Genomic DNA, 55,466 nt, shown 5'->3' with positions numbered 1-55,466 from the left:
TACCTGTTCGGCCCAGATTGGCCGAATACAACTCTCAGGATTTAAAGGTAATTAACCCAATTAGAGGTAATAATCAAAGTATTATCTATTTTAAGGAAAGGGCCAAATTTAAGGCTGACTCAGCAGACCCATTAGCTCATAAAAACGCCTATAAAAGGAAGATAGGAAGTACAGGTAAATGGTTGACTTTCATTATTAAATAGCATTTATTGCTCAGAACCAAATCCTGACTTCAGCATCAGAAAGCCTTTTGCAGGTACCCTCCCTACGTCAGCAATAGCTGCAGAGACGTCATCACTGTAGATTAGAGACTTGAAGATTAGTGTTTTCCAAGCAGGAACATTTTGGCACTCACCGTGGGGCTCGAACCCACGACCACGAGGTTAAGAGCCTTGCTTATTCGATCAATATGGTACTAACAAGAAGCCAATAGGATGGACATGTTCAGCAGGGAAAACTTCTCAACAAGAAGATATCACACCCACCCAACCGACACCTGAGGTTCTGGTAGAAGGAGAAACCGATGAAGGCCTTTTAGCGGTGTTAATGCAGCTCAAAACAGAAATGATGGAGATTGAAAAGGAAAGGGAAAAAGATGCCCTGGAGCTCTCGGTCTTAAGAAGGGAAAATGCCCATTTAAGAGAATAAATAAGAACACACATCCCTTCCCAAACTACACCTTTCGCCCAGAATCAGGGGGAGTCCTCGGTGTTACAAGAAAAATCGAGAATACAGCAATCTGAAACTAAGAATGACCGAGATGATGTAGTGAGTCGAAGCCCATTTTCTCACCATATTTTGGATGCTAAACTACCGGACAATTATTGAGGCTTAACAATAGAAAAATATGATGGCACAACTGATCCCGGGGAACATCTAGATGTTTTTACAACTCAGGTAGGCCTGTCGCATGGAGAATGACTGCTTATGGTGTATAATTTTTCCCACTTCGTTAAGAGGACCAGCTCTCACTTGGTTCACCCGACTCCCTCCGTCATCTATTGACTCTTTCATAACCCTCACAAGACGGTTCAATTTACAGTTCCCTGCAAGCTGACCTCACCTCTTCACATCCCTAGCTCTTGTCAATATTCGTCAGGAAAGAGCAGAATCACTTCGAGCGTTCATGGAACGATTTGGTAAAGTGACCCTTTCCATCCACAATCTGGAACCAGTAGTGGCCATGCACCACCTTACAATGGCCCTTAAGCCTGGACCTTTCGTTAACAACATCTGTAAAAAACTACCAATTGATTTGGATGAATTGAAGAGTAGGGCAGCAAAGTACATGCAAATGGAAAACTTAGCTGAATACCGAAATCAAATTCGCATAGACCAGGGGTCCAATTCAAAAAATCCAGATAAGAGAGAAACTTTCAAACCCTAGCAAGAAAATAAAAGAAATGATGAGCCCGAGAGGCCGCCTAGGGGGCCCAAATACCCCTCTTACACTACACTCAATGCCAACAGATCCAGGGTACTCGATCAGGCTTTAGCAACAAAAATCTTGACCATGCCAAGACGCGCAAACACCCCTCGGGCAGATAAGAGCAAATATTGCCGATATCATCGCAACAGGGGTCACATGTAAAAGGAGTGCATGACCCTAAAAGATAAAATAGAAGATTTGATCAAAGATGAGCACCTTAGAGGATTTGTTCAAACAAACCCTACCGGTTAACCGAAAGAGGGAGAGAGCAGTATCCTCAATCCTCAAGAAGGTATGAGGATAAGTAGCCTGAGAGACAGCGGAGCAGGTCAAGAGAGCCTCTTGTAAGAAGATCTGAACGAGAAAAATACCCGAAGAGGGTGATCAACACCATAGCTGGCGGGTTCGCAGGTGGAGGACCCACTCATTCGGCTAGAAAGAGGCATCTCTGGTAGGTTTGTTCTGTTAATAACGTTTCATTGGGCAGCAGAATCTGAATCCCGCCTATCACATTTACAGATGATGACTTTCAAGGAGTGGATCCGGTACAAGATGATCCCATGGTCATTAGTGTAGACATTCTTAATTGCAGTGTCAGGAAAACGCTAATTGACCAGGGGAGCTCGACTGACATTTTGTATTGGAATACATTTAAACAATTAGGCATCCCAGAAGAAGAGCTCAGAGAATATCATGAGCCACTAGTGGGTTTCTCTGGGAAACGAGTGGAGACTCGGGACTGTATTGACCTGTACACCTCATTCGGGTTAGAGCACGAAGAAAAACGTATAAAAGTCACTTATCTTGTAGTGCATGCGAACACTTCCTATAATATACTACTTGGTAGACCATCCCTAAACAAATTGAAGGCCATAGTATCTACTCCGCACTTGGCCATGAAGTTTCCATCTAAAAGGGGCCGAATCGTTACAGTCCACACTGACCAGAAGACAGCTAGGGAATGCTACTTTGCAAGCCTACGTCTTAAGCCTTTCCATGAGAACAGCCGAGATGTCAACATTGTATCCCCTCGGTTGGAAGAGGAGTTGGATTTCAAACTCGATCCTATAGTGGATGAGGGGTATCGGGTTGAGTCCAATGAAAACAAGCAGCCTTTCCAACTTGGACTGAAGCCCGAACAGGTTACTTATTTGAGAGTCAGTTTGTCTATACAAGAGAGGCAAGCCTTTCAGAAAATACTGTAATATAATGTCGATTTGTTTGCCTGGTCAGCTTCTGATATGCCCGGTATAGACCCTGCATTTCTCTGTCATCATCTATCGGTTTATAAGGGTGAAACACCGATAGCACAAAAGAAAAGGAAGATTGATGGAGACAAAGCAAAAGCAGTAGAGGAGGAAACTAATAAATTGCTATAAGCCGGCTTTATCCGGGAGGTCAGATACTTCGCTTGGCTAGCCAATGTCGTCATGGTTAAAAAATTCAATGGGAAATGGCGAATGTGCACAGATTTTACTGACCTTAATAAGGCATGTCCAAAAGACGCATATCCACTGCCAAATATTGATACCTTAGTGGACGGTGCAGCAGGCCACAAGGTACCTAGCTTTTTGGATGCTTATTCTGGCTATAATCAGATTCGAATGTATCCTCCAGATGAAGATAAGATGACATTCATTACAAATTCAGCAAATTTTTGTTATCGGGTAATGTCATTCGGCTTGAAGAATGCAGGGACAACATACCAGAGACTTATGAATAAAATTTTTGAAAATCAAGTGGGTAAGTGCCTAGAGGTATATGTGGATGACATGGTGGTTAAGTCCATGGTATTGGAACAACATCTTGCCCATTTGGGGGAGGTGTTCAGGGAGGCCAGGAAGCATGGTACGCAGTTCAACCACAAGAAGTGCACATTCGGTGTAGCCAGGGGAAAGTTTTTGGGATTTATGTTATCTGAAAGGGGAAACCAGGCCAATCCCGACAAATGCCAAGCCATCATTGAAATGGTCAGCCCTCAGAATGTCAAAGAAGTTCAGTGACTTGCTGGTTGAATTGCAGCCCTCGCTAGATTTTTACCAATAATGGCAGAAAGGTCTCGGCCTTTCATCGAACTGCTCAAAAAATCCCAAAAATTTGCTTGGTCCAACGAGTATGAGGCCGCCTTTGTCCAATACAAGCATGTGCTAGCAGCACCACCTATGTTGACAAAACCGAAGCCTGAACAAGAAATGATTGTTTATTTGGTCGTATCAGATAACGCCATCAGTTCAGTTTTACTAAAAGAAATACCTGAACCGGCTACTGTATATTTCATCAGTCGAACACTCCAAGGTCCTGAATCCCGCTACCAGTTGATGGAAAAAGTAGTACTGGCCCTACTCCATACAGCTCGTCGGTTAAGACATTATTTCCAAAGCCATCGGGTGGTTGTGCGCACAGATTGTCCAATGGCCAAAATTTTGAAGAAACCAGAGTTGGTCGGTCGGTTGGTAGCGTAGACAATTGAGCTTTCTCAATTTGATATCCACTTTGAAAATCGACGCCCTCTTAAAGCTCAAATGCTAGCGGACTTCGTTAATGAGATCACAACACAAAGACAAATCACTTCAAATATGTGGAACCTGCACGTTGATAGATCATCAAACAGACTAGGCAGTGGAGCAGGAGTTATACCTGAAGGGCCGAACACAGTCACCATTGAACAATCCATTCGGTTCAGATTTAAGGCGTCCAACAATTGAGCCGAGTATGAGGCTTTACTTGATGGTCTTAGATTAGCAAAGGAGATGGGAGTTAAACACATTACTGGCTGAAGTGACTCAAAAATAGTAGCTAAACAGGTTAATGATACATATCAGGTTAAGGACTTGGTTATGCTCTAATATTATGAAGAATTTAAAAGAATAAAAGATGAATTTGATGAGACATGTGTTCGACACACACCAAGAAACATGAATGAACGAGCCAATAGGCTTGCTAGGCTGGCTAGCCAAAGGAAACCTGGGCAATTGCAAAGCGTGATTCATCAGGAAATCCTCCAACCCAGCATCACCAAACAAGAGTGCATGGACGTAGAAAATACACCTCAAAATTGGATGACCTCGATCATCCAATACCTTACCAGCAACAGCAACAGTTTACCAAAGGATCCAGTTTCGGCTAAGAAAATAAGAATGCATGCAGCTAAATACCTCCTCCTCGACAAAGACTTGTACAGATGAGGGATTTCAACACCTATGCTTAAATGTCTTGACGATGACCAAGCTAGCTATGTCATGAGAGAGATTCACGAAGGTATCTGTGGTACCCATTTGGGTGGACGAACCATGGCAGCAAAAATACTCAGAGCTGGGTACTATTGGCCGACACTCGCCTAAGATTGCCACATATTTTTAAAGAAATGCATCCCCTGTCAACAACACGGTCCTCATCTACACCAACATGCCGACACCCTCCACCCTATTAGCTCTCCTTAACCCTTTGCTATTTGGGGTATGGACCTCCTCGCCCCTTTCCCCTTAGCAAAAGGACAGTGTAAATTCCTCATTGTCGCCGTGGATTACTTCACTAAGTGGATTGAAGCCGAGCCCCTTGCTACCATCACGACTAATAATGTTCAAAAGTTCACTTGAAAAAATATCATCACACGTTTCGGTCTCCCTCATGCGTTGGTTATAGATAATGAGCTGCAATTTACAAATTGACGGTTCAACGAATTTTTAGAAGGGCTTCACATCAAACACAGGGTCATGTCTGTCGAACATCCTCAAACTAATGGCCAAGTCGAGGCTGCAAACAAAGTCATCTTACTCGAGTTAAAAAGAAGGTTGGGATCGGCAAAAGGAGAATGGGCAGAGAAAGTACCAGAGGTACTATGGGCTTATCGGTGCACATCGCAAATCACCACAAAGGAAACTCCTTTTCGACTTACCTATGGTACTGATGCCATGGTGCCAGTAGAGATTGAAGAACCTTCATTTCGAAGGGAAAATTTTGAGGATTCAACCAATAACGAATCTCTAGCCGTCAACTTGGATTTAATAGATGAAGTACGTGGCCAAGCAGTAATTATGACCGAGGCTAGCAGAAGGATAATGACAAGAAAGTTCAACTCCAAAATTAAGTCAAGGCAATTTTATGAGCATGACCTAGTATAGCGAGTAACCGGAGATGCACGACGAGAAGGGAAGTTGACGGCTAACTAGGAAGGACCCTTTTGGGTAGCGGCAATATTAGACAATGGAGCATACAAGTTGAAAACATTGGAAGGAAAGCTTATACCGAGAACTTGGAATGTTACACACTTGCAGCATTACTTTAGTTAAAGGCTTGTAATTTGTAATCGGTGTACTATTTTTCTTGCCTAGGCTTTGTCCTCTTAAAAGAAAGTGAAAAGGAGTTTTCTTGGGAAGGTTTTTAACGAGGCACATTATCAATAAAATACTTCTTCTCAGCTATTCGGTTTTTATGCGTCAAGATCTCTCTTTCAAGCACTTCATTTGAATTAGTTAAAACCCTCCCGAGTACCCCTACTCGGCCAAGGATGAATCGTTATTAAAATTTCCTCCCAAGTACTACTTTGCTAAGGTTGAATTAGTTAATTCCCTCACGAGTACCCCTACTCGGTCAAGGATGAATCATTATTAAAATTCCCTCCCAAGTACTACTTGGCTAAGGTTGAATTGATCAAATCCCTCCCGAATACCCCTACTCGACCAAGGATGAATCGTTATTAAAATTCCCTCCCAAGTACTACTTGGCTAAGGTTGAATTGATCAAATCCCTCCCGAGTACCCCTACTCGGCCAAAGATGAATCGTTATTAAAATTTCCTCCCAAGTACTACTAGGGTAAGGTTGAATTAGTTAATTCCCTCCCGAGTACCCCTACTCGGCCAAGGATGAATCGTTATTAAAATTTCTCCTAAGTACTTTTACTTGGCTAGGGTTGAATTAATTAAAATTCTCACCCGAAGTACCCCAACTCGGTTAATAAATAAGAAATAGAAGTATTCAGTTTTAAAGAAATTTCATTTGGTGGTTATAATCATTCGGTTTGGTTGTTTTTCAAGAAGAAGTACTCAGAATATAACAAAAAAGAGTTGCATTTGTATTCATATTCAAAGGATTACAAAATTCGAGTGCTATCGACCCATAAATACAAAGAAAATCAAAAAAGACAGTTCTAAATTTCCCCTTCTTCAGCATTAGGACCAGGGACCTTTAGAGCATGAGCATTTTTATTACTAGCAGCTTGGCTAGGGGCTTCGGCGTCAGGTTCCACATCTTCATCTACTTCATTATATGGTAAAAACTTGCCGCCAAAAAAGTCTTTAGTAATATCGAAATGGAAGTCGGCCGGGACTTGGCAGAATCCATGGCATTGACGACTAGCATGGTTGAAACCAGACTCATGTTCAAAAGCAACTTGCTGTGAACACTTCTCGGCAAAAGCCTTCATGTCGGTTTCAGCTTTCTGCCTTTCAAGTACCAGGGCTTCTTCCATCTCGGTTGACTTGGCCCTTAGGGCCTCCTCCATCTGTAAAGACTTCACCCTTAGTGCCTCCACTTCCTCCTCCTTAACCTTCAGTGCCTCCTCGGTCGCCTGGACTCGACCTTCTACTATACGGTAGTGCTCCTTATACCGATTGTCCTCGACTTCCAATGATTGAATGGTCTCGCCAAGACTAGACTGAGTCTCTCTGCTTTCAGCCAAGGCTTGTTGAGAAGTCGAATACGCTTTCTGCATATTCTTCATCTCAAGAATAGGATCTACAATCAGCTTTCGGAGCATAGTCGTTGATCACACTTGTAGCTCCGCATAGCAGCGGCAGAGAGATTCGAGGTCTAGGCTGTCGACTAACTCTTTCCCCGAGTCAGACAGCAAATCGGGAGCAGCGACCCGACCAGTATGTGTCCCAAAAAGGACTCGGTAAGCATAGCTAAAGGAACTATCGAGCTGGAGGAACTGCTGGCCCCTTCAATAGCAGCAATTCGGGTTTTCTTTTTCTCTCATTCTCAGGTCCTTGCTTTTGCCCTTGTCCTTGCGCCTCTTGGGCTGATTTTCCGTGAGGACTAGGTCTCGGGGAGGAGGGCGAGGCTCAGACATATCTAGGAGATGATCAAGTTGAGGGTGTCGGTGTTCCTCAATTGATGTATTTTTTGGTATCCTCTTCTTCAGAGTATGACGAAAAGTCGGCACATTAACACCTCGTTGAGCCATTAGACCTGCAATAAAAACAACAAGTCAAATCAATACAACTTGAATTAAAAATTAAGTATAAGGACGAAACGTACACTCCATGTCCAGGCGAGGATGGGGAGATTTTAATACTAGGAGTATGTGTCAAGCAGGAAGATCTCGGGGAAGAGACTTCAAATAATCTAAAGCCGATAACTCCTTAGCCGACAACAGGTCCTCAAAAATCCAGTCGTACCGGCGAGACACTTGGGTCCAATGGAAGGGAAAGGGGAGATTGTTTTCACTATCAAAGAAAAAATTTCTACCTATAGGTTGGATGATTACTTTGAAGTAGCCGGTCTTGAAACCCTTAAAAGATGAAGCATAAGGCTTAAACAGTGGCAACTCTGGTTGCCTTATTAAAGAATTCCATCTTGCTAAGTCTGATGGACAACTACAAAAAAAATAAAGAAATAAACCTACACTAGGTTCTATATAATTAAATTTACAAAGTACTCTAAAAGCTTGGATAGTCGCCCACTCATTCGGATGGAGTTACGTCGACGCTACATTTAAAACCCTCAACACTCCCATTTGGAAGTCGTCAAAGGGCAATTTTATACCTAGTTCTCTAAACATATACTCATATACAAAGAAGCCATCCTGGCACCTCCTAGAAAAACAAATTCAGGATTTCCAGTTTCCTCTCCTCGGCAAGGGTCAACCGATATAGGGGAGGAATTTGAGGGCTCCCATAATGAAATATCAACATTGTCAACAAAGGCTTGAAGACTTTTATAATTTCTAAATCGACAAAAGTAAGCGGCTACTTCACCGTGTACCCACTCGTATCTGGGTACTAAACAGGGAGGGAATATTGGTCTTTCTCTCGGGGGGCTTATGCTTGATAGGGGTTCAGAATCAGAAGGCGACGCAGACGATTCGGCTTCATCATTGCATTCTCTAATCTCTACTTCTTCATTTACCCCAATCGGTCTTGAAGAAGTTTCTACCCCCCCGTCGGTTCTGTCAGCATTATGACCATCGACACTAGTCGGCATAGATGAGTCCGACAAGGAGTCCTCCCATTTCAAGGATTCGGCTATGGTAAAATAAGGAAGGGAAAGAAAAACAAAACGTACCTCACAAGTAGTCGATTTGAAAGAAAGAAATTTTGAATACCCTTCGGTCTGGAGCAACAGTGTATACTTCTCGGATCAGATAAAAAGTGGAGAACAAAATACCTAGACCACCATGTACTTATAGGAGACATGTGGTCGGGCATGCGAAGGGTCACCTCTCTTCTAAATTGTTAGATCCTTTCCAGATCAACGCTTGAGAGGAGGCACCCCTTCGTCTTGCGCATGCATAACGAGGAAACCCTAAAATATCCTGAAACCCTAAAAACTTGAGGTTCTAGAATAATCTTTTTTTTAAGTATTGTTTATCTTTTATTTATTTACTTTTTACTTCTTCGGTCTGCGCCACTTTGAACAAACCGAATACCCCCTTGGTATTCCTCCACACCCTTTAAACCGAATACCCTCTCGGTATTCTTGCTCTTCCAACAAATTGAGTACCCTTTCATTTATATGTTTGGTACTTATCTATATTTAAAGCCCTTACCTCGTACCTCTTCGGGCTTGGGGGGCTAGTGTACTGGGTAGGGAACTGCTCGATCCTGCATATAGGAAAAGGAAATCGAGTACCTATTTGGCCCAGATTGGCCAAATACAACTCTCAAGATTTAAAGGTAATTAACCCAATTAGGGATAATAATCAAAGTATTATCTATTTTAAGGAAAGGGCCAAATTCAAGGCTGACCCAGCAGGCCCATTAGCCCATAAAAATGCCTATAAAAGGAAGGTAGGAAGTATAGGTAAATGGTTGACTTTCATTATTAAATAGCATTTATTGCTCAGAACTGAATTCTGACTTCAGCATCGGAGTGCCTTTTGCAAGTACCCTCCCCACGTCAGCAATAGCTGGAGAGACGTCATCATTGTAGATTAGAAACTTAAAGATTAGTGTTTCCCAAACAGAAACAAATTTTTTTTAAGAAAAAAAAAATGTATGTGTGTCAAATATATTCCCGTGCTATGTGATTTTAAGGAATACTCTAACTAATATCTAAATATTTCCAAAAAAAAAAAACTGCTCTCTAAATATAAATCTTTATAACCGATTTCTAGATATAGTAAGTTTCTTAAGATAATGACACATATAATAAATAAGAAAGAAGTTATTATAATAATTCAATAATGCAAAAATGATATCAATATTTCTTTAATTAATTTCTATGCATAAATGGATATTTTATAAATTTGTTAATTTCCTCTTTAGTCAATTCTAATTAGAAGTTTGATTGGTATTTATAAGGGATTACAAATTTAATAAGGGTACGTTTAGATAAAGGATGAAATTAAATAGAAATTTTTATATGAGAAAATAAAAGCAAAATAGACTGAAAATATGTATTATTTAGATGGATTAAAAAATTTCTACTTATTTAGATGAATAAAAAATATAAAATATATGATAACTTTAAAATTATAATAAAAAATTATTTAACAAAAACAATTACTATAATGTCTTTTTTAAAATTTTTATATTTTCTATATTATATATAGAAAATTAATATTTAAATTAAATATAACAGAAAAACTCCACGATTTTCTTTTCTTTTTCTCTCTAATTTAGGGAAAGAATAGTCTAGGGATGACAATGGGTAGGGTATGGGTAGGGTACTATAGTACCCATCCCCATACTCGCGTTTTAAAAAAATACCCGTACCCGGCTCCATACCCGCGTGGGTATGAACATTAATCCTCGTACCCGTACCCTCTGGGTACCCGCATACCCATCTTGTACCCATTACCCGCGCTTGTTTGAGAAAAAAATATTTATAAAGAAAAATATATTTATATAACTTCACATAAGTAGCATAATAATATAAAAATTCAATATGTAGTGGTACAAATATAGATAAAAAATAAATATTCAAAGATTATAAATGTCAAATGTATCTTAATATAATAATTTTCTAAACTAAAATTCTTAGAAACAATAAGCGAAACTAAAGACACAAGTTATTTGTCAGTGATAACCATATCTTGTGTGAGATTTGATCAATTGACAATGTTAGAGCGACAATGAAATAAATCTGTACAAAGATTGTCCCTTTGTGTGGGATCACTTGGTGACCTCTTGTGACGCCATTGACAACTAACTCTAATGAATTTGTTAGGTTTTAATGAGACAAACATTGAAAACAATAATATAGTTAGAGTAGAGAAGTTCAATACTAACAACAGAAAGTGAATATATAAAATATTTTTTTTAACTTTTAAATTTAAAATTGTAAGAAAAATAATAAATTTAATTAAAATAATATAATATAATTTATATATATATATATATATATATATATATTAATACTAGTATTTTTAACTCATATACTATACGAAAGTATATAATCAAAAATACAAAGTTTTGAAAAATTATTTTAATGAATTAAATATTTATAATGTATATAAATTTTAAAAGAAAGAATTTGAATAAAAGATAAATAGTTACAATAAAATTTTATAATAAAGAAATATACGTATATATTAAAAAAAAATTAACAAATAAAAATTAACAATAATTTTTTATATTTATATCTTTTCAAAAACTTCTTTAAACGTGAATAAATAGTAAAAATAATATTATTTAGATTCAATAGATTATAGTTGTGCTTGTAATACATATGTTGCATAGAAAAATATTATTTTAAATTAAAATATAAAAAATAAAATTTAAATATTATTAATAAAAAATAAGTTTATGGTAATAATAGGTAAATGTAAAATTTATAAAATATTTACAATATATTTATTATTTATCATTCACTTTATGATTTAAACATCAATATGATTTTATTAACAAAAATATTTGTGTAAAAAATATTTTATGTGTGTCATATATAAATAATATTTTAAAAAAGTCAATCTTATATTAACTATGTAATAATTAAATTGTATTAGCATAGTTAAATGATATAAAATAGTAAATAAATTTTTCTATTAAAAATATAAACCAAAATAAATTTGTTGGTTTACTTTATTATTAAATATATTTTTATATTAATCTTATATGTAATATAATAATACAAAAATTCAATGCATAATTATAGAATAAAGTTTAAGCATATATATATATATATATATATATATATATATATATATATATATATATATATATATATATGCGGGTATCAAGCAGGGTGGGTACTTAAATACCCATACCTGCACTCATCTCCATTAAATTTTACGAATTTTTACCCACACTCATACCCGTACCCGTATAGCGGATAACTACCCTACCCATTATGGGTAAATTTTACGGGTGTCCATCGGGTACTTTACCTATTATCATCCCTATTCCCACCACCTTTTCTTCTGCCTAATTTTCTTATTCCTTCAACCAAACACTTAAATCCTCTTTCTTTCTCTTTTTAATTTCCTTCTTGTTAAAGACCTCAATTCAAACATGTTTAAAGGATATAATTTCTTCCGTCGTATCCTTCATAAAACAGGTAATTATATCTTGTTATTTTTCTAAAAAAATATAAATATTTGAGTAAATAAAAAATTTATTAATATTATTTAAGTCACAAATTGACATAAAGTGATTAGTTTGAATAAACTTTTAGAAAAGTTTTTATCAAGAAAAAAATTAATTTAAAAAAGAAATATTTTTTCATAAATTATAAATAATATATCTTTTAAAATTTTAGAGAAATTAAATAAGAAATCCTATGAAAAGTTAGGAAAGCATAAATTGTTTAAAACTTGTGAGAAAAAAATTATTTATTTTTATACTAATTTTTCTATAAAAAATTTTTAAAAAATTTGCCCAAATTGAGCTATATATTTGGTGTCCATTTTTTTCAAATGCAAATACTGCAAAAGAGTGTAAGATCCAATTTGTTTCCTACGTTGCTGGAGCATTTTAGAGGACAAATTACGAAATCGTGTCCGTTAATCACAATAATCTATTTTAACTTAATAAGTTGTTATATTTTCTTATAATTTAACTATTGATAATTTAATAAAAAATATAATTCTGCAATTTTTTTTCCGTTTATTCTAGTGTTTCTCATTAAATATTTGAAGAAATACAGGTGAATTGGAGGGCTGAGCATGTATTGCAATTACTGTTACGAAAGCTCCCAAGTAATAAATACAGATAAAATTATCTATACGTGTTAATTATATTTAATAATTCAAAATTAATTTTATTTTTAAATCAAACATGCAAATAGGTGATCTATATCTAACCATAGACTTGAATGTGAGATAGAGTGAGCTTAACATCAGAAGGTTAATTTGTTATTTGTAGGAGAAAATTTAAGTACAGTTTTTTAATTAAGTACTTTTTATGTTTATTGATTAAAATTAAAATTGTACATTGACAATTTTTACCAACATTAGATATAGATTTTTTATTGAAATGAAATTATAATTTAATTAATAAACAGTATAAAAAAAATCTAAAAAATTATACTTTTTTTTATCTTTATTATTCTTCAATATCATAGGTCGGTCATTTTTATGAAGATTTTTTTTTCTGAAATTTTTATCTTTAGCATACATTGGGATTATTATTATTTTACTATCCACTTTTTTTTTAGTCAGGCGCAATGCTAGTATAATTTTCTCTTACGTATTTTATTGTTATCTAAAATTTATTAAATATTATAAAAGTTGCATGAGCATATTATTAATTTAACAATTTTTATTAATTTTTTTATTTTTAGTAAATTTTTAAAAATTCCAAAGCGTGTTCCTAAAACTTCTATATTATTTATACTACTTTTTTTTTTTGTCTTTTTCAAAATTTAATTTTAAAAAATGTGTTTAATAAGTTTCTAAAATTAAATTTCAAAATTTATTTATAATTTTTTACAAAATTAATTTTTAAAAATAATTTTACATATTTTAAAAAATAAGTTTTAAAGGTAATTTATAAATAATTTTTAAAAATATATTTAATATATGCTAAAAAGTAAATTTTAAATGCGAAAAGTGAGTGATTAATAAAAAAAAGTTGGTAAAGAAAAGTAGTTTCCAGTTTTCACACGTAATCCAATCCAACAATTAAAGCCCATGAAATTTGTGGATCGGGTCCGAAGGGAAGACCCTTTCCTTAACAGGTAAGTCACCATGCGTAAATCATCAACAACAAACATTCAAAGCTGAACGCAAAAACGTTTGATTTGGGGTTACAGAATTTGAGAGTGAAGATGACGAAGCTCTTTGGGGTTTGTGTTGCTACTTTGCTTGCATTTTTTGGGCTCTGTGAGTTGGGTCTGTGCATGCAACACGACAACCTCATTAGGATGAAAGTGGGAGCATACGAGGCCAATCTTAACTCTCCTGAGATCGAGAACCTTGCTCGTTTCGCCATTCAAGAGCACAACAACAAAGAGGTTTTTTTCTTCTATTTTCAGTTTTTTATCCTTGATTTCATACATCTACGTATTAAAGATTGAATTTTGGCACTTGGGTTTGATTCGTTAATTAATTCATTCAAATGGGTTTTATTTCTTTGATTGAAAGCAAGTGAATAAACTAAATTCTCTCTCTCTCTCTCTCTCTTTTTTTTTTGTTTCCTTTCTTGTCCAATATTATTCGTACTTATTTTCTAGGTTGTCTGTTGAGATTCCTCTTCTGTGGCATTACTTGAACATATATTTGATAATGGGATGATAAATTTGGCTGGCGGGGCATCATGAAATATCTGGACATGCTGGAAATTGTTAAGAGGAGATTTGTAGTAATTGATAATAGTCATAAATAAAACGCTTGTTATTTCATTTGGTTTTGTAATAATTGTGTTTGATGCAAGGATGAGTACCCACTGTTTTAATTATTTTCATTGGATTATGATATTTATACTAAAATAAAAAATGAATATTTTACGAAAAACTAGTGATATGGAGGAAATATGCTATAATAAAGGTAGGTAAGGTGGAGACGCCCCAGAGGATTTGTAATTTGTTAGATATATCTAGAAGTTTAACTGATCAAGGCAGGGGTTTTGTGAGGAAAAATAAAAAGGACTGTGCATGCTTGTTGTTGTTGGAGGGGTTTGGTGCATTATCATGTTGACATCTAGGATTCCCAGATATAATATAAACTTGTGTTAATTGATTCCTGGGCAAAACTTAGGTCCAGCTCCTTAAATGCTTTTGGTGCTATTTTCCAATTTAAATTAGGGTTTTACCTTGATAATCATCAATTTCAATAACATTAAATTCTCACCTTTTACCCAGACAAAATTCTAATTATGATTGGAAAATAACACCAAAAGCACTTACGGAACTGTAACTAAATTAGGGTTTTTTCTAGTGTACTGTAAAAAGGTGTAGGATTAATCTGAGATCTTTTTATGCAATTATCCCCTGTAATTGTAGGTATCTCCTTCCTCTCAATATTTTGAGTTAGACATTCATGTGTAGAAGATTTTAGTTCGTTAGTAACTTTCAAACACCTTTTTTTTTATTTGACTTTCTCTGATGGATATCGATTTATAAGGGTTCCTTGTTTTGTATACTTTTCATCTTATACCCTTGTATCCAAGATATGTGGGAATAAAAGGCATGAATCAAACACCTTAATTTTATATTGCTCTATTCACTGTGTTCTGGCTTCACAATTATCCATGTTTGTATCTTCTATGTAATATATAAAGCCAGTTTTCAGTAGTCTCTCTTTTTTGGTTGCTCCTGTATTTGTTGAAGTTAATGTCAAGTGAGTACAAAAACAGTTAATTATTACTCAATTGGAGGATAGGAGAAATGACAGAACACTGGGAAATGTGAGTATTTGAGGAGAGAAAGATACAATAGCTTGTCTCTTAAATACTGTTGTGGTTGGAGCAGGGATGCAAGACTAATCCATGTATATATACAGCTTTATTGTGTTCTACATCTACTTTTTTTGTGGATTTATTGTTTCCAGCAAATTGATCTGTGATGGAATTTTCTCAACTTTGCAACTCTGACACCATTCCCCTTCCCTTTTGACAATTTGCCAACTATTAAATCAAATTTTAAGCATATTTATTTTCCTCTTATGCAGAATGCCTTTCTTGAATTTGCAAAGGTATTGAAAGCCAAAGAACAGGTGGTAGCAGGTAAGATATATTATCTTACCCTGGAAGCAATTGATGCTGGAAAGAAGAAGATATATGAAGCCAAAATTTGGGTGAAGCCATGGATGAACTTCAAGCAATTGCAGGAATTCAAGTGTGCTCATGTCATCCCTCCCTTTAGGAGTTCAGATCTTGGTGTTAAGCAAGGTAACTTTTTGCTTATATCTACTCATGAATTTCCATGTAGAACATTCTTTTCTTCACCCCTTTCCTGCACCCTGTTTCCCCAATTCTATGTTGAATTTAGATGTACTTTTAGGTAGCATAGAAGTTACTTTTTTTAATCTGTACAATGTGCAGAATTTTATCTCAGATGTTAGCAACTTCATTGTTAAGTAGGAAATGAAAATGGTAAGGTCTGTTGTGTTATAGTTTCCTTTGTGATATATGAACTGGACTGCATGATGTCTGCTAAAGGTTGCAAAAATATTATGGATAGAAAGAGCAGTCCATTTTAGCATGGAGTATTCTTTTAACAATTGATATTAGATAAACATAGCCATAACTTGTATGCCTGGAGGTTTTTATAATTTTCTGTCGTATCATTTGGAGTTGTTATCAGTGGATTTGGCAATGTTTGAAGATTTTTTGTCCCTCTTGTAAGTACTTGAATTCATCCAACTAAACAAACAATTCACCCCCAGTTGGCTTAAAAAAATAAAACAGAGAAAATTTAAATATCTTTACTGGAGAAATAATTTTTAGCTTCATCTGAAAAGTTAACTTTATAGTTACTGGAACTTGAATTACTACTAATAGTTATATAATGGTCTAAAATTAATCAAGACCATCTGTTTTTACTGTATAGATAATTAAGCCATCATTTGGTTGATGAAAAGAAAATGGACAGGGTGAAAATGGGTAGATAGAAAATGGCAAAAAAATGATTAGAATTTTACATTGTTTTGTATTGAGAGAAAAAGAAAGAAATGAACAAAGCCAAAGTCAATTTCTCTCTTTTCTTGTTTGGATAAATAGAAAACGGTAATATTTGAAAATTATTAGTTCATTTAAAAGACAAATATGACCCTGCATATGGTTGAAAATGAAGAACAGAAAAAACACAAAACAAAACTCATGAGACCCATGCTTGGTATTAATTTTCATATAAAGTATGCCCTTGCAGGCTGCAATCGCTAAGCTACAAGGGAGATGAAAGGTAGTAATGTCATAGCAAGAAAATTAAGGGGTGTTTAGTTTGAGATGTTTTATGTATTCATTTTTTGTTTTGACTTTTAATTATAAAATTATTATTTTGTTTAATTTAAATTTGATTCTTCTTTATATTCCTGTACAAATCTTTGAAATCAGGAAACAAAGCAAAAACAAGGTGGCATTTTTTGTCATTAAATGTGAAAAAAAAAAAAAATTCTCAAACCAAGGTATTTCTCCCGTTGTTTCTGTGTAAATTGCAAAGAATGAAAAACTTCACAGTATCCTCACTTGTTTTATCTGTCACCCATTTTTTCTGCTTCACCAAAGTAAACAAATTCTCTTCTCCTTACTTTCTCTCTTTCCAAATTCTTTTTTCTGTCTTCTTTACTCAACATAGTGTAAATATGAACTCTATCCGTAGTGGAGTCAATAGCTTTGGATTCAGTTGCAGTTTACTCTAGGCTGCTTGTAACGCAGCACTTGCAAGGGAAAGCCCTTATCAAAGGGTAATTGAGATAAGCATGAAAGACCCTTTTCCAGCTGGGGAAGTTTTAGTTGGAGTTCTCTTCTCTAGATGATTCTGTTTTCAAAGGCTGATGAGGAGGAAAGCAAGGGTATGGAACAAAGGGTTCCTACGTGGCACTTCTTTTAGGATCAAAGAGAAGAGAAAATTGCTGTCTGATAGTGGAAGTTTGATGAATTTCTGGAACAGTTTTTTCTATTCCTTGGCATTATTAAATGCAAAGTTTGTTTGTGACTACATGAATATTTTTTATTGCTTCAGATTAAAGTGATCTCTTGGTTTCAACTTCTCTTGCAAAATAAACTCATTGCTTGAAACCTTCAAATGCTTTTCCTCTGTTTTCAATATCCTGGGCAATGGAAAAGAACTTCTCACTTAGTTTACGAACTTCGGGTTTGTGGCTCTTTATTACCTATCTCCAGCACATGCTTGAGTTTGGTGTCATGAACAAAAGGCTCAGCACCTCTTGTCAGCAGTTGATAAGAAACTAGAGGGCATTGTATTTCTCCCCCCTTGAGCTGACAGTAAGTTCTCTTTATTGGACTAGTTATATAGCAAGGACTCGACTATGTAATTTTTTGGCTATAAAGCTATCAAGAGGTAGTTGATTTTTACCTTATATTGTTGCAGGAGTTGAGCAATGATTTTATAGTGCAAATTCGTCATTTTCATTCTTCACCTCTACCATAATTTCTGGGTCCTTTGAATATATGCTGAGAGAAGTGATACTCCATCACCCCTCCAAAACTTTCTAAAGTTCAATTGTACATACACATAATAACTTATTATTAAGTATATATTGCACCATCAAGTTTTTTATTTGATTCTCTGCCCCTGCTTGTGCTGATTTTGACTGCACGGTTGTTTCTCCAAAAATAGCTTCTCCCTCTTTCTTTTATTTCTTAAATTGTTATTTTTCATTTAAATATCAACTATTGTTTCTAACAAGTGTACCGCTTTTAATTCAGAGGGACCCAAATTAGGATGGCATGAAGCACCCATTCATGCTCCTGAGGTCAAGGATGCTGCAAATTATGCTGTCAAGTCCATTGCACAGAGGTCCAACTCTCTGTCTCCTTATGAACTTCTGGAGATTGTTCTAGCCAAGACCAAGGTGAGCAGTTCTATTATCAATTTCTGTTAATAGCATGCTTTCTGTATCTGAGTATTCAATCTCCATTTATTGTACACTTCTGCCCCTTTAATAATTGTTTCTTCCCCTCCTTTCTAGGTACTTATTTCTATTGCTTTTTATGCTTATTTATCTTCTCAATTTACATTCTTTGGTAACAATGCAGGTCATCAATGATTATGTCAAATTTAACTTGCTTCTGAGGGTAAGCAGGGGAATCAAAGAAGAGAGATTCAAGGTTGAAGTAAATAAGAAACTAGGAGGAAAGTTTTATGTGAGCTGGATGGAGAAAGATCATTCCTGAGTTGATCAACTAACCTTGTATTTATTGATGCCAGTGGAGTGATGCTGTATGAAAAATTTACTTTAATGTGAACGTGTTACGGTTATGTGCATTGCTCTGAATGTTGTAAAGGGTAGGTAATACGTATACGAACTATTTGAGATACATATGCTACATACCTTTCATGTATTATCTGTAAATAGTGAGTATATAATTAGTTTGTCTTGTAAATCCATTCTGTTTTAGTGTTCTTGTTTATATACATGCTTTGTGTTTCTTTTGGTAAAATAGCTTTACTATGTTTGTGAAAAGATAACCGATGCGTCGTGGACTAGTTGATGGAGCATGCATATACTCTCACCTGCTATTTCATTTATCGAGAAATTTTTTATGAGCATAGAACTAACAGTACATTCATAATCAATCAAAGTATTACAATACATTAGAAGAGAGACAAGATGGAAAAATTCTGAAAAGGGATTGTTTTGTGTCTAAAGAATGAGCAGTTAAGTTGGTGCTCATATTAGAATTACTCTCATTTGTCTTAGTATCCTGTCAATTATTGAATTCCAATTCTTTTTCTCAAAGGGGACTTAACAATCGACAAGTAATGCTTAATATAGCATCTGATGTTCATTAAGGTAACCATTAGCTTCCTTCCACCGAAAATAAAAGTATATAGATTACAAAATTATTCAGGAATTTAAATCCAAAGTCTAAAGGGGACAAAAGTCAAAGTGGCTGAGTTTTCCTTAAATTGTGATTTGAATTATAGTTACATAAACACTGCGATAGCAACAAGGAAAATTTGTGAATGGAATAAAAAGCAACATTATAGGAAAAATTAAATCTCAGCAGGCACACGTTTGTACAAGTGTGAGGGAAGCCTAGGAGAGGGCACAGCCTGCAATGGGGTTCTCATGTATGTGACCAATCCAGGGCTCTCTCCCAAGTCAATCTCCTCAGCCTTCATTCCTTCAGGTGGGGTCCAACAGAAATGATGCAAGAGATGTCCCAACATGGATGTCACCAAGTTGATTCCAAGTTGGGCACCCGGGCATATCCGACGACCCGCTCCGAATGGAAGTAGCCTATAATCATGACCCTTCATGTCCACATCCTCCTCAAGAAATCTCTCGGGTCGGAACTCCAATGGATCCTTCCACACGGCCGGGTCACGGGCCACAGCCCATACATTTACATGCACATTTGATCCTTTAGGAATATCGTAGCCTCCAACTTTTACATTGGCATTTGCACGATGTGGGAGCATTAGAGGGGTTGGTGGGTGAAGCCTCAGTGTCTCCTTTGCAACGCATTGTAGATATGGCAGACTCGAGATGTCGTTTTCAGTCATTATCCTTTCAAACCCAACCACACGGTCTAGCTCCTCGTGGGCCTTCTGTTGCACTCTTGGATTTCTTATCAACTCAGCCATGCCCCACTCTACTGAAATTGCTGTTGTGTCCATACCAGCTGTGATCATGTCCTATCCAATGAAAAACAATCAACTTTATCAATTCTGTTTTCAAACACCAAAGTTTTAAGAACAAAAATGTTTTTCTAATTTTAAGAATAGAACTTACCCAGAGGAGACCAATGATGGTGTCTTCACTAAGGTCATATTTTTCTTGCAAAGTGAGGAGGGCATCTACAAAATGTTGCTTTGCATCACCAGATTTCTTGCGTGCCTGAGTGTGCTCTTCCATGATGGCTCTGGTGAGTCTGTCACGGCGAGCTCCATGCTTTGCAAAAGCCTCTTCTTCTAGTGGGAACATCCAACGCAGCCATGGGATGTGTTCTGCCATAGCTAGAGATGCTCCTAGTTTTAACCCATTTTGCACAATAGCCTTGAATTCTACTCCTTGTTCATCCATCACCCCTTCTGAGTTCACAAATCTTTTTCCAAATGCCAATCTTGTGATGTTGTTGAAAGCAACGGCCCCCACGTACCTCTTCACCAACACACCTTTCCCCAAATTTTCTGCTCAAAATTTTACCAATGCATATTTGCTACATTAGAATGCTCCTCTTGATTCTTTAAATTTATTAAAATAAAAATGGAGTTTTTATCCCATGTAACATTTTTTTTCCGTGAAGATGACTTTATGATTACAACATACAAATTATACGCTGCCCATACAACGTTACTATAATTAGAACAAATTTCATGTACAAGTCTTACAACTTAAAACGAAAAAAATTGTGAAATCATATAAAGTTTATGAGAAATTATCCTTCCGTGTGTTACTAAAGCACCGAAAAATTAGGTAGACCAACTTAAATTGGTGCACGGTTTAAGGGAGACCGAAAGCAAAAAGACATTGAAGTTGCTTGAACATATAATAAGCAAGCCATGCATCATCATCATAATGCAACCAACTTTACCCAACCACTAGATTAATTGTTAGATAAAATAAAAATAGGAAAAGTTGTTGTATCTTATTATTAAAACATGTTAAAAGTTAGCTAAGCCAAAACATTTTATAGAGGTTTTGATTTTATCAGACTAATTGATCAACATTATTTAATACTACTAAATTTGCTTGAAAGTTTTACCTACGTTCCATTACCAAATAAAAGTTATCATAGAAGTGAAAGACGCCCAAAGTCTCAAATTGCATCAATTGCTGTCTCTTTTTGGTCGGTCACTTAAGACTTTACCTAATTTGTAGCTCATTTGTTACTAACCCCTCAACTAATTCATACAACTAGAGAGTACCCCAAATCATTCATTGTGCCCCAAAAATTATAACTCTATTTTAAGGAGGGAGGATTTATTTATTTATTTGAAAGCCAATTAGCAATTAGAGCTAACTCTTTTATTCTATTTTCACACTTGCTTCACTCGGTTGTGGACCAATAAGTCTATTTCCTATTTCTTTTCTCTTTTTTACATTATATCTATGAATATGAATAAATAAATATAAATAAAATAATCAATAGATAAAAGGAAAACTTCACGATGATTCAAAAGCCCGTTTGACGAGGTTGGCAAAATAGTTGCTCCGCCATGTGCCATGTCTCTCATTCATCCATATTTGACTACGCTGACAGTGATGTCCAAACGGGATTCCCATTATATGCTTATTATATATATTAAAATTTTAATTAACAATATTTACTCGTTGCTCTATATTATAGTTAATATATATGTACAGACTCTGCATTTTTTTTAAATTAAAAAGTATAAATATCATGTAAAAATTCAAAGTGTAAATATTAAAATCCAAATTAAAATAAAGAAAATAATTTTAAAATAAAAAAAGAACGTTTAGTAGTTCTGGTGCACAAATACTCAAGTCAAAATGTAACGTCAATTTCAACATACATACCCAACAGACTTAATGACAAAGCTTTTAATTGTAAATACAAAATTATTTTAAATAAAATCTTCTACTTAATTACATACATAAATCAATATTTTCCAAAAACAAAAAATTCTAATGTATATATGAATATCTTCCTTGTATGTAATAAAAGAAGAAAATTGCATAATTATTTGCCATCACAAATATTAATGATTTTGAATAAATTCATATATTTGCATATATAATTAATACTTCTTGAACATATACTTTTGCTAATTTATATTGGAATATCTGCCTGAAATGCTAATAAAAGAATTGCATTAGTGACAAATTAATTTCCATGACAAATTTATTTTAAATATGATTTTTTTTTATCTCTAATTAGAAAATGTTATCGTCTTCTTTTCATTTAAAAATAATTATATCCACCAAACAACAAAAAATCAATAAAATATAAAAAAAGATAAAGTATGAAATGATAAATGCAAAAATGAATGAAAAATTTTGAATAGAGATAATTGAGATCCGTCGTTTCTTTGTGATTAGTGTTATTCAATTATTAATGCGTTATTTTTCAGACAAAGAAGGAAACGTACGACGAAACACGATTCCTCACAAAACACCGTAGAAACCTAACAATAACTCAGACGAGGCATGGTGTTGTTCATTCAGAAAAGAAAAGGAACACAATTAAAAACTCAAGCCAAATAGTAAAGAACGTACCAGTATTGGTGCAGTCCATGAAAATGGATTCAACCATGGCAGTGACTTCATCTTCCCTAATAGGCCTCAAAGCATCAAGACGCTTGGCTGAGAAAAGCTCGAGCGTGCAAACCTTCCTCACCTTCACGTAGTGCGGCCCATAATCTGCCCAAATCAGATCCTTCCCGTCTCTGCTGAACTTCGCCGCCGAGCGGCTCCGGTGGCGGTCGGCCAGATGCTGATCTTGTTCCTTCAAAACCTCTCTGGCCAACTCCCAGTTGGAAACGATGACGTTTAGCGTCGAACCAATCCAGACCGATATGATGGGTCCGTATGACTGCGCCCACTCGGCGTAGCAGCGGAACCGAACGGGCTTTATGTCGTAGAGGTTACCGACAACCGGCCAAGGGCGTGGACCCGGAGGGAGCTTGAACCTTAGCCTTTGATACAGCGTGTAACACAGGAAAAGGGTTATGAATGAGATTGGTATTATGAGAAGCAGAGCCATTGATTGAAATTGAGGTTACTTTTCGGTGGTGATGACACTGTGTCTGAGAAGAGTTGGAGGCAGGTTGATATTCATATATATTAGCAAAAAAGAGGGAGTTGGTGAAGATTGGATGTATGTGTAATAAACGTTTCCTTCAATATACTGTACATGGTTAGCATCTATTCAATTTTTTTTTCTTTTGTTTTTTTATTTTATTTTATTTATTTTTGTTTCTGTGGGTATAACAAAAAGTACCACTAATTGACTTGAGGTTACCAACCCCGTAGCAAAATAGAGTAATGAATGAATAAAGCATGGGAAATTAAATTCCTTATTTATAATAATGAGGTGGGCTGAGCAGTTCTAATCGTTTTGACTTTAGGACGAAATTGAAGTCATTACAAAAATGTTTTTAGAAACTTCAACAAGTGTCTACATTTAGAGATAAAAAAAATGAAATATAGAAAGCAAAATAATAAATTTGGTGAATGATATGATTTGATGTAAAAGAAAGGAAAGAGGAGTTTTAATGATTAAAGTGTTTATAAATTAGAGGTGTAAGTATTATTACGTCTAACATTAAAAAATTAACAATTTTTTTATAACATTTGTTTAATAAGTTCTAAAACAGTAAAAAAAAAAGAAAAACATTTTCATTTTTATGTGTACAAATAGTTATTATTTACGATGGAGTGCGGTTGAATGGACAACTGAGTTGATAAAACATAGAGGCGTGGCGTTAGGATGAGGATCAAGTGACGCGGAATGGGAACAGGTTGCGATGCATTGAATCGTTGGAAGTATCTGTTTTTGATTTGATGGTTGGTGGGGTTAGACTTTAACCATTGGGGGGTTTGGAAGTGAATTGTGGAAGAATCAAAGGTGGGTGAGGATGTAGACCCCATCCTCCTTTTCCCCCCTGCAAATTTTCAAATTACTCTCTGAATTGCTTTGTTATGATTTGGCATCTATGGATGACAAGCTCAAGTTGCTGCTTTTTAACATCAAAGCCTTTGGCGTATACCAATTACCAAACCATATGTCATCCATTCTACTTGGATTTATCTGAGAGTTATCTTTTTTTGTGTGGTTGTAACAACTTTTAACATTCGTATACATCGTCTTATATTCACTAAATTTTGTACAACTGAATCTTAATCATTACTTTATACTCTTAATCAAACTATAAAGATTGAAGGTAAACTTTAAAATAATAATAAACAGTATTTAAAGCGAGTTATAAATATAGAATGAAAAGTTAAATATATTTATTTTTTATAAATTTAATAGTTATGTTAATCAAATTTAGTATTATGAAATTAACCACAAAGTTTACTCCATAATATTGTGTTTAAGCTTTATAAATAGAAAGTGAGGAGCATTATTAAAACAACAGATTGCTTGAAGCCGTTCTTAAATATTCAGATGACTATGGAACATGTTAAACTTAAATCAATTGTTCGTTCAAATTAAAGATAAAATATTTACACCATTGATTCTAGTTAATATAATGATCTCTCACTTCTGTGGCATAATTGCAGTCCCTAAAAACATATATTATAAATTCAGAGAAAGAGAAACATTTAAGACAAATATCAAATATAGTGATCACACACACGCTTTAACTAAAACTTAAAATAAATATATTAATTTGTGATGTATTTTAATTTTTTTAAGAGACAGATGTTGTATTATTTCAAAGTAGAAAGAAAAGTAGTATAATATGTACATCTTCTAGAAAAACAAAAACATAATTTACTCTTATATTAAAGAATAAAATTATAGATGATCTTCTAAATAAATTTTTTGAACTTTTAATTTTAGATATTTTATGTATTTTTTAATTTTTTTCTTTACTAAAAATTATTAAAGAATAAAATATTTATGCTTTTAAGAGATATATTATTCGATATCTTTTCTTCTTAAGAGAGTATTGACATTATTTAATAACTGATGGCTAATATTTGTCTGCATGTCTCGTTTACTTAAAATATTAAATACAATTTTTTTATATATGAATTTTTTTTAATATTTGGTTTAAATTATATTTAGATAATAATAATAATTGTGAGGAGTCCCTTTGTATAAACGATATATATATATATATATATATATATATATTATCGTAAAAAAACATATTAAACACATTAATGTTGTCCTTGTTTATATCCAAGTTAATTTATGCAGGTAATCAATAAGGGTTGAGTTTGGCAATAATTGGTGGAGAAGGTAATTGATGGAATAATGTTATTCATACATTTTATTTTCAGGTATGAAAAGTGAAGAAAATAAATAAAATGAGAAAGAAAAGAATGTGAGTGCGAGTAAAAAATATATTAAATAATACGATACAATGAAAAGAAAAGTGAAGAAAAATAATATAAAAATACTACATAAATATACAAATATCAATATACTGTCTGAATGATTAGATTATTAGACTCTCAGTAATGTTTGTTGGTCTAATCCTTATGGGAGAAAAATGAATTTTAAAACGAGACTTTTAAATTTATAATAATAATTATTAATATCATTTTATTTAAAATTTATTTTATATTTTTAATTGATAATAAATTTAATATGTTTAATTTTTATTGAGACATTATTAATTTAAAATAATAGTTTATTAATTTTAGTTTTAAAAAGCTTGTTAATATTAAAGCAATAAGAATTAATTGTTGATATTGTTTTCATAAAATTATATGTATAATAATATTTAACATGTATGCTATTATCTTTATTTATTTAATATTTAAATATTAAATAATATATATATATATATATGTATATTAAGACTAATAGAATAATAAAAGTTAAATAATATAATAAATAAAATAATAAAATATTAAGATAGAAATGTATTAAAGTGATGAGCTTATTCTTTTTTTAAAAAAATTCTTAACATTACTTATATGTTAATAATAATTTATTTTAGATAATAAATATCAACAAATAATATTTTTTTAACCTTTTTTTTTTATAATTTTGAGGGTCTCAATCAAATATTTAAGTTACTTTTGCTTCGGTCCCATCCAATGATACCCAGTAACATATTAACATTTATGTACAGATTTTTATTTCATTTATTGTTGGTTATGAGTTTGTTGGATAAGAGGTTGACGAGTTCTCATATGAAAGATAACCCAAAAAAATAAAATACAAAGTTTTAAAATATATGAAAAAAATACATCTTAACGGGAACCATTTTTCATGTTTACAAGACATACAAAATAAAAGACATCTTTTTTTTTCTATTTTTTTAATCTCAAATAGTATTCAATGTATTTAAATGAATATTTTAGGCGATTTTAATTTTGTAAAAATATTTTTTGAATAAAATTGAATTTAGAGTGAAAGGATTTATCTTTATTAAGAACTTCTATCTTGAAAGTAATTTTTTAAAAATTTAAATATATTTTTAATCTTTAAACTTGACACTAATTTTTAAGTCAATCCTTAAAAAATTTTACAAAATAGTCTCAGTGTAAGAATGTACTTTAATTTTCAAATAACCTTTACTATTAATGGATGTTATAATGTCATCACCGCAGGTATATCCCTGTAAGTTTCAAGTGGTTGACAAATATTTTTCATTTTTATCTCAATCATCACTCATTTATAACACTTCACAAGCATCGATAACAAATTTAATTTGCCATTATATTAATCCTCCTTCTGAACGAGGCTTTTTATTTTCTCCTTACTTTGCAGTTGAATCAAATAAACAACTAAAATTACACATTCATCTTTGACTTACTAGAAATCAAAATAATAATCTATTGTACACTACTAAGTAAATATATTTATGGATTTGATAAAATAATTATTATGATAGTGTGATATGGATGGTGGTGGAGATGGAGATGAAAGAAAAGTTGTGAAATTCCTCGTGAGTGTGTTTGGTATAGATTACGAGATTATGTTTGGGAAATATAATGAGCTCTAAATTTTTAAGAGATTGTATTTAGCAGTGTCTTATATAAATTCAGTAAAAGTGTTGAGAGTAGGTTTAAATCTAAAAGAAATTATACTAAGTAAGAAGTTAAGTGGATTTTGCAATTTTATGGCTACAAAATACTCCATTTGATATCAATGAAGCAAATCACTCATAAAAATGCAATGATGCTAATTTCGATAGCATGTGTGAAAGTTTATTTTCCAGTCATAGATTCATTCATGGTACAAGATGCCATTGATGATTTCAGAATAGTAGCAAGAAGTAGATTCGAAGGATGAGTAATGAAAGTGTTATATATAATAACGACCATTAACAACAAAGATAATTTCGAAAATAAAATTTTATGTAGCGACCATTTTATAATATTAAGTATGAGGACTAAAAAATTATGTTTAATATATATATATATATAAGAAAGATTTTCTCACATTAGTATAAGTTTAAAATTTTTGACATTTAATCTAAATTTTTTATTTAACTTATATTTAATAGTTAGTAAAATAATAAATTATAACTTATTAAATATAAATTAAATAAAAAGCTCATATTAAATATAAATTTTTTTAGACTTATATTAATATAATTTTGAGAATAATTCATGCCTTTGTTTAATCTCAGTTTGACAGACTAAGGAAAAGTTTTATACATTTATTTTAACTTAATCAACGATATTAAGTTTAAAACTTTAATATTTAATTTATTTTCAAAAATTTTAAAATAAATTTTTTAATTATAATAACTTTTCCTAATTTAAATGATATTATTTCTTATATAAAATTTATGTATTATTTCATAAAAAATTATATAATAATAATAATAAAAGTTAAAATTCTATATGTAAGTGTAATACTTTTTAAACGCTTCTCAAACTTCTTTATTATTACAATTTTTTTTTTATAAACAAACAAGCTTTACAGTTATAATAAATGTTTCATTCTCACTTCTTTTCACCACAATTACATTTTCTTCAAATATGATTAAGAATTTTTTTAAAAAAAATGCAGTTCAAAATATTAATATTTATAATAATCTATGTAAAAAAAATTGAGACATTTTTTAAAAAATATCCGTAAAAGATTTTTTTATAATAATAATTAGAAATAAATAATTATTTTAAATGTATATATATATATATATATATATATATTATCTTAAATGATTGATTTAAGCGATACATATTTAAATTTTTTAAGCAAGATAGTGGGAAAAAATCTGCTAATAAATAATTGTGTTACATCTGTTATAACACTAAATTTAAGTGATAAATACATAAAGAAAGCACCAAATTAAATACCTTCTAAATTAAGAGAAATAAATAAATAAACAAATGTAAGTGACTAAGACAAGATTTTAGTGTTTGACAGAATACACTGAAAGCTTCTTTAAATTAATTAAAAGTTTATAAAAAGGACCAGCCAACCACGACTGCTATTGAAAAAAGTGAGGAGGTTTTCAGTATTTGTACCATTATTGTTTGGTTACTAAACTGGGTAATTAATTTTATTCTTAAATAAAATATTTAACCTTACAACTTATAAAATAAAATGTTAATTTAATATTCTAGTTTATACAATGGTTGGTGGCGATGCACGTACTGGAAGGTTAATAAAATCATAGTTGGGAGGACCCACACATGTTTTATGGTGGGTTGGTGAGATAATGATATCTTGGAATAATGAATGGGCTCAACTAATCTCACAACCAAAAGCACTTTTATAAAGTGACCAAAATAAAAAAAGCACTTCTCAAAGGCATGAAGATGGGGCAAATATATAAGGTGACATATCACTGGTAATATTAATAAGTTACATGGATAGCTATTAACCAAAATGGACCAAATTACCAATAATATACTTATATTTTATTACCTTTAAATTTTTTAGTAATTCACTTAGAAAATATTTACTATAACTATGTTTAATTTTTTATATATAAATAATATTACCAATGTATAATTTTATTATTTAGAAATAAAAAAATTAATGCTTTTTCATATCTATAAATTTTCGAAAAATATGATGTTTTCAGGTACGCTTTGGCATCTTCAGGTATGACAAACAAGGGAGGCTTGACAATTAAAGCCAAGCATTTCAACGAATTGTCAGTCATTGCCCGATCCAAACACGGCGTATACAATTTTAGTAGCAACCATAGTAAAGAATCTTTCCTCCGTTTCCTTTTCACCCACTTCTGTGCACGTTTGTCGTTAGTACATCAATTATTTTGGAATATAGTACACACACAATCACACGTTTTGATGGTTTATTTATTATATTTATTATTTTGTAATTAATTTTGTTAATCTTAACTTTTAAGATTGAATAAGAATATTGGAAGTGTACCAGGTCAAGTTATCAAAGGCTTAAGCTTAATTTGATTCTAAATAAGTAATCTGAATTTGTTGAGTTAAAAGTATCCGGAGGAGTAGAAAGAGTAAAAGAGAGTCCTTAATCAAATTATCTATTGCACATATAAATTGACTCACAAACCTTCTTGCTTAAACAAGTTAATAGGCCTATCAAATTAAATGGACTCATAAATACTTCTCAATCCTATCAAATTATTGTTATTGTTGTTTAAATATGTTGTCTCTCTAGGCTTAAAAAATATTTTTGAATGGCTTGAGGCTTTATGTATTTAGTTAAGAAAAAGCTTTAAGAAAATTGAAGTTTTGGTTAAGTATTTTTAATTGGTTCATTTGTTTTTAGGTTTTGAAAAAAAATAAAGAATAGAAAAAAATTCAGAGTGATCAAAGGGAAGAGAGCATGATATTATTGGAGGGTAAGAGCTAAGTCAAATGACCAAACACGAGGGTAAGTGATCACTATTTGAATGCATACATGGTGAGAATTTGTTGAGTCCTAAAGTTCTTATAACCTTGAGTTCACATAATTTGATATTAGAGTCAGGTTTAGATACAAAAGAAAGTTGTTTTAATGCCAATGAAGAGAGTCTCATCTCACCTTGAATTACTTTTTACCACCAAAAGGTAATTTGATTAAATTAGAATTTAAGAAGAGAGTTAACAATCCATCTCTTAAGACATGCACACAATCATACAGCGACTTTCGGTCTCATTATCTGATAGATAGAACCGAGAGAGAGATAGTAGGATAAGGGACAACCTTTGTGAATGATAAATAACTTCGTTTAGATGCAAAAACAAATAAGAAAGAGAATAAAAAAAACCGATAGAAAGATGTAAAAGAGAAGAAAAAATGAAAAAGAAAAAAAACTTAAATTTTGTTTCTATTTGTTTAGTTAAAAAAAACTTCAAAAATGAAAATGTATTAAATAATATATAATTTTATTATTATTATTATTATTATTATGATAAACTAAAAACAAAATCAGGACATTTTTATCTATACATTATGTTACTATTTTCATTTATCCTAATATTTCTCTCTTTCTTCTCAAAACATCAAATTACTAATAAAATCTGTCATTTATCTCTTTTTTATTTTTCTCTTTCTTATGGTATAGACACTCAAATAAATGATTGCCATTTTTTTTTTCTGGTTGGCTGCTGAATTTTCCAAACTCTTGAAAGTTCTTTCCAAAATATATTCTCTCTCTTTCACACGCACCAAACCCATGCTTAGTGCTCAAGTTATGGCGGAATGAGTGATCAAAGTTTAAGTGTGTTTCAAAGCAAAAAATAGCAAGGAAGGAGTCTATATGTCTACCATGTGAGCTAGCTAATCCAGAGGTATAACTAAAAATCAAAATCATAATAATATACATTAGATGTATCTCTAAAAGGGTAATATGGAACATTTTGAAACTAGCCCATCCTTGAAAACATTGTGCTGAAGATGTCAGCTTCATATCTACCGTATTCCTTTTGCTTAAGTTTGAGCTCTTTGTACTCAAGTTTAATGTCTCTGATAATAAACCAAGACAAAAAATAATTATTCATTGTTCGAACAGAAAATAAACCTTGTCAATGAAAATCTGTCATTAGCCTTATGCTTGTCAAGAGTAGAGCTTGAAAATGCAATGAATGGTTACCTGTTATTTGGATCAATAATCAGTGCTCTTTTGATATCAGCTTCCGCTTTCTCCAACTCTGATGTTTTCAGGTATGCTTGGCATCTTCTGTAAAGAGCCTTCACATTTGAAGGGTCACATTCTAGGACCTGTGTATTTATGCAAGATAGGCTTAATTCAAAGCATTCAACTTGTTGTCAATTCTGACAAAGTCAACGTTTTTTTATGCATTCACACAAAATTTAATTTTAGTAACAAATATTGTATAAAAAACTTCTCCTTTCTACTTTTCTTTAACTCTTGTGCATTTTGCACATTATATATATTAATACAAAGAGAGCTCACTCTCTATTTCACTCACTCACACACACACACACACACACATATAGATATCTTCACAATCATAACCCAAAGAGCATAGGAAGGAAGAAGTAAAAATAAAAGATAAAAAACTCAAAATAACATCAGAGAATACCTTTGTGCATAGACTAGAAGCTTCAGTGTACTCCCCCAATTTTAATTTACAAGCAGCGTTGTTCAAATAACAGGATAATCGTAAGGTATTAGCATGACGCTTCTGATCATCACTGAATGAGTGATCAAACTCAATGTATTTTATGGCCTACAATATCAATAAAGTCTATTCTGTTACACACATAATTAAGTGGCATTGAGATCCTTTTATGCAAGATTTAGCAACACTTGTTATGCATTGTACTCTAGGAGTAGTGTCTTAATGAACTAGCTTGTATATAAAGTTGTAACAAATAACTAACCTTTACATATTTCTTGGATGCGCGCCTGAAATTTTGAGCCTTAAACAACATATTTCCATCGTGCTTCTTCCTTTCACAAGCTTCTATTTTCTCTTGAGTGTCCATTTTCCAAAATGGCTTCTCCTGTTCACACCATAATCATTTGAGAATGATATATAACACTGCATAAATACTGCTGCCGGTTTCTACTTTCAGCTTTTGTTATTCAATGGAACCGATATTCACAATATGCATAAAAGCAACTAACCTTGACGAAATCAACCAATTCAACTTCGTAATAAAGGACTTTATTATTGGCTATTTTTCCCAGTGAATTATTTTGGTCACACAAATATTCAGCATTGATAGTAACCAGAGCTTGTTCTGCCTTTTTCATTGTCATTATTGCTTTTTCTAGACCCTCAGGTACCTGTTCTGAACAAGCATTTCGAAGACTAAAAAGCATAAGGAAGAGAAATAATAACTACTAACAAATGTGATTGCCCCATGATCATGTCCAACAACAATGTTATACCTTCCTGAGTTGTGAACTCAAAGGGTTCTTCCTCTGATCCTTTCCTCTCAATAATTGTACCATCTTCTCGTTTACACACATATATCACTACAGAAAGTGAAAACATTAATTAAGAACCTTAGGATGATGCATTATATTTTTCTTTATAATTACAAAATTACCAACCATATACTTGGTGTTTCCAAGATTATGTTCTTGATAGGTTACCTTTCACTTGGGATCCTTCATTAGGACGATCAAACCCGTCGCCAACTTTCTTAATTTTTTTCAGTATCTTCTTATCTCCTGCGACATCAGTTACAATTTTCCATGATACCAGCTCAAGCTTGATGCTAGTTATTTTAGAATCTGGTGAGAGACAACCATCAAGCTCAGCGGTCCTATTTGAATTTTCACCGAGTCCATCTGCAATTAGTAATGCTTGATATAACTATATGGTTCTGCGACTTATGACAATACTTGTTTACTTCATCCAAAATAAAACGTGAGTTTAATTAACTTACAGCAGAATCTCAAAGCTAGTTCTGCCACCTCTCCCTTTCTCATTGTCTTTACTGCTATGCCAATGGCAGGACATAGATACCCTGATGAAAACACTCATACTTGAGCATTCCACATATGGATTTATTTTGAATGATCCTTTTTAACAAACTTATAAAATTTCTCAGAAGTTCTAGATAATGCTAATGACAAGCATATTCAACACTTGGTAACTTACCATCACTTACATTAAACTCCACACCTTGCTCAGACATGGAAACAAGCATCCCATTTTCTAGTCTTGCTTCATATTTCACTGAAAATAAGTAATTTATGTACAAGATTAGTTGTATATTTTAAGTGGCCAAGTTTGTTTATATCATGTGATTACTTAAATATACGACTAATTGATAAAATGAAAACATTATTATTTATTATTGTGTTATTACTTAATACCTAACACCTCATCAGCTTCCCTAGGGGTTGCCCATCCTTCTCCTTCCTGAATTATCTTTTTCATGATTCCTCCATCACCAGTCAAGTCCCTGATGGTACACCAAGACAGCATTTCAATGTCAAAAATGAGAGTTGCATTGGGAGGAATCAATGGTGGAGACCCTACTGCGCCGTATGCCAAGTTAGGTGGAATTTTGAAGATTGCTTTCTCGCCCTTCTTCATGGTGGCAACTCCTTCATCCCAACCTTTGATAACTTCACCTGGAAGTAAAAAAAATAAAAAATTGGTCTAATGAAACTGTTAACTAAATCCAAACCAAAGAATTTGATTTCGTTTCCTTATCCACAATATGCACTCATAATTTAATGACTTTCTGTACCCTTTATCATTCATGCAATAAATAAAGTCCGTACATTGGCCTATTTTGAAACGAAATGGGGACCCTTTATCATAACTGGATTCAAGTGATGCTCCGTTTTCAACTTGTCCTCTGAAATGAACTGAAAGGTTAAAAAAGAGTTCATTGAGCTATGGCATAGACATTATGAATCATGAACAAAAATGAAAAAGGAAGAAGAAAAGATAACTGAAGTATATGAAAGTGTTGGAGGGTGTAATGTTATGCTTTCCAACCTTCCACTTCATCTCCAGAGAACGGAGTTTGCCAAGTGACTCCTTTTCTAAGAACCCGTTTTGTGAGACCTTCATTTCCAATTTCCTTGAAAGGGAATTCTGAGTCTTCACTTTTCAGTTCATTTTCCAGAGAGTGGCTTAGCTGAGGCACTGCCATTGACATCAGAGAAAGAGAAAAAGAGAGAGCTTTTTTTTTTCTAACAAAGGATAAGCCGTTATTGGTTTCCCTCCTTTGGATCTTTCAGTTGAGAGATATTTATTTCCTTATCACCATTATTAATATATAGGTATATTTTTTTTTTATTAGGAAAAAGAAAAGGTATATATATTTTTTGTCATATAGCCTGCAAGTTGGTTTTCAAATTTGTAGAATTTATATTATCTCGATTCTCTTTATATTGCACTTTAATATTTTGAAAAATTTATACTATCTTGTGTATATAAAACAAGATTTAAAAACTAAATTACAAATGGTAGGATTAATTTATCTTTATTATATTTTTTTGGTTGAATTCAAATATAAATGGATAGGATGCGAGAGAAGCTCTCTCTCTCTCTGCTCTTTATTTTCTTTTTTTCATTTTTTGCTTTCTTTTACTCTCTGAGTCTGAATTTTGCTTTTAATTTTCCTGTTTTTTTTTTTGTCAAGATTTCTTCCTTTTGGAGTCCAGTTTTTGTAGTTGGGTTGGACCAGCCCAAATAAGGAGTAAGAAAAAGGAGCCCAAAACCAATGGAAAATCAATAGCTTGAGTTAGCTTCAATAAAAGCTTATTCAATTTGGTCCATAAGTCAAAAGTTGGACTCAAATTTGCCAACTAGCTTTTGGCATGAAAGGGTGTGTTAAGATATGTTAATTAGGAATAGAACTGATATTAAAAATATATCTTAATTACAAAAAAAAAAAAAAAGAAACCTAAATATATCTCTTTCCAATTTTAAAATTCTTGTAATTTATATGCACAGGAACATGTTTTCATCACATGAAGAGAAAAGAACTGATCCAATAAATATCTGCCCCACTCTGAATTTGCAGCCACATGAATCAATTCATGGATACCACTAATTCACAGCAACTCAGCTTCTAGAATAAAAAAGGAGACATTAAAAGCAAAGCTACATTTTTTATTTTTCTATGGATTTTGGCCATTCCTTCAGGTGATGCCAGCGACATGTGTAAGGCTATCTTGCATGATTAAATTATTAGAGTTTCATTTTCATATATATAATAAGTAATCATCTGTTAATTCTTTGTTTGATAAAAAAATTTACATATATTTTCTATCTCGTCAAATATACCACAAGTTTATTATTTATCTCATTTTTAAAAAATAATTGAATACTTGTAATTTTTCCTATTTTTTGTATAGACTTTTTGTCTGTCTTTAATTTATTTTGTTTATTATGCATTTATACGACTTTCAGATACACGAGTTCAGTACGTATTCAAAACTATTTGGTGTTCAATGTATATCACGATAGTGATGTTTCAGAGCTTCAATAATGTCGATAATAATGAGAAGATGCTGATGCTTATGTTTTCACATGTGAAAGTGTGTGTAAAATAAAATTTAAATGTTTAATGGGTATTTAAAGAAACATAAAAAATTAATAAATAATTTTATAAAAAATAATATTAAATTTTTATTGTGTATTTATGAACATACATAAACAATAAAATAAATAAATAAAATAATTAGCTAGTAAATTTTAGGTTATTAGATAACACTTTTCAATGAAGACTGAGAAGTAAAAATAAAAATAAAAATAAAACTCTGATCTATATTCCAGATGAGCTAAGTGATATCGCTTTTTATATATTATTTTTTAAAATATAAATATACTTTTAATTTTATTTTAAATTTTTTATTTCATTTTTTAAAATATGCATATTTAATATTGAAAAGTAGATAATACAACAATTATTTTATATATTTAAATAATATGTTTATCTCTTTATTTAAACTTAGCGTCATCACATCTCAAATTTTTGTCAATAAAATATTTTAAAATAAAAGCTTAAATAAAAATTTGGTCATATAAAAATTAATATATTTAAAATTAATCTTAAAAAATTATTACGATTTAATTCCTGATAAAATAAGTAACAAAAAATTTAGTTTATATTTATATCCTTTTTTCATTAAGCGTTGAGTTAGTTAACAAAATTTCAAATCATAATTATCACATAATTAATAAAAATATATAAAAATTATTTTTTCATTGTATTTTATTTACTCTAGACATTTTTTAAAAACAATGATTAATATTTTTTATTTTATTAAATACTAAATCTTAACAAAAATTTTAAGGAACTCATTCAAAATATAAAATATTTTATAATTATGAACAACTTATGTAAACACACAAAATATTATTTTTTTAAAAATTAAAATTTGTGACATAAAACGAGTGATGTGGACCAATAATATACAAAAATAATTGAGTGTATATTACTTACTGCTAACTTGCAGCTCCAAATGATTATATTCATTCTCTCTCCAAATCTTTAATATTTTACAGCTAAAAAATTAGAATCTAAGATGACCACAACCTAGCATGAATATAAAAGTCAAATCATTATGGTGAAGTGGGGTTTCATGGTAGTAAATGCTTATACTGTTCTGGGTCTCATTGGTGTCTCCTGGCTAGGGTTCTATGTCTCTACACATTGAGTGCCCTAGAAATGAACGAGACCAAGGGTCAGATATTAAAGAAAATATGTGGAAACTCGTTGTTGCATAATCGTTTTCAAGCTTGTGACTTTCATTCTACTTATATGTCTCAAAGGGTAATGGTTGAATCAATAGTAAATAATTTTGCTACCCATCAACACTGAAGAAGAATAGGCCATTTAGCAGTATATGTGAATTAACAAATCCTGTAAAATATTCAAAAGTTGATGGCTGGTTTCATTTATTGTTCGTTATAAGATTTCATATTTCATCAATAAAATATCTATGTAAATTTTTGTGACCTTTCACAATCATGTTAGTGTACCCAAAACATATTATAAACATTTTTAGTTAGATAGTGCTTCTGACAGATGATTTTTCATGAATTATTAGTTTATCCATTGAACGAGCGTGTCATGCACTAGAAAATATAAACAGGGCTTCAACATGTGCCCCAACTTAGCCAAACAATCTGGTCGTGCGCTACTAATTATTTGATCGATGATTGTTGATGAGATCAGCTTAAGCAGGTGCACCTTTCTCTAAATCATTGATTAGAATTAGGGTTTGATATATGACGTCAAATAATAATAATACTACAAACTATTTTTTTATGCAAGAATCAATAATAATAATATTACTGACTTTATTATTAAACTTTTTCTCTTGTATTGTTATAATCTTTATTGGGCATTTGCCACAACTTTTAAACACTTTGTTTTTGCATAAAATGTTGTTGTTTATATTATTATATTTAAAAACCCAATTGATTCTACTTTGTTTATAGTGAAAAAAAAAATTAACACCAGCTCTGTATAAGTAGGACTAAAGTGGATATACAATCATTTTGCAATAGGTAGTGGACGATGCATCAGGTGTCTAATGTTAATTGGCCAAGGCATATCTCTGAAATAGTTAAACTTTTTTTTTCTTCTCAAATTGTTGTGTTTTTATATTTAATGTATGCAACCTCAAGTTGTTAGACCATAATGCGCATTTATAATCCATAATTAATGTAGTAATAATGTATCATCAATATTATAAGCTCCCAACTTCAGTATGTAAAGCAATAGTGTTTTCGTGCCATAATAGATCAATGTCACCCTTTGGACTCTTCAATCTCAAGTATACTAAAATGTAACAATATATATATAATTTATTACTTCATTGGCTTATATATAAATTAAATAAAAATTTTAAATTAAGTGTATTAGTTTATAAAGAATTTTCTCTGTACGTATATACAGTGGGTGCTGGCATATGGCCGCATGATTCAAAGTCATATCCCAAAATTACTTTTCAGGGTGGACTCTGTTTCATACTCTAGTTATTCTAGATCAGATCAAAATTGTTGTGCATGTAATTATCATTAAAATAATGCTGCCTAATCATCCACTAATATCTTAGTTAAAGTTATGAAACAATCAATTAACCCGACTAAGAGCAAATTAACCTCAGTATAATTAACTTGTTTGGTGACCATATGCCTTTTAAGACCCTCTTGTTTGAAGCTTTGAGTTTAATTGAATGAAGGTTTAAACACTGAAATTTTGAACTTTGTCAATTATGGTTGAGTTAGTTTGATGTTTTGAGTTCATGCACAGCACCAAAGAAGAAATGTATTGCAAATTTCCCATTTTAATTTAAAGCACTATTTTAAATTGAAGTACGCGTCACTGCAACTGCATCTCAATCACAGTTGCGACTATATCAATCATATTTATTCACAATTTTATGAAATATCAAATACTACAATATAAGTTAAGACAGTAAAACACATAATCTATTTTATGTTTGATATAAAAAATTAATAAAATATAAAATATATTTAGATGTAAATTTTTTTAATCAAAATTAATATATTGCTTAAAAATATTTTTACTTATTTTTTTATTTTTAATAAAAGGTATATATATATATATTATTTTGTTTAAAAAATTAGTGCACATTATATTAAATTTTTTTATATTTAAATTGTAATAATTTTATTCAATTAAAGTTTATTTTATAATAAAATATAAGTACAAAAAATTAAATTATATTTTATAAAATAAGTAAAATATTTTTTAAAATATTTATTGTTTTATAAAATATTAGAAAAGGTAGAAAGTATTAATAAGAATCTAGTATAAAACTAGTTATTTTATTTTAGTATTTCTTTACTCATTCACTCCTTTAAAATAAAAATTTGAAATGGGAGAGTATGATAAGATAACTCAAACATGATAAATCATTAAGCATTTAATCCACCAAATTGGGCATTAAAATAATACATGATGGTGGAGAACCAGGGATTTGCATCTGTAAAAGAGTTATAAGAATCAGAATGTTTTATACAAGCATTTTGTGGAATTGCAAATATGCATCTCTAAGTGGCAAAGCTCCTACTTAATCCCATGGTTGCATCACTCTATGATGTAATTATTCCTCCCTAGATATTCAGTGAGCAAACAATATGTTATATCATGTTGGATGCTTATTCATAGATAGGAGAGAATTTGTTCTTGAAAAGGAGGTTGACATATTTTCACTATTTTCACTAACTCATTAGAATAATGCCTTTTTTTAGCTTTAATTAATCATTTGTTCACATTACAATTGGAAGACATGAGCCCTAATTCCCACTTCAGCTAAGTCAAAAATGAATCATCCATTGGCTACAACCAACACCATTAAAATTAGAACACTCCCATCCCAGTACTTCAGTTCTAAGCTGATTTTCCCCCCCAAAAAGTCAATGCCAATTTTAAAACATTTTTATGGTTGACTAGTAATCTTTATCGTGTAAAATCTCAGCCAGAAAATCTTGGAAACTTAAGGGAAAGGAACCTTGTCATATAAAAGAAAGGAACAAAAGTGAAAAATCTTTACCCTTGATACACCACCAATGCAATAGAATTTATACTGTTATCCAATAATGTATTGTAGTAACATTTAATGAACTTAATAATTCATTAAACAACATATCATTAGATCACAATAGAAAACATTTTTATACTAATAGTATATTCAAATTAAATTATACTTTTTATATATATTTATGCTTTTATTTAGATCTAATTAACGAATGTTTTATTAGTTAAAAACTTACAATTTATTATTTTTCATTACTTTAAAAAGTAAGTGTTAAATAATTTTTATATTTTAATTATTAATCAAGACACTTGTCATCATATTATCTTTTAATTTGTTAAATTTTCACTATAGAACGAAAAGTTTTAATGAAAACATAAATGAATTCAGTCCAACTATTTTAACCTTTTACTTATCTGATGAATTATACTTAGGCTTATCTGTGCAGCATTGATAGGAATTTCTTTTGTATTGAACAACGCTGTTGTTTCCACTGTAGTTTCTCTAGCCTTGGGGAAATTAGCTAAGTTTTCAAGCCTGAATAAAGAGAAAATCTGTTTTTGTATTTTTTTTCCATGTAACTTGAATTTGTGTTCACATGTAACTCAGTTAATATTCTACTCTTTGTTTCGGGAAACTCGCGTCTGATATGATCATAGAAGTTCCAATTGAATCGACGATATAACTAAGAGGGCAAAAAAGCAGCATTAGATGCTGAAATTTGAGAAAGCTTTCACATACGATTAGACCCTTTAGCCTTGCCATCAGAGTACACCAGCAATTATTATTCCACGGACATCACAACATTCTGGGAATTATTCACTCAAAAATATAATTGATATATACTTAAAGCCTGTTTGTTCATAGTGCAGAATCAATCTTCTGAGAAGCAAATATATTTATCATTGGTAAAAGAAATTATATATGCTGTCATCAATTTGTTTAGAGTAAATTACACACGGCATCGTAAAATCAAACAGGCCTTTAGTGAAAGATAAAAGAGATAGAAAAATAAATAGTGTGATGTGTAAAGGAAAAAAAATAATTAGAGAAAAAAATTAATGTGAAAGAGAAGTGAATGAATGTATACAAATAAAAACATAAAAAAAATATATATGTGCAAAATAAGAGAGAGAGAGTTTTCTGGGATTTCAATTTTCCTTTCATTAAAGTGTGCAAAATTTAAGTTACATCATGGACAACTAGGCCCACAAAAGGGGGTCCTAATAAAACCACGAAAAAAAAAGCTTAAGTTTCCGAAGAAATATGGTGAGGATGATGATGAAGGTTACACAAAATCCCCTCTCAATTTCTCTGTTCTCAACGACCCTTTTTCATTGCAGCCTCTGTTATTCATCCCTTTCGAATCTCTACTAGTTCATACTTTTGGAACACCAATGGCTACCCTTGACTCTTCACAACCTTCACTCTTTTGCATTTCAATGTCATTTGTTTCGGCATCTTCGATCACAGTTTCCATCCTTCCGTTTTCTGAACAGCACTTCATTACCTCAGTGATTGTCTCTGCTTCTTTCTCTTTGTTTTCCTTATATTTGCCCCATAGAACCGAGTAAAGTCCTATTACGATCAGAATAGCTCCAACCACTCTGTAACCACAAGTAGATAAATCTACATCAATTATTGCATTCGTACCAAAACCTTTGGCTTCTTGTTAACCACTGTTTCAAAGGTTGAGCTTTTTTATGATTACGATGTTTCAACTTTCATGTAAACATATAACTTTTGGTTTATGATAAGAAAATGATAGAAAGCAGAGAGAGTCACTCTGTTCAAACCATAATAAGCTGTGAGACGAAACCGCATGAAAGTGAAGTTTCTTTTCTGCTTAGAACTCCAAATGTTCATTGGATGTGAAAAGCCGATTTAATTTAAAGTTGGGTAGATTTTCTTTTGTTTTAAAACATTTAATATATTTGAGACGAGTGTATAAATTAATCTAAACTAAATAATATTTAATGGATCGTCTGCTTTTTATTAAAAAAAAATGTGAGAATTAATTTTGTAACCATAAAATAATTAAATAAACAAGGTCTTACCCTCCAAGATATATTTTTTCAGCAAGGATGAAAGCGCCCATGATGGCCACTATGATCATCATCAAAGGGCTGAAAGCAGTAACAAAAACTGGCCCTTTTTTTTGCATGACAATCCCTTGAACATAGTAGGTAATACCTGATGATATTATACCCTGATCACCAAAATTGTGTTCATTTAGACTCATATTGTTCATTAGCAATTGAAATCGATAAAGAGTGTGTGTGTGTGTGTGTGTGTGAGAGAGAGAGAGAGAGAGAGAGACTTACAGCATAGGCTGCAGCAAGAAGGTTCATGTCCCAACCAATGCTCCAAACAGAAGGCTTGTGCTCCATCACAAAGGTAACTGCAATTGATTGCAGTGTACCCAATCCACACACGAGTGCTGTGAGGGAGAGCTGAGCAGGGTATTTCCTTAATGTCACTGCCTGCATTAATCACAACAAAGACTTCTCATGATCAAATAATGCACACAAACCACTCTCATGAAAAAAAAATAATAATTAAAGAGTTATTTACTTGCCTGAAGGATGAAGAAAGAAGCCCAAGAAAGGGTAGCAATTATGAGCAGAATAGAACCCTTAAACCAATCCTTTTCACCCGAATCAGTGGTGTTTTCTGGTGCATAGTTTCTAGGATGATGCATGTACTTAGCCCCCAAGAAATTTATGACTTGCCCTTTGTACAATGTCATTAGCATGGCCCCAGCAACAGTTACCACTGTTCCAATCACCTTTGCTTGGTATCTTACTTTTCTCACGTTCAGCTTCTCCATCCTAATTCACCCAAGCAAACACAAAATACCATGTTAACTCACAGAAACATATAATAAAATAAATATAGGAAAATAAATGGGATGTTTTATTAATTAACCGATTGTGTATGTAAAAATATACCTGCAAATAACGGCCATCACAAATGTCATTGCAGGGAGCATGTTGCTTATTGCACATGAGTAGGTTGGGGAAGTAAATTTCAACCCCGCATAGTACAAGTTTTGATCAATCACGGGCCTATAAGAACAGAACAGAAAAACAGAGGAAAAGAGCAAATTTTAGAACATGGTTTTTTGGATGCAAGGATCATAATGAACACGGGTTTCTAGAGCAAGAAAATTACTAACCCAAGGAGACCCAACACGAACATTTGCATGAACATAACAAATGTAATCTTAGGCCTCACTTTCCTGCCAATGACAAGAAAGAAGTGTGATCAGAAAATGATTGATATGAATAAGGCAATGAATGGTTTATGAGTGATGGGTAGGTTAGAACCTCTCGAGAACAAGTGCAAAAGGAGCAATAGCTGCAGTAGCAAAGGCATGCCTATAAACCACAAGCACATAGTGGCTCATGCCACGGTTGAGTGAGACTTTTGTGATTATGTTCATACCGGCGAAGCCGAATTGCAGAGAAATCATAGCTATGTAAGGCTTCCACCTCTGAAAATAACTCCCACAACACCCTTCTCCTTCCATTTTCCTCTCTTTGATGTGTACAAGGTAAAGGGTTGTTCTCTGAACTAAGAACAGAGTTGTATTTGTGTACAGAGGAAGAACACTTGTAGTTGTTTGTGTCTCCTAAGTGTAAAACGTTACCCTCTCCATTCTATTTATAATAACTTCTAAGAGGTGTGGGGTGGTGGGGGAATCCTACTCAGAAGTAACTAGGATTGTAATTTTGTAACACAGACACAGATATGATCTTCTAAATTTGAAGCGTGTGAGAATCTCAGTTTCAAGCTCACACGTGACCCCCCCTCTTGCACTAGGTTTAATACGTAAGCCACAGGATATTCTTATTTGTTGGGTGTGTACGCAAGAACAATTGGATTCCACGTGGCAATAATTGAGTTGTTTTATATACTGATAAAATTTTGATAAGTGGCAATCAATTTCTTTCTTTCTTTTTTGGAGTTCATGCACAAAAGAAATTTAAATTGGTGAATCATTCATTTTGCTTCAAAACCTTCTCATGCCACTGATTAACGAGGAAATCAAGTCAGTTCTTGGAACAAAAATGTCTGCTTCAATTTACTTTTTCTTACAGAAAGTGTTTAAAAAGAATGATAAGAGCCATTCAGAGTGTGTTTGAAAATGCTTTTTTAAATAATTAAAAGTTTATGTTATTAGTTGAAAATTTTGTTTATTAAATTAATTTTATTTGATAAAACAGTTAACATATGTAATTATTAATGTTTTCAACTTTTTTCTAATTATTTATATTTTTTAAATAATTTTTTTTATCCGCTCAACTTTTAAGAAACTAATATCTTTCAATTGTGTTAACTTATCCTTTTTTTTTAGTTGTAGTCTAACTATTCTAAATTTAACACTTTTGATCACATTGATAATACGATTACCATGTCTCTATTTTTTATTGTATCACGTCACTGTTAATAATTAAAATATTAAAATAAAAAAATTAAGATTAAAATTGAAGACAAGTTTTTTCGAGACTAAAATCAAAATCTTATAAAAATATAGCAACCAAAAATTCGAACTAATAAAATAGATTTGTCCACCTAAATTAGTTCCAACTCTTCTAATAAAATGTAAGGCTTATATTTTAAAATTTGAGTTTGAATTAAATTTATTTTTTTTGTCCAATTTAAGTTAAACTAATAAAAAACTTGAAAAGCAATTCAAACTTTACTGCACTTGGACATGATTTTTACAGAGTCTAGATTGAATTTGAACATTTTAAACCTGATCAACTAAAGTTGGTAACTAGTCTGTTCAAATGGGTCAAATAGACTATTTTACGAACTTTACTAAAAAATATATATTTATTTTCATGTAATATTTTTTATATCATTTTAATATTTTCACTTTTCTTAAAAAAGATAAAAAAAAGTATATTAGGATGCATGCTTATTTTATTTATTAATTTAAAGAAAGAGTGTAAAAATGATATAATAAAAAAGATAATGAAATAGCAATACTAGTGGATTACACATGTTATAGGATGAAGTGGGGTGCTTGGTGATGGCAATAAGGTGCTCAAATCATAGGGGCCAATGGTCACAGGTCACTCTCCCACCTGAGTTTGACGACGCGGCCAGTTTCTACCACACCTTATCCATTCCAACGAAAGCAACTAAACATGTTCATATCTTTTGTTTCGTTATATGTCTTTCACTGCAATAAATCATACCTTTCTTAACGCTAATTTCTTCACCATTTTAGAACATATCTTAAGATATATTCTTTCTTAGGTTAAGATCAGCTAAGAAAACTTTCACTTCCCTATCAATTTAATGAAGATGTCGCTAAGAAAATTTTCAAATTTAAATAAAAAAAATGAAGCATGAAATTAGCGTAAATTTTTAAGAATGTTATAATTTTTTACCTGTTTACTTTAGTAATTTGAAGAAAGTTGTCCTTGATTTATCAATGCTGTTCTCTTGGTCATAGCCAATGTAAGAAGCCTATGGAATAATGACTAGTAGCAGCGGTAAAAAATAAAATAAAGAATGGGTATATATTTGTCCATGCAAATTCAGATATAAATGCAAAGAGTGTGTAATTCTCAATCTTAATCGTATATATCAAGAAACAAATTTGTAATAATGTATAAACTAAACCTCAACTTTGATGGAGAGAAAAACAATACACCTCTACCAATTTCTTTGGATGGTGAGATGAGAGCACTCTAACTTGTATTAATAACTAATATTTATTAAATAATTAAATATTTTAATATGAATATTATGTAATCTAATTAATGCTAATCAATAAAATAAATATAATAAAATTTAATATTTCTTTCTTCTGCTGATGAAAAATGATATAATATTAAAGGCTCAAAGTAACTATTCCTCATTTGTGCAAATGTTTTTAGGAAGTAATTTAATAAATTAAATTTTTTTATTAATGGTTGAAGCATATACTTTGCACTTCCTTCACTATATTTTGTTTATAAAAAATAATTATATCATTATGTATATGAGAGGGAACTTTTTTTTTATCAAATAATATTATTAATCTAATTTTATCATAATTTTCCATATACTTCCAACTTAATTTTTAATTTACAACTACTTGTTATTAATTTCTTAGCCAAGAAAACACTAGTTAATAAGATTGAAAAGCAGGTTTGAGCCTTGAACAGCTTGTGGAAAGAAGCTGCATTGTACCTAAACCAATTAATTTCACACTGAAAGGGCATCAGATCAAGAAAACTTAAATAAAAAAAGAGAGGAAGTTTATCCACGAATCAGGGAACCTTTATTTTAAGGGTGAGAGAGGAATATTTTGTTCGCAAACGTTAAGGTTAGATACTTTCCCACACCATACATTCGGACAGTGAAGAAAGCTTAACAAATAGATTATGCGATTCCCTTTGATTATAGGCATTCAAGAATCTTCCTCCTTTATGCATATCAGAATATGTGCTATCTAAATTTCTATCGGCTTAGTATAATCAACTACTCAATATTATACACATTATATCAGCTCACCTGAAACTCTCTTAGTTTTAAAAATTGAAAACTTGCAACTAAAGTAAAGTTTATAAACATGATCAGATCATTCTTTTTTAAAAAAATTTCTTTCTTCATACTAAGAATAGCTCTTAATTAACAGTTTTTTTTTTGGTGACCCTGATGACTCTCATATAAAGGTTAAAAAGACTAATTCTTTTTAAAGTATAAAGATGTCGAAGTGATTAATAATTATTTGTGAAGTTAAATTAAATTCGCTACACAACATTACAAATAAATATTAAAAAAATAAGGCTTTTACGATATATGAGATTAAAATTAAATTTTTCAAAAGTTGTTTCCTTGATTTAGATAGCCATTCATAGATGTAACAAAGTTTAAATTAAAATGGCATTGTGAGTTATACACCAAGAAAAAAAATTAAGTAGTTGGCTGGTCCCAAATTAAGTGCATTAAAAAAATTTGGTTACCATAAAATTTAAAACTATAAAATAGTTTAAATTAAAGTACAGCATAGATTTAAACTCGTAAATTAATGATAGATATATCACTATTTTCTCATTTTATACGTCTTTGTATTTTAGAAGAAAAAAACATAAACAAAAATTATAAAAGAGCGCTAAAATAAGGTTCAATAAGAGGCGAAACATTAAGGCCTTAAGCGATGCAAAAGATCATTTGTAAAGCAATTACGCATAGAAGTGACACATTATGCTTGAATTTACTTATTTTTGCAACAACAAAAAAATGTCTTTGTCAATTTCTTTAAAAATTTAATATAAATAATTGTAATCATCATATGAAAGGATTTGGTAAATAAAAGTGAGGATAGCATTTTAAATATTATAGTGTAACTATAAGAATTAATATTTGATATCGTAATAACATACGTGTGTGTATGCTTAACAAATTATGAAGATTTTCAAATCTTAATTATTAATTTTTAATTAAAAGCTATAATTACATTTAATTAAACTATATTTTCTCATTTTAGAGAATTTAAATCCCATATGAAACTATTATCAAAGGAAAGGGAGGATGGATAAGGCAAAAATATGGGAAGCTAAAGAATGAAAAAGGGGAGGGAAAAATGTTATATATATATATATATATATATATTGAATCAGGGAAAAGAGAGATATTAAAAGACAAGGACAACTCGATGGAGAAAGGGGTTCTTAAACTGGTTGTACTGAGATTTTGGGTTTTCCTTGCATATTTAGCATGAACAAGTTGTGTTTGCCGTGAATGTAATCTATTGTCTTCATTCTTTCGTTATTTTCTGAAGGCATCAAGCACACCAAACTTAGCATGTGGTAGAAGATATATAAATGTATATATGACATTACATGATCTTGTTAGAGTTTTAGATTTCATTATTTGATAAGGTACATTGGTTCTTGACAAGACAATAAATAGACATACAAAGCAGCTATTTTGATTATCCATTAAAGAAAGCAACTTGAGCAATACTGATCAGGAGGAATTTCCCATATTAATATATACTATAGTATAGAATATTCGGTTTATTTTTTATATGCAATAAGTTTTTTTGGAAAAGCAAAAGGTTATGTCCCATCTTCCTCTGATAACATATTGTTGCTCACTGAATCTCAGAATTCATAAAAGAATTACTAATTACTATGGTGCATTTGTTTCATGCATTTTCTTTTCTGTTTTAATTTTTATTATTAATAATAAAATCAATCCTTTTTAAAAAAAATACTTTGACAAAAATTAATTAAATTAATATTTTATTATTTTTGTAAAAATATTTTTTACGAACCAAGCACTTCTTAAAGTGGTTCAAGTCATAATCAAGTTTGACCATCAATGGGAAGACATCCAACCCATGAACTTACAAATCATAATAGTTTACAATTAAATTTTTTAAGATCAAAATAAAAAGTTAATATGGAAAAGGTTCCCATAATAAGTCATAATCTCGAGTGCTGCAAAGGGAATCTCGTTCTTTTTTCCCTACATAAGACAAGAGGGGAAAAAAGAATGATATAATAAGTAAACCTTAAAAAGAATGTTAATTATCAAATGATATACAATAAAAAATTAAAAAATAATAAGTTTTTGATAAAATTTTAGTATTCAGTATTATCCATACATTAAATTCTCTAATATCTTGTAACTTTTTAATAAAAATATACTATATATAATTTTTTATTATATACCTTTAGTAAACCTTAAATTTTTTTTTTCTATTTTCCCTTGATTTTTCTTTCTAAAAAAATTTTACTTTAAATTATAATTCCTCTGCAAGTACTTAAACCCTAGTATGATTTTGGCATGCTAATATAATTCTTGATACCAAACATAAACTGGCAACTGATATTAAAAAAGCATATTATATACTCAACAACAATAGATGATAAAGCTACCATATCTTACACTTTATTCTTGATATTTTTATACTATTCAACAACCCCAGCAATATTTTTACAATATATATATATATATATATATATATATATATATATATAGAGAGAGAGAGAGAGAGAGAGAGAGAGAGAGAGAGAGAGAGAGAGAGTCTAATCCATAAATATAAAGCCAACACATATCCTGCACATGCAAATGTAATGTCTTGCAATTAACCCCCACAAGTTTCAAATGCACTGCGCTTATCGAACACTAATTACTCCTGCAACATACTCTCACGTTATTTATTTTACTAATACATCCCAAGTTTCCATATAGCTTTACATAAAAGATAACATGATCCGGAACAAAGCACCATTTTTATCTTTTAATGAATTTTACGGCAATTCAAAATAGTATATAAATTAAGTAAAATGTTACATTAGCTTTCGACATTTGTAATTTTTAATTAATTAGTTTATGTTGTCATCTAGGCTTTTCTTTTATCAATATCAAGTTTGAGTTTGTTCAATCTATTTAAGTGTAAAATGTAACTTTAGACTAAATTTAAACTTCTATTTTACAGTTCGAATATAAAAAAGTATTTTTAACTCGATTGAACAAAGCCTGAAGCTCAATACATGTTGACTAATCCATTTTAGCAGCTCTATCTTTCACTAACACCACCTAACCACTAATTTTTTTATTATTATTCACTGTGATGTCGGTTGAAGAAGCCAATGGTGATTAGTGACAGTGGCATCATTGAAATTTGTTAGTTTAGTTATAACAATTCTAAAAATAAATTTTGGGTCACTATTAAGAAGAAAAAAATAAATATAATTTAAGGTCATGGAACCAACATGACTAATTAGAAACTCGTTGAGAATGTATTTCGTTGATTATGGATTCATTCAAGATTAAATTAGTACGTAGAATATAATATTAAAGATTCTTGAGAGATAAAATTAAAAGATTTTGATGAAAACTATAGGGTTTCAGTTACATCACATTTTCTTGTGCCACTTCCTGATAACAAATAATGTGCAAAATTCTATTAAAATACTTAATAATTAGGTGATCAAATGGATCAAATTGACTGATGATCATAAATATTAAAAATTAATATGGTATTTTATTTAATTAAAGGATTATTTTAAATGATATGGTATCTTTGTATGTTGTGTTTAAATATAAAATTTATGAAATTAGAGGAAGCTGGGGAAAATTTTATAATTAATTGCATTCGTGTTAAGAGACATCAAAACTTCATGAAAGGTGTAAAGTGGGTCTTGAACACAGAAGGACTAATTACCTACAAAAGTTTATGCTTATATATCAACTAATTAAGTAATTATTGTATGAGGAGGACCACATAAATCACGTTAGTCAATCCATCGTCAGCAGAATTTCCACACAATCGATTCAAAGTGCCAATGATTTGAGTGGTCACTACTATTTGTCTCAGCGGAGTGCAGTATCTCAAACAAAGAAAACACAGCACGCACTTCTTAAGTGATCCGCCTTCAAAAGTAGGGTGTTGATAGGACTGCCCAGCCATGGGTGTCTCTTTGCTGGAAAGTGTACCAATTTTATGGCGAACCTCTTTGGATAGGCACATTGATGAAATATCCATTTTCGTAATTTTTTTAAAAAATATTACTCAAAGTCTCATACAAATATGAATACAATAATCAAAATGTTTTTCATTTTATAAAAATATTATTATAATAGGCAACCTTACTGCACATATATGGAATACTAAGGGATAAATCTAAAATTAAAAAATAATACCATCAACTTTTCACAATGACACAAGACAACTCAAAACTTCTAAAATAATTAATAGTTTAAAAAAGTAGCCTTGTGTGTTCAATTTTATTTTCCTTGAAATAAGGTGAAACATATTTTGAAGCATATATTTTCAAGCAAGAAGTTAGCATTGTCATCAAACACATTCTATATACAGAGATAATACCATGAGTTTAACTTGTCGCCCTTCGGTGGAATAGATTGGAGATTTTGAAACCTACTTAAGCCTCTCTTACTTGACCTAAAATTTAAAATGAGTTAAGTAGGGTATGTAAGTGCTGATTAAAAAAAAAAGTAGGGTATGTAAGTTGGGCTCTTTAGGTTAAACATTTCTTAAATTATAATAAAAAAGAAATTATTTTTTTAAATCCTTTAATTTTTATATATAAATTTTTAAAAATTATAATTAAAATTATAATATCAATTAAATTAGTCATTCATTTATGTTAGAATTTAATTATGCATATAATTTTATTTTTATTTTTTGTTTAATTTAGGGTATATTTTTTCAACTCATTTAAAAAATTGATCAAGTTAAACTCAACTTGTTTTTTATGATTTATTGGCAAGGCAATAGAACGAGTTAACCCACTTTACCATCCCTACATGTATATGCTTTATTTGCAAATTCACATGTAGATTTTGGATTCATGTTTGAATTTAATATATGTTGGGTTATGTGAATTTTATATATTTTTAAAAGGTAATGTTATTTTCAAATTATTTTTTAAAGTGTCTTGAAAAATATATGACATGATATTAATAAATAGTAAATTTTTATTAAAGTTATAATATTTATTATTAATGCATCAAAGTTTATCACCTACTAATTATTTTTTATTGTATATATCTTTATACATATATTAAAAAAAGGAGAAAAATATTAAGAGAAAAAAAGTAAGATAAGATAAGTGTTGTGGCAGAAAGAAATGAGAAAAAAGATATTAAAATTATTGTAAAAATATTATTATTCTTTTTCCGAATGATTGCAATGCAGACAGTAGAATCAACAAATCGTTGATTTGTACTTCTCAATATCCATGTACTAGTAAGCGTGGTACGTCCTGGATATTCATAATTAAAGAAAAATGAAAGCAAAAAAAAAAAAAAAAAAAAAAGGAAGAGAGAAAGGAATGAATTCCATAATTAATAAATAAACCCTAGCTCTGTACGGTGAATAATATTTTTTTAAAAGTTAATTTGCATTAACGTTATTAGTTACCAGCAAATTTGGGTGATGAGCTTTGGTGTCTGTGTGAGTACACTACAGTTCTTTTGGTAAATAAGTAATTTACATCCAAAACTTTCTACAACATGAAATTTATCTTACAAATTAAAATAATGAAATAAATGATTAATTGAACTACATATATATGACGAAATGAACCACGTGTATTTCTCTTTGCCTTTCGATAGTAAATTTAGATTTTAACGTACTTGATCCGCGTGCTTAACATAGACAAACGTCATATATGTATTCCAATTTGAAAACAATACATAGTTGTTATATATTCACTAGATTTTCTCTGTCTTTTGCTCCCAAATCATTGATACCACGTATTCTCCAATGTATTTATTTGCTTGTGACGTTTATTATTTGCTTTATCGTGGCCCATCATTAACATCAACAAAAGTTTCAGACATATAGTAAGAAAGAACAGAAAATCAAAGATCATGCAGTATCCCCAAAGAGGGCGTGCAATGTTTTAGACCACGAGATTCATAAAACATGGATCCTCACACAAGGGACTCCATGTACCCCATACCCAGCAATTAGGACACTATTTCATCAAAGCCACCATGCACTCACTTTGGAGGCGGACATGCAACATGTAAAATGACTCAGCTGCCCTTCGTCGCTTCATCACATCAACTTGAGCAGTCCCCAAGTGGCTGGGAATAGCTGTTTGAGCAAAAGTGGAGCATCACAGTGGCGAAATGGGGATCTAATCAGTAATCACAAACCAATCATCACGACGTTTTTGTCTCCTAAACGTGACATGCATAGAACATATATAGCTAGGTCCAATGACATATTTTTAGTGACCAACTTGGAACGGTCTGGTTTGATTAGTATCTTTCATAAGGACGACGTTGGAATTTGATTTCACTTTAACCTTTCTTTTAAGTTTATGGAATTAGTTAATTCATGTACCAGGAAGAAAAAGAAAAGGTATAAGAAGTGACAAGAGATGTTAGGTGCCCTTTACTACAATTTGATTTTGAAGTGAAAGAACAAGTTGGGGTGGAAACAAGGAGCTGTACCGGGTCCTCTCAAGTGGCAAATGTTGGAACCTATTGAAGCAGTGAGAGGCCAATGAAGATGTGTTACACAATTTGTTTTGTGTGTTTCTGTTTTCACTTTCACTTTTGATTGCTCTTTTCCTCGCTTGGGTTGTAGACTTTTCAACAGTAGGGTGTGCTAGATTCCACTCACATGCATAGGGCTCAACCGGTTTTGATAATGGGTTTGTAATGGGGTCGTTCTCAAAAGCCGTCTGAATATTTTTGTGCCTAAGATTGATACTTTTGCATGTTTTGGTAATTTGCTTCTTCAATTTGTCGGTTTCTCAGGTGAAGTTGGATTAGGTTGGAAAATTTTTAAGCATGGCTGATGAATGCTAGCAAGGAGAGCACTAGCACACAAACAGACACAAGCTAATGATCGTTTTATGCGTTACAATTGGTGTGAAGACAAAGCATGAAGATTTTTCCAATCGAAATTTTTTTTCTTTTTCTTTTATTATGTTTTAAATTTATTATTTTACTATTATTCTACATTTATTTTTTGTTTTGGCTTTTTACAGTTTTGTTAAAGAAATTATCAACGTAGAAATTCTAGCTAAAATGTAACGTGATTTTCACAAGTATATTTTTATGTTATGTTACAATTATGCCGCAGCAAAGCAAGGAAAGGGATGACAACAAGCTGTTTGGACTTACTTTTTGAATTATAATATTGATTATACAATTTCTTATCAACTCTCTTTTTTATTCGTTTCTTTCTGTGATGTTAAACATCTTATTAAATATATTTCTCTTTTTTATTCTTGTCTCTTAATTGTACAAATTTATTTTTAAAAAGTTACAAAAATATAATTTATCTTACTTTTATATCATTATACTCACCTTTTTTCAAACATAAATGTTTCTTTCACTCCCTTTACATTATCTTCGTACCTATCCTTTTAGGTCAAAAAAGAAAGAAAAGAGAAAACTCAATTAAATTTTTCTAATATTTATCATAAAATATTAGGTGCGATGGTAATGTAAAAAGTGAAATGTCTTTGCTCTCTTTTAGATGTAGATGGTTTTATAAGAGGGATGCGAGAATTTTTCTTGTTTCTAACGAGTTTTTATAACATGAATATATTAAGAACATTAATTAAACAATTAAATACTATTTTATTTTGAAATAATTTTCATTTTAAGATGTTTCCCTTCAGTTAAGAAAATTAATAAAGTCTAAAATAAAATTAGCGCAAGACTAAAAATTCTCAATTTTTAAAGTACTACATATTCCTAATACTTCATACCGTGGAAAAAAAAATTTAATTTGATGTTTAGAAAAAAGTGAAGAGAAAGAATAAAAATTGTTGAAAAATGTAATAAAATAATTTTTAATTGTAAAGTGAAAAGTAATATAAATCAATTAAAGGCACTGCGCTATAATACTTATTTTTTTAAATGGAGGAAACGTTAAAACAAAATTAAAAAGAAAGAGAACTTAATATATTAAAAATTATTGTCTATTTAATATTATTTTCTGAAAGCTTTCTAACGGGTGACCTAGCTAGATATGATAAAAAATAAAGGCACGCATTAATAGAAAAATCGTCTTGAAATACGCTTTGTCGTATTATGTCGACCGACATGGTAAGAAAAGCAGTGTCCTTCCTTGTTTTCGTATACAAAGATGCTAAAACTTTTTGGGTATACAAAAGACATGCTATTTTTATTTTTATTTTTTTTTGTGTGTATATCCATGGATTTTCTATCCAATATCTGAAGATTAATACATGGAAATGTAAAAATTTCAAAAATTAATGTTCCCAATATTTTTTTTTTCATGCACACTAGTATAAAATGAAATATATCAAAAACCAAAGTGGATATGTTTCAACAAACTTATATTTACATACGTTTTAACAAAGTATATATCTAGTAATATAGCTTTGGATAAAAAATGTGAGGACACGATTTTTGCTTAACATGTATTTGAGGCACACTGTCCTAGTTGTGCACTCAAACTCTGATTCAAGTAATATATATATATACTTCATCAATCAAGGTGAAATTTTGACTCACTATGATCGTTGATTACATTCAATGTGTAATGGTGAGGCGAAGACACCGTTCTTTTTCATCATCTTTTGTGAAAAACCCTTTTTGATGAAAAAAACATAAAGGACTTCCATTAAAGGTATTTAATACTAACAAATCATGGACACAAGTTTGTATCTTTCAAAACCAACCAAAACAAAAGCTCGCTACTTTTTATCCCACGTTGTTTTGTATTCTACCCTAGCCATTGTGTCAAAGCGATGGAAAATGTCCTTAGATGAATCAAACAAAAAATCTCCGAGTTGCCAGTCCTTTGTAGTAAGACTACTCCTTTTTACTTTGAGCATTTATCTAGCTTTCAAGTTGCTAAAACATATCCATTTCTGCAATAAAGAGGGTCTATTATTGAAACCCACTTAAGTAGTCATCTTCTCCAAAAGTTCCTGGTCAAAAATCATTCTCCCATAAAATGATAGTGTCACAGATCGAGTCCTTACAATCAATCATTCAACCAATCAAAGCTACATCTTTATGGTCTTTCTTTGTCTAATTTAATACGAATCATGCACCGCCTTCACATAATTTATAGAAGCTCCATAATGCTTTCGCTTTATTAATTGCTTTCAAAGCTAAGCTTTCTATTCATTGAGAACTCTAATCAAAGTACGTGTAATCTCCTGCATGTAGCCCCAATAGAAGAAATTTGTTCAAGACCATTCAAGAAGGAATTGTCGTTATGGAATGTGAGTGTGGAAGAATATCAGCCAATAGAGCTTCTGATATGATGAGGGATATAAA

The 55,466-nt window shown here is 31.4% G+C and overlaps 5 protein-coding genes across 11 annotated transcripts; 2 read left to right on the top strand and 3 right to left on the bottom strand.

The window, feature by feature from the left end:
• Positions 1-1,989: 1,989 nt before the first annotated feature.
• On the top strand, positions 1,990-2,808 carry LOC113862197. Its single transcript, XM_027495312.1, has 2 exons — positions 1,990-2,590; positions 2,663-2,808. Exons 1-2 carry the CDS (start codon positions 1,990-1,992, stop codon positions 2,806-2,808), a joined length of 747 nt encoding a protein of 248 aa, XP_027351113.1.
• LOC113861261 (cysteine proteinase inhibitor 6-like) lies at positions 2,585-19,091 on the top strand. The gene is made up of 5 exons (XM_027493963.1): positions 2,585-2,590; positions 13,845-14,045; positions 15,700-15,919; positions 18,419-18,564; positions 18,749-19,091. Exons 2-5 carry the CDS (start codon positions 13,860-13,862, stop codon positions 18,884-18,886), a joined length of 690 nt encoding a protein of 229 aa, XP_027349764.1. The 5' UTR covers positions 2,585-2,590; positions 13,845-13,859; the 3' UTR covers positions 18,887-19,091.
• LOC113861260 (cytochrome P450 98A2) lies at positions 18,274-23,495 on the bottom strand. Its single transcript, XM_027493962.1, has 3 exons — positions 22,900-23,495; positions 20,452-20,849; positions 18,274-20,354 (listed from the first exon to the last, which is right to left on the bottom strand). The coding sequence occupies exons 1-3, from the start codon at positions 23,384-23,386 to the stop codon at positions 19,710-19,712; spliced, it is 1,530 nt and encodes a 509-aa protein (XP_027349763.1). The 5' UTR covers positions 23,387-23,495; the 3' UTR covers positions 18,274-19,709.
• Positions 23,496-30,758: 7,263 nt separating this feature from the next.
• Positions 30,759-34,433, bottom strand: LOC113861626 (70 kDa peptidyl-prolyl isomerase-like). Of its 6 annotated transcripts, none has more exons than XM_027494576.1 (12): positions 34,180-34,433; positions 33,960-34,046; positions 33,546-33,806; positions 33,328-33,405; positions 33,113-33,193; positions 32,817-33,014; positions 32,610-32,696; positions 32,343-32,509; positions 32,096-32,218; positions 31,795-31,941; positions 31,341-31,468; positions 30,759-31,213 (listed from the first exon to the last, which is right to left on the bottom strand). In XM_027494576.1, the coding sequence occupies exons 1-12, from the start codon at positions 34,340-34,342 to the stop codon at positions 31,114-31,116; spliced, it is 1,620 nt and encodes a 539-aa protein (XP_027350377.1). In that variant the 5' UTR covers positions 34,343-34,433; the 3' UTR covers positions 30,759-31,113. The 6 variants fall into 6 exon arrangements, with proteins under 6 accessions (XP_027350377.1, XP_027350378.1, XP_027350379.1 ...); XM_027494577.1 differs by having other exon boundaries at positions 30,971-31,213; positions 34,134-34,395; XM_027494578.1 differs by having other exon boundaries at positions 30,971-31,213; positions 32,817-32,957; positions 34,134-34,395.
• Positions 34,434-40,928: 6,495 nt separating this feature from the next.
• Positions 40,929-43,326, bottom strand: LOC113862952 (WAT1-related protein At5g07050). Of its 2 annotated transcripts, none has more exons than XM_027496277.1 (7): positions 43,034-43,326; positions 42,883-42,945; positions 42,656-42,772; positions 42,279-42,535; positions 42,029-42,183; positions 41,762-41,913; positions 40,929-41,311 (listed from the first exon to the last, which is right to left on the bottom strand). In XM_027496277.1, exons 1-7 carry the CDS (start codon positions 43,234-43,236, stop codon positions 41,083-41,085), a joined length of 1,176 nt encoding a protein of 391 aa, XP_027352078.1. In that variant the 5' UTR covers positions 43,237-43,326; the 3' UTR covers positions 40,929-41,082. The 2 variants fall into 2 exon arrangements, with proteins under 2 accessions (XP_027352078.1, XP_027352077.1); XM_027496276.1 differs by having other exon boundaries at positions 42,029-42,187; positions 42,283-42,535.
• Positions 43,327-55,466: the final 12,140 nt, after the last annotated feature.

Source organism: Abrus precatorius, unplaced genomic scaffold, assembly GCF_003935025.1.
Source record: "Abrus precatorius isolate BTA unplaced genomic scaffold, Abrus_2018 Scaffold3, whole genome shotgun sequence".
Lineage (NCBI taxonomy): Eukaryota > Viridiplantae > Streptophyta > Magnoliopsida > Fabales > Fabaceae > Abrus > Abrus precatorius.
This window is presented reverse-complemented; position numbering and strand designations above follow the sequence as displayed.

Coding starts and splice junctions, on each gene's coding strand:
- LOC113862197 (XM_027495312.1), top strand. CDS start 1,990: ATGGTCATTAGTGTAGACATTCTTAATTGCAGTGTCAGGAAAACGCTA. Junction 2,591..2,662: donor GGTTACTTATTTGAGAGTCA/GTTTGTCTATAC, acceptor TTGCCTGGTCAG/CTTCTGATATGCCCGGTATA.
- LOC113861260 (XM_027493962.1), bottom strand. CDS start 23,386: ATGGCTCTGCTTCTCATAATACCAATCTCATTCATAACCCTTTTCCTG. Junction 20,850..22,899: donor CATGGACTGCACCAATACTG/GTACGTTCTTTA, acceptor AATTTTGAGCAG/AAAATTTGGGGAAAGGTGTG. Junction 20,355..20,451: donor CCATCATTGGTCTCCTCTGG/GTAAGTTCTATT, acceptor TTCATTGGATAG/GACATGATCACAGCTGGTAT.
- LOC113861261 (XM_027493963.1), top strand. CDS start 13,860: ATGACGAAGCTCTTTGGGGTTTGTGTTGCTACTTTGCTTGCATTTTTT. Junction 14,046..15,699: donor AAGAGCACAACAACAAAGAG/GTTTTTTTCTTC, acceptor CCTCTTATGCAG/AATGCCTTTCTTGAATTTGC. Junction 18,565..18,748: donor TTGTTCTAGCCAAGACCAAG/GTGAGCAGTTCT, acceptor GTAACAATGCAG/GTCATCAATGATTATGTCAA.
- LOC113862952 (XM_027496277.1), bottom strand. CDS start 43,236: ATGGAAGGAGAAGGGTGTTGTGGGAGTTATTTTCAGAGGTGGAAGCCT. Junction 42,536..42,655: donor GTGATGGCCGTTATTTGCAG/GTATATTTTTAC, acceptor TGGGTGAATTAG/GATGGAGAAGCTGAACGTGA. Junction 41,914..42,028: donor TTCTTGCTGCAGCCTATGCT/GTAAGTCTCTCT, acceptor TTTGGTGATCAG/GGTATAATATCATCAGGTAT.
- LOC113861626 (XM_027494576.1), bottom strand. CDS start 34,342: ATGTCAATGGCAGTGCCTCAGCTAAGCCACTCTCTGGAAAATGAACTG. Junction 33,807..33,959: donor TCGTTTCAAAATAGGCCAAT/GTACGGACTTTA, acceptor TTTTACTTCCAG/GTGAAGTTATCAAAGGTTGG. Junction 32,219..32,342: donor AATTGGTTGATTTCGTCAAG/GTTAGTTGCTTT, acceptor TGGTGTGAACAG/GAGAAGCCATTTTGGAAAAT.